Raw genomic sequence first — 72,089 nt, forward strand, 5'->3', positions numbered from 1 at the left:
CACAGCTCCTCCTCCCAATGTCCCTCCATCCAGAGTCAGAGAATCCTATGACATCACACTGACCACACAGCTCCTCCTCCCAATGTCCCTCCATCTGACATTTTTCTGATGCTCTTAGGATGTGGGGCCCCTTGGTATCCTCACATGTAAAGTGGGACTGTTGGTCCTGCGTTGTATGTAATGACATCAGAATGCTGCAACAAGCCTATACCCTGCGTAGTGTGGGGGTCCTGTGGGGGGGAATTATACCTCAGCCTGAAGTGGGGCTTTAATAAAATGGAGACCTGAATGGAGAGGTGAGGAGGATTCTGGGAATATCATTTGATGTGACTATTTGTGTTCAGATGTAGAGTTTTCCTCCTGTGAAGTCTGGAGATCATATGACATCACATTGCCTCCACCTCCCTCCCTGATAGAAGAGAGAAAGAAGAAGAAGATTCTAGAAGTCACCAGAGAGATCACTGAGCTGCTGACAGGAGAGGTGAGCGGTGCCGGGAATTCTGGGACATTCTCCAGTAACAGACAAGGGATGTGTCTGGATGGTGACTGTATCATTGTGTGTGTCAGGTTCCTATAAGGTGTCAGGGTGTCACTGTCTATTTCTCCATGGAGGAGTGGGAGTATTTAGAAGGACACAAGGATCTCTACAAGGACGTCATGATGGACAATCAGCCGCCCCTCACATCACCGGGTAAGAGGAGACTTTATTGTAAAGGAGAGAGCAGTACGGAGGATCCACCTAGATCCCCCATCATCTGATAAACACATAGAAACAATGGATTCAGTCAGTGTGTGTGTTTCCTACAGATGGATCCAGTCATGGGAACCCACCAGAGAGATGTCCCCGTCCTCTGTATTCCCGGGATTCCACACAGGAAGGTCACACCATCCCTCACCATCATCAGGTAGATGATGACAATTATTGGTAGTTGTGATTTATACACAGCATGTTTGTTACAATGAATGTTTTATTATATCTTTCAGAGTGGAATCCTCGGGGATGAGAATATTGATGTTAAAGAAGAGTATAAAGAGGAGGATGAGGAGTATGGAGTGATGGAGGAGTTTTCAGAAGGACACAAGGATATGATGGAGCCACCTAATACCAGGAACCCACCAGAGAGATGTCCCCGTCCTCTGTATTCCCGGGATTCCACACAGGAAGGTCACACCATCCCTCACTATTACAAGGTTGGTGGGATGGAGCAGCTAGAATATGGACTTGTAAAGGTGATGTGTGGTTTTTGTTTTTTTTTATGTGAGCTTATATTTTACAGATGATATTTTCTCTCATTTCCTTGATTTAGAGTGGAGATCCAATCGATATAGAATTTGAGGTGAAAGCAGAAGAAGAAGAGGCGTATGTGAGGGATGATCAGCAGTCTATGGAGGAGGATGGAATAACGGGGACATTTATAGAGGAGGACACTCCTACAGAGATCAGCACAGGTGGGTCATGAACACTAAATCCATTCCTCCACCCATACTGCTCACTGATTGGTCCAGAGTAGGGCGGGGACTGGGTGATATCAGCCTGTAATCCCCTGGTCACTTTCCTGAGCTGTGTTCCCCGTCCTGTATTCCTGGATTTCTCTCGGATAATCTTCCTTCTCTGTGCTGCAGACACAATTTATGTATCTAGACTGGATTTATGGAGGTTCTGGGGTTCAGCTGGCAGCAAAATGTTGATGTTCACAATAGGTGTTGATTGACCTGGGACATGTGTATTGGGTCTTCTACCCCTTATCCTGGGGCTAACAGGATCTCTGACAGAACAATTCTCCCAGGGTTCCTTGCTCTGTTATCTGCTGGCTGTGCCGGGTGGAGGGATATGTCTGTAGTGTCTCAGACCCAAGTCACTGAGTGCAGTCTCAGGAGATGGGAGGCAGCGGTGTGGGATCTCTGCAACTTGTCTACAGTAAACATTTAAGCTTCCACTGATTACTGAATACTAATATTATGAGTCCTGACCATTACACTGTATATTGTACATTACATACTCCTGACCCCTGCACTATATACTCTGTTGTACATTACATCCTCCTGACCCCTGCACTATATACTCTGCTATACATTACATACTCCTGACCCCTGCACTATATACTCTATGTTGTACATTACACACTCCTGACCCCTGAACTATATATTCTGTTGTACATTACATACTCCTGACTTCTGCTCTCCCCCCCACTGCTATATATACACATAATATGGATTCTCTTTTGTTACACCCATTTCCTCCCAGCTGGACATTTTATATCGGATGATGTGATTGGGAAGATGGCGATGAGTGATAGAGGGGGTGGGGCCCCTCGTCCTATAATCCCCTCATCACTGTCCCTCCTATAAAAGACAGTTCTGGTTGTTTCCTCACTCTCTGACTAAGGTCCATGAATAAAGAAATGACCTGGTAGGAGATCAGAGGAGCCATTTCCTAGTTCCCTTGAGGGTGGAATTGTAAGCCCCTCAGAGACTAAGCTGCCTGATGTGGGTGGAGTCCTGGTTTGGGGGAACCAATCAGCTCCTGTCTAGTAATCCTCTGTGTCTTTGTATTTTAGTCCATGGCCGGGAGATGAGGAAAACCTCCGAGGATTGTCTCACTTTGTCTCCAGACTGGAAAGTAGAAGATGAGGACATCACACAGTATAGTCCAGGAGAAAACCCGGCTCCCTCTATTGTCCATCCGGCACCACCCAGTGTAGATGGACCATCGGATTCCTCGTATCCTGAGGAACCTCAGACTGTGCGGGACCGGGCCGGCCTTCCAACAGGGAAGAGATTCTCCTGTACTGAGTGCAGGAAGGATTTTCCTTCTAAATCCCATCTTAATGTGCATAAAAGATCTCACACGGGGGAGAAGCCGTATTCCTGTCCAGAGTGCGGGAAATGTTTTTCACAGAAGTCCCATCTTTACACACATCAGAGATCTCACACGGGGTATAAGCCGTATTCCTGTCCAGAGTGTGGGAAATGTTTTTCACAGAAGACCAGATTTTACTCACATCAGAGATCTCACACAGGGGAGAAGCCGTATTTCTGTCCTGAGTGTGGAAAATGCTTTTCATGGAAGTCCAGTCTTTCCAAACATCAGAGATGTCACACAGGAGAGAAGCCGTATTCTTGTCCTGTGTGTGGGAAATGTTTTTTAGACAAGTTCAGACTTCACACACATCAGAGATCTCACACAGGGGAGAAGCTGTATTCCTGTCCTGAGTGTGGGAAAAGTTTTTTAGCTAAATCCGGTCTTTACAAACATCAGAGATCTCACACAGGAGAGAAGCCATATTTTTGTTCAGAGTGTGGGAAATGTTTTTCAGACAAGTCCTATCTTTCCACACATCAGAGATCTCACACGGGGGAGAAGCCATATTCCTGTCTTGAGTGCGGGAAATGTTTTTCAGACAAGTCCAGTCTTAACAAACATCAGAGATCTCACACAGGGGAGAAGCCATATTCCTGTCCAGAGTGCGGAAAAAGTTTTTCACAGAATTCCAGTCTTTGCAAACATCGGAGATCTCACACAGGAGCGAAGCCATATTCCTGTCTAGAACATGGGAAATGTTTTTCAGACAAGTCCAGTCTTCACACACATCAGAGATCTCACACAGGGGAGAAGCCATATTTCTCTCTTGCGTGTGGGAAATGTTTTTCATGGAAGTCCACTCTTTCCAAACATCAGAGATGTCACACAGAGGTGAAGCCGTATTCTTGTCCTGAGTGCAGGAAATATTTTTTAAATAAGTCCAGTCTTCACACACATCAGATATCACATACAGGTGAGAAGCCATATTCCTGTCCAGAGTGCGGAAAATGTTTTTTACGGAATTCCACTCTTTCCAAACATCAGAGATCTCACACAGGGGAGAAGCCATATTCCTGTCCTGAGTGCAGGAAATGTTTTTCAGACAAGTCCAGTCTTCACAAACATCAGATATATCACACAGGGGAGAAGCCGTATTCCTGTCCAGAGTGCGGTAAATGTTTTTTCCAGAATTCCAGTCTTTGCAAACATCAGAGATCTCACACAGGAGAGAAGCTGTATTCCTGTCCAGAGTGTGGGAAATGTTTTTCACACAAGTCCAGTCTTCACACACATCAGAGATCTCACACGGGTGAGAAGCCATATTCCTGTCCTGAGTGCGAGAAATGTTTTTCAGACAAGTCCAGTCTTCACAAACATCAGAGATCTCACACAGGGGAGAAGCCGTATTCCTGTCCAGAGTGCGGAAAATGTTTTTCACAGAATTCCAGTCTTTGCAGACATCAGAGATCTCACACAGGAGAGAAACTGTATTCCTGTCCAGAGTGTGGGAAATGTTTTTCAGACAAGTCCAGTCTTCACACACATCAGAGATCTCACACAGGGGAGAAGCCGTATTTCTGTCCTGAGTGCGGGAAATGTTTTTCACAGAAGTCCCATCTTTCCAAACATCAGAGATCTCATTCAGGGGAGAAGCCACTTTCCTGTCCTGAGTGAGGGAAATGTTCCTCACTGAAGTCCTGTCTTCCTGTACATCAGGGGTCCCACACAACCCTGGAGGTGTATTAGTGCCTTGAGTGCGGGAAATGTCTTCTAGATGAATGTTGCTGGACATCCCAGCTCTCATGTGGGGAAGAAGCACACCCTGATATACACCTCAGATATACTCCATGGCTGATCTTCATCATGGAAGAGACAGTTCATAAGGAGATCAGAGGTCCCCAAAGCCATGGATGAAGTGTGGGACTGGGTCAGCCATTGATGGCAGGAGAAGAATAAAAATGGAGTCCTGACCTGGGATTGGCTGAGTACATTTTGTGGTGGGAGATTTCACAAACACTTGGAGGTCTTGTCACACTTACCTCTAACACAGGTGGTCGGCTTGTGAGATTCCATTTGTGATCTTGTAATAAATGTGATATTACGGTAATGCACCCTCTTGTGTGTTGTCTTTGACAGTTCCTAGATTCCCCCATCTGTGGAGGGCTGCACCTCATCAAGTGACAGATAACGTGTGGAATTGTAAAGCACCAAGATTTGAGCGCTGTTGTGTTTGGCAACATTTGATTGACAAGGCAGATTATATTCAGAGTAATCAGGGTCCAATCCCTGGTCAAAAGACAGGCAAAGTTCAGAGAGCAGTTGATATCTGATCCAAGGTCATAAACAGAGGAATCCAAACAGCAGAGCAGGACAGACAGACAGGGAGCTTAAACGTGTATTACACACACTATCACAAACATGAGACTGCAGGTTTGGCTGGCTTAAATCAGATTTATTCTCCACCCAGAGACTTGCTGCATCATAGCTAAAACCAGGATGCTTTAATGAGACCATCAGTTGTGATGGATTGGGGGCACTAGACGTTCCTGACATTAACCTCCATCTGAAAAGGGGCCAATAATCCCTTAAAGGCATGTTGGACATCCAGCATAGGACCATCAGGCTGGGCATTAAACAAAGGACCAGCATGCTGAGCAATGGTCAGGGGCAGGGGTGGACTGACCATTTGGAAACATGGGCACTGCCCGAGGGCCCGGGGTCAGTAGGGGGCCCCATGAGATGCCCGTGGTACCTTTTTCATTGGCTTTTTTGAGTTTGGGCAAGGACACAGGGGCCCCATGATCCCCTATTGTCTGGGGGCCCCATGAGTTGTCAGTCTGCGCCTGGTCAGGGGATCAGCAAAGTCAGGTTGGTTAGCAGGCAGAGAGTTTATGAAGCCAAACTGGACAGCAGAGAACCTGTAACATCAGGTTGGATAGAAGGTGACATGGTACTGAAGTCAAGCTGAATGCAGGCTGGATGCAGTGTGGCCTGAAGAAAAAGTTGTGGGCTCCACATGGCTGAATGAGGCAGTTTACCCAAAGGCTGGACGGAACTTCTTAGACAGGTTTCAGCAGATATAGTTGCAGTAGGGTGAGGCCCGGTTACTGAAAGTCCCAAAAATGCGATGCAGAGGCAGACTGGACCACATCAACAGGTGCAGAGGCAGACTGGACCACATCAACAGGTGTAGAGACATACTAGACCGCATCAGCAGGTGTAGAGACATACTAGACCGCATCAGCAGGTGTAGAGACAGACCAGACCGCATCAGCAGGTATAGAGACAGACTAGACCGCATCAGCAGGTGCAGAGGCAGACTAGACCGCATCAGCAGGTGCAGAGGCAGACTAGACCGCATCAGCAGGTGCAGAGGCAGACTAGACCGCATCAGCAGGTGTAGAGACAGACTAGATCGCATCATCGGGTGTAGAGACAGACTAGACCGCATCAGCAGGTGTAGAGAAAGACTAGACCGCATCAGCAGTTGTAGAGACAGACTAGATGGCATCAGCAGGTGTAGAAACAGACTAGACCGCATCAGCAGGTGTAGAGGCAGACTAGACCGCATCAGCAGGTGTAGAGAAAGACCAGACCGCATCAGCAGGTGCAGAGGCAGACTAGACCGCATCAGCAGGTGTAGAGAAATACCAGACCGCATCAGCAGGTGCAGAGGCAGACTAGACCGCATCAGCAGGTGTAGAGAAAGACCAGACCGCATCAGCAGGTGTAGAGACAGACCAGACCGCATCAGCAGGTGTAGAGACAGACCAGACCGCATCAGCAGGTGTAGAGACAGACCAGGCCGCATCAGCAGGTGTAGAGACAGACTAGACCGCATCAGCAGGTGTAGAGACAGACTAGGCCGCATCAGCAGGTGTAGAGACAGACCAGACCGCATCAGCAGGTGTAGAGACAGACTAGACCGCATCAGCAGGTGTAGAGACAGACTAGACCGCATCAGCAGGTGTAGAGACAGACCAGACCGCATCATCAGGTGTAGAGACAGACTAGACCGCATCAGCAGGTGTAGAGACAGACCAGATCGCATCAGCAGGTGTAGAGACAGACCAGACCGCATCAGCAGGTGTAGAGACAGACCAGACCGCATCAGCAGGTGTAGAGACAGACCAGACCGCATCAGCAGGTGCAGAGACAGACTAGACCGCATCAGCAGGTGTAGAGACAGACTAGACCGCATCAGCAGGTGTAGAGACAGACTAGACCGCATCATCAGGTGTAGAGACAGACTAGACCGCATCAGCAGGTGTAGAGACAGACTAGACCGCATCAGCAGGTGTAGAGACAGACTAGATGACATCAGCAGGTGTAGAGACAGACTAGACCGCATCAGCAGGTGTAGAGACAGACTAGACCGCATCAGCAGGTGTAGAGACAGACTAGACCGCATCAGCAGGTGTAGAGACAGACTAGACCGCATCAGCAGGTGTAGAGACAGACTAGAGGACATCAGCAGGTGTAGAGACAGACTAGACCGCATCAGCAGGTGTAGAGACAGACTAGATGACATCAGCAGGTGTAGAGACAGACTAGACCGCATCATCAGGTGCAGAGACAGACTAGACCACATCAGGTGTAAAGGCAGCAGACCTTGAGGACAAGTCAGCCTGGACATGCATCCAAGGGTGTTTATGGACAGGCAAAGGAAGGGGTAATCCAGAGTGTTGGACTTTTGAGGACTTATAGTGAGCACAGATTCTGCAAGCTCTTACACAGAAACAGGAGTCCTTATGGAGAGAGGCCACTAAAGCCCACGAGAAACCAAAGAAAAGGTTTTATTACTCCCTGGGAGCTCGGCCGTCTTAGCTGGATATGCCTCTGAAAGCACTGTAAGCCTAAGGTGGAGGGGAGCAAACAGCTTTCCAGGGGGTAGAATAAGCAGAGCACTAGACGGGGCCCTAAAAATAGAGTTTAAAGGTTCAGGGGAAGGGCCCTTTTCTTGGCTTATTGGAGCAGCTGGTGACAAAGTGGCCATGGTCCTCACAGTATAAGCAGAGGCCCTGAGATCTTCTAGCCTTTTCCCCAGAGGATAAAGGATAGGCCTAACCTGAACCGGCTTCTTGGATCTGGGGCCTTCCACCCCGAGTCAGGTGACCAGTGGTGGAAATCAGAACAGTATTGTTCAGCGATGTATTTGTCCTGATGGTTAGTTTCTGCTGAGTGGGCACGGTCAGGATTATCATTGATTAAACCCAACTGACCTTCAGGCTGGGTCATCTGTGAGGAGACTAAAAGCCCAAGACTGGGGCCCCTGCAACCATGTAACAACAAGGTTAACCCGTGTCCTTCAGAACCAGAAGAGTGTGGTCTGAGCTTGAAGCATAGTAAACAACTGTTTTTAAAGTTGGAAAACATGTCGGGTCACCAGAAACATGATCAGGCGGGTTAACCCTGGGCTCTGGTTCCTGCATTCCTGCTGGAGGTGCGTTTACATGTACAGACAGTTCCTGGACTTGGAGTGTCAGTTTGCATATATCCTCAGCAAATACATGATCCTGTGTAGAGTCCATCTTCACAGAAACACGTTCTTGTTAAAGACTTGTGATAATGTCACACTTACCCCTAACACAGGTGGTCTCACACTACAGATGGCTTCTGTGTTCTTTACCTAAAGCCGCCCCCTTTCCCATAAGGCAAGCTTAGTTACTCTCAGGACTTATACACAATGCTATAGTGCCTGGCTACCATGCTGGGGCAGGTGTGAACTGAGCACAGAAAAAAGGGACTTGAGGTTGGCAGCCAGGGAGATTGGTTCAATGACAGTCCAGGTACAAGGCAGGCAAGGTTCAGGGTACTCGGGGTCAGATCCATAGTCAAAAGACAGGCAGAGGTCAGAGAGTAGTAGATATCTGATCCGAGGTCGTCAACGAGGGAATCTAAACTGGCAGACAAACAGGGAGATTGGAGCATGTGTTAAAAACACAATATCAAAAGCATGGGACTGCAGGCTTGGCTGGCTTAAATCAAGTTTGGTCTCCACCCAGAAACTGGCAACATCCATCAACTTTCAGCTGGACAGATAGACAGGGAGAATGTATCACATTCAAAACCAGGGTGCTGGAATGAGACCAGCAGCAGTGATGGAGCAGGAGTGCTAAATGCTCCTGACAATTGTCCAAATGTGACCAGTGGCCATATGTAGTCAGTGATGTCACTGCTATCCCCACCCCCTTCCTTACATGGTAGGGATTCCCAATGACATCACTGATTCCTGGGGATTTGGCAGTTACAAGTATCCGTTGCTTCCTTAGGCCCCAGTGCAGGAAGCTGTTATATATAAATGTACATTTGGTTTCAATTTGTTTTTTGTATGAAAATCTCATTTTCAGAGATTGAGATGTACAGCAATATTCTGGAAAAAACACCAACTTTATCAAATCCACCCGAACCAACGAATATACAAAACAAATGCTGGAAATACAAAACAAATCCTGAAGATGAATTGGGCCAACATAACGAAGGGGAGTAAATGAAATTCTTCAATGAACGAATGTATCCAAACTAAATGGAAATCTCCAGTATGGACACGCCTAGTTATATATAGAGGTGGTAGAAATGTCTCTTCTATATGTGATGATCGGCTCCTGCAAAACACGGGACCGGAACAGGCAAAGTTTGGTTTGTACTGTCGTCTCATCCCTACTCTCCGACAACTAAACCCAGAGATCATCCCAAGTGGTCATTGTATTTGTCCCTTACATTGGTGACCAATGGGAGAAGGACCCCCTTATATCAGTGGTCAGTGTAGTGGTCCCTTACATTGGTGACCAATGGGAGAAGGACCCCTTATATCAGTGGTCAGTGTAGTGGTCCCTTACATTGGTGATCAATGGGAGAAGGACCCCTTATATCAGTGGTCAGTGTAGTGGTCCCTTACATTGGTGACCAATGGGAGAAGGACCCCCTTATATCAGTGGTCAGTGAAGCGGTCCCTTACATTGGTGACCAATGGGAGAAGGACCCCCTTGTATCAGTGGTCAGTGAAGCGGTCCCTTACATTGGTGACCAATGGGAGAAGGACCCCCTTATATCAGTGGTCATTGTATTTGTCCTTTACATTGGTGACCAATGGGAGAAGGACCCCCTTATATCAGTGGTCAGTGTAGTGGTCCCTTACATTGGTGACCAATGGGAGAAGGACTCCCTTATATCAGTGGTCCCTTACATTGGTGACCAATGGTAGAAGAACCCCCTTATATCAGTGGTCAGTATAGTGGTCCCTTACATTGGTGACCAATGGGAGAAGGACCCCCTTATATCAGTGGTCAGTGTAGTGGTCCCTTACATTGGTGACCAATGGGAGAAGGACCCCCTTATATCAGTGGTCAGTGTAGTGGTCCCTTACATTGGTGACCAATGGGAAAAGGACCCCCTTATATCAGTGGTCATTGTATTTGTCCCTTACATTGGTGACCAATGGGAGAAGGACCCCCTTATATCAGTGGTCAGTGTAGTGGTCCCTTACATTGAGGACCAATGGGAGAAGGACCCCCTTATATCAGTGGTCAGTGTAGGCCTACCCAAACGAACGCTATCCCCACTCCAGTCGATCCTAAACTCAGCGGCCAGACTCATCCACCTCACCAACCGCTCCACATCTGCCTCCCCCCTCTGCCAATACCTTCACTGGCTCCCGATTGCCCAACGCATCAAATTCAAACTGCTAACTCTGACCTACAAAGCCATTCACAACGCCGCCCCAAACTACATAACTGACCTAATACCCAAATACTACCCTACCCATGCCCTCCACTCCTCACAGGACCTCCTGCTCTCTAGCTCCCTGGTCTCCTCCTCCCACGCCCGATTGCAGGACTTCTCCAGGACTTCCCCCATCCTCTGGAACTCCCTACCCCAATCCATCAGACTGTCGCCTACCCTCCTCACCTTCAGGCGCACCCTGAAAACCCTCCTCTTCAGGGAAGCCTACCCCAACCTCACCTAACACCTGACCTCACCTAACAACTAACCTCCTCCACTCCTCCCACCACTCCATCCCCCACAGCCATCTCCTCCTGTACCACCTTCCCCTCCCTCTTAGACTGTAAGCTGGAAAGAGCAGGGCCCTCGAACCCCTCGTGTATTGTACTGTTACTGTCTTGTCTCATGTTCTGTCCCCCCCGCTACTGTACAGCGCCAAGCATACCCTTTGGTGCTATATAAATACTGTATAATAATAATGATCCTAACAGGAGTTCTGTCATTTTTCAGGATGTCAGTAAAACATGTCCTCCGTCAGTAAATGTTCATGTTGTGTCAGTAATAAAAGTCACGGAGGGTTGGGAACCCTGCAAGGGGGGCAGAGATATGTGACTGCCTAGTCCAGCCTTTCTCAGCCAGGGTTCCTCCAAAGGGTTCTAGGGCTTCCTTGTCACTTCATTGGGCTGTATATGGAAGTGTCACCGACCAGCCGTTTCTGGATACACAGCTTTGTCATCATTGCACACACACAGGATTTTGTTTTTCATTCAATACATTTTTTATTAGAATTTCACTTTTAACAAGATTGGAAACAAAAATTCATGAAACAGTAAAGGCAGAAATCCGATTGGTCAGGGAGATCCCTTGTCTGGAATGTGGGGGCGGAGTCATTATTATTGGTGTACAATACAATACACAACGTGTTCCATTATTATAACAAAGTATTGTAGAAAAGATCCCAACATAGAAAATGGGGGAAAGGAGGAAATAAAGGCGGATATGAAGGGGAATCTGTGTACGGGGAACACCTTAACAATCACCACCATTTTATTCTCCAGGGCCTCTGATGTCACAGAATAGATGTTTGGGGGTTTATCTCATCTTCAGGACCAAAATCTGCATTTTCCCATGTGTGCAAAATCATGCAGAAACAGCTCTGGCAGTGAGAGGGTTAATGTGGGCTAGATGGGATCACTCTGCTGGGGTGACATTAGAGCTCCCCCTAGCTGCAGCCTGGTAATAACATTGCCCTCCATCTATTGCACATAATGGGGGATTTTTCCTGAAATACAGCAATCAATAACAGCAGCACAATACCACATTATGGCCACTAGATGGAGCCAAAAGAATCAGAGTATGAAATAAAGTATGCCCAATATTCGTCATGGCCGGGCAAATGTCACTCACATTCTTCAAACTTTTTTTTTTTTTAACTAAACCTCTAAGTGTTTGTGAAAGCTTCCACCATAAATATACTCAGCCAATGAAAGGTGATGACTCCATATTTATTACAGGTACTTCTATAGCACTGTCCATTTATACATAAATTGTTAATTCCCATCAGTCCCCGCCCCCGAGGAGCGTACAATCTAAGGTCCCTAACTCACATTCATACATACACATACTAGGGGACAATATACCTACCAGCATGTCTTTGGCATGTGGGAAGAAACCAGAGTACCTGGAGGAGACCCCCACAGGCACAGGGAGAACATGCAAACTCCAGGCAGGTGGTGCCATGGTTGGGATTCAAACCAATGACCCGAGTACTGCCAGGCAGAAGGGCTAACCACTGAGCTGCTATCAATAGCCAACCCGGTCCCACACTTCATCCATGTCTTTGGCGGCCTCTAATCTCCTTATGAACTGTTTCTTCCATGATGAAGATCAGCCATGGAGTATATCTGAGGTGTATATCAGGGTGTGCTTCTTCCCCACATGAGAGCTGGGATGTCCAGCAACATTCATCTAGAAGACATTTCCCGCACTCAAGGCACTAATACACCTCCAGGGTTGTGTGGGACCCCTGATGTACAGGAAGACGGGACTTCAGTGAGGAACATTTCCCTCACTCAGGACAGGAAAGTGGCTTCCCTCCTGTGTGACATCTCTTATGTTTGCAAAGATGGGACTTCACTGAAAAACATTTCCCACACTCAGGACAGGCATACGGCTTCTCCCCCGTGTGAGATCTCTGATGTGTGTAAAGATTGGATTTCTGTGAAAAACATTTCCCACACTCAGGACAGGCATATGGCTTCTCCCCCGTGTGAGACCTTTGATGTGCGTGAAGATTAGACTTCTCTGAAAAACATTTCCCACACTCAGGACAGGAATATGGTTTCTCCCCTGTGTGCAATCTCTGATGAATACGAAGACTGGACTTATCAGAAAAACATTTCCCGCACTCAGAACAGGAAAGTGGCTTCTCCCCTGTGTGAGATCTCTGATGACTGTAAACATGGAACCTCATTGAAAAACATTTCCCGCACTCAGGGCAGGCATATGGCTTCTCCCCCGTGTGAAATCTCTGATGTCTGTAAAGACTGGACTTGTCTGAAAAACATTTCCCACACTCTGCACAGGAATATGGCTTTTCCCCTGTGTGAGATCTCTGATGTCTGTTAAGACCAGACTTCTCTGAGAAACATTTTCTACACTGAGGACAGATATAAGGTCTTTTCCCTGTGTGAGATCTTTGATGCTTAACAAGATCTGATTTTGCTACAAAACATTTCCCACAGTCAGGACAAGAAAATAGCTTCTCCCCCTTGTGAGATCTCTGATGTCTGGAAAGATTGTACTTCCGTGAAAAACATTTCCCGCACTCAGGACAGGAATGTGGCTTCTCTCCTGTGTGAGATGTTTTATGCTCATTAAGACGACATTTAAAACGGAAACATTTCCCGCACTGAGGACAGGAATACGGCTTATTTCCCGTGTGAGATCTTTGATGCCTATTAAGATAGGATTTATAATGGAAACCCTTCCCACACTCAGTATAGGAGAACCTCTTCCCTGTTGGAAGGCCGGCCCGGTCCCGCACTGTCTGAGGTTCCTCAGGATACAAGGAATCCGATGGTCCATCTACACTGGGTGGTGCCGGATGGACATTGGAGGGAGCCGGGTTTTTTCTTGGACTATACTGTGTGATGTCCTCATCTTCTACTTTCCAGTCTGGAGACAAAGTGAGACAATCCTCGGAGGTTTTCCTCATCTCCCGGCCATGGACTAAAATACAAAGACAAAGAGGATTACTAGACAGGAGCTGATTGGTTCCCCAAACCAGGACTCCGCCCACATCAGGCAGCTTGGTCTCTGAGGAGCTTACAATTCCACCCTCAAGGGAACTAGGAAATGGCCCCTCTGATCTCCTACCAGGTCATTTCTTTATTCATGGACCTTAGTCAGAGAGTGAGGAAACAACCAGAACTGTCTTTTATAGGAGGGACAGTGATGAGGGGATTATAGGACGAGGGTCCCCACCCCCTCTATCAATCATCGCCATCTTCCCAACACAAGAAGTACTGCACTTCCTTATTTAGTCCATGAATTAGTCATGAAGAACAGCGGGGCTGAGCCCCACCAGAGGTCAGAGAGTGAGGATGGGGGGAGAACAACCAAGATGAAGACTGGACTGATCCTGAAGACCACCATCATTGGGGTATTGACTCCTCCCTCATTATCACTTTCTGTTTAAGGGTCCAAAGTTGGAGGATGTTATCACATTATTATCACCATGTAAAAGTCTGTGCTCCAATCACATCATCCGATATAAAATGTCCAGCTGGGAGGAAATGGGTGGAAAATAATTAAGGCCTAAAGTGAAGGAAATGTGTATTTGCTCCCCTGCTGATTGTGAATGTTCGCCCCTCACACAGAAATGATCGGTCTAACAATGGAATGTTCGCCCCTCACACAGAAATGATCGGTCTAACAATGGAATGTTCGCCCCTCACACAGAAATGATCGGTCTAACAATGGAATGTTCGGTGTAACACTGAGAGACAGAATACAACAACAAATTCAGCAGAAATGCATCTAACAAATGATGACGGATCTGCATGTTCATGAGGGAAAGAAGGATTTGATCCCCTTCACAAAACATGACTTAGTACTTGGTGGCCAATCCCTTGTTGGCAATCACAGAGGTCAGACGTTTCCTGGAGTTGGCCCCCAGGTTTGCACACATCTCAGGAGGGATTTTGGCCCACTCCTCTTGGCAGATCCTCTCCAAGTCATTAAGGTTTGGTGGCTGACATTGGGCAACTCGAACTTTCAGCTCCCTCCACAGATTTTCAATCGGATGAAGGTCTGGAGACTGGCTAGGCCACTCCAGGACCTTAATGTGCTTCTTCTTGAGCCGCTCCTTTGTTGCCTTGGCCGTGTGTTTTGGGTCATTGTCATGCTGGAACACCCATCCACCACCCATTCTCAATGCCCTGGCTGAGGGAAGGAGGTTCTCACCCAAGATTTGATGGTACATTGCCCCGTCCATCGTCCCTTTGATGCGGTGCAGTTGTCCTGTCCCCTTAGCAGAAAAACACCCCCAAAGCAGAATGTTTCCACCACCATGTTTCACAGTTGGGATGGTGTTCTTGGGGTCATAGGCAGCATTCCTCCTCCTCCTCCTCCAAACATGGCGAGTTGAGTTGATGCCAAGGAGCTGGATTTTGGTCTCCTCTGACCACAACACTTCCCACCAGTCCTCCTCTGCATCATTCAGATGTTCAGTGGCAAACTTCAGACGGGCCTGGACATGTGCTTTCTTGAGCAGAGGGACCTTGCGGGCACTGCAGGATTTCAGTCCTTGTCGGCGTAGTGTGTTACCAATTGTTTTCTTGGTGACTGTGGTCCCAGATCATTGACAAGATCCTCACGTGTAGTTCTGGGATGATTCCTCACTGTTCTCATGATCATTGACACTCCACGAGGTGAGATCTTGCATGGTGCACCAGACCTAGGGAGACTGACACTTGTTTTGTGTTTCTTCCATTTGTGAATGATTGCACCAACTGTTGTCACCTTCTCACCAAGCTGCTTGGCCATAGTTTGGTAGCCCAGTCCAGCCTTGTGTAGGTCTACAATCTTGTCCCTGACATCCTTGGACAGCTCTTTGGTCTTTGCCATGGTGGAGAGTTTGGAATCTGATGGTTTGATTGCTCCTGTGGACAGGTGTCTTTTATACAGGTAACACAATGAGATTAGCAGCACTCCCTTTAAGAGACTGCTTCTAATCTCAGCTTGTTACCTGTATGAAAGACACCTGGGAGCCAGAAATCCTGCTGAATGATAGGGGATCAAATCCTTCTTTCCCTCATGAACATGCAGATCCGTCATCATTTGTTAGACGCATTTCTACTGAATTTGTTGTTGTATTCTGTCTCTCAGTGTTACACCGAACATTCCATTGTTAGACCGATCATTTCTGTGTGAGGGGGGAACATTCAGCATCAGGGGGGAGAAAATACACATTCCCTTCACTGTATGTAATGTACAACTTCTCATAAAGGATACAAAAGTTAGGACTGTACAGTATTAGTTTTCTTCTATATTCATCTGGTGATCTAGCCAGTAAATCTGTTTTATAAAACTCTGCAGCAGAATGTATCAGTTCCAGGGATGGGGCAGACCATTTACCACTGACAGGGGGCTTACAATTATCAGCTTTTATTTATTCATGTAAAACTTTTATCCCAAAAGAAAAAAACTGTTTGATGTAACTGATTATGAAGTGTGAGCTGGAGTTTGGCTTCAATTAGTTACGGTTTTTAAATCTGCTAATACATCTAAAACTCCCCTCCCCCCAGACTGACCATGCTGCTGTCTCCACAGCGGGGGCACTCTAATACAGAAGGCATGTTACTGGCCAGATCACCAGGTGAAAACGGAAAAAGCCAAAGAAAAGGAATGCAGCCGCCACCTCATACTATGTGCAGTGATAGCAGTGACATCTACTGGCCACAGTGAGACATCACAAGACAACCTAAACTTAGGGAGAAACCAAGTGAAGAACTATACAATCAGCCTGAGCCAAGTACAGCCCAGCCACAAACTAAACCCACATAGTACCTCTATTCAGGACAAGGGGCCACACTAATAAATAGTGTAAGGATCACAGCAAATTGGTGTTTAGTAATCAGAGATCACTTACAGGGGTTGTAACCCTCAGACATGGAATATGGACAAACATATCCCTCTACAGTGTGTACTTGTCTCACTCCAGAGCAATAAGAGCCATTTCTGTCTGCTGTCTCCTTCCTCTGTGATCAGCATGAATCACTTCTGACAAATCTTCCTGACACCAAGAGAAGAAATGTGAAAGGGGAGAAGCTCCAGCACACAGCCTGTGATTGACAGCCTCAGCTCTGTTCCTGTGTGCTGTGTGAAAGGGGTGTGTACCTTCCCTCCAATCATCTTTCAGAGCTCACTTCACTGAACTCTGCAGAATGTGACTTTAGCTCTCTGTCTCTTTTTTTCTGACTTCTCAGACAAACTGTATACATTCTGGGCTTTGAACAGTTGTAGAGAAGAGATTGCTGCAGATAAAAAGGTGCAACATATGTAGGATTTGTTTTATCTCTGTGTATCACTTGAGGCCAGTCACTTCTCTGGGTATATGGAGGGTTTACAACCACTTTAAATTTCTACTGTAGACAAGTTGCAGAGATCCCACACCGCTGCCTCCCATCTCCTGAGACTGCACTCAGTGACTTGGGTCTGAGACACTACAGACATATCCCTCCACCCGGCACAGCCAGCAGACAACAGAGCAAGGAACCCTGGGAGAAATGTTCTGTCAGAGATCTTACTAGACCCGGGCATGGGGAGGGAGACCCAAATCACATGTCCCAGGAGCCTAGGTCACATGACACTGCCAGCTGAACCCCAGAACCTCCATAAATCCAGTCTAGATACATAAATTGTGTCTTTAGCACAGAGAAGGAAGATTATCCGAGAGAAATCCAGGAATACAGGACGGGGAACACAGCTCAGGAAAGTGACCAGGGGATTACAGGCTGATATCACCCAGTCCCCGCCCTACTCTAGACCAATCAGTGAGCAGTATGGGTGGAGGAATGGATTTAGTGTTCATGACCCACCTGTGCTGATCTCTGTAGGAGTGTCCTCCTCTATAAATGTCCCCGTTATTCCATCCTCCTCCATAGACTGCTGATCATCCCTCACATACGCCTCTTCTTCTTCTGCTTCAACCTCAAATTCTCTCAGGTTTCCACTCTGAATATATAATAAAATTGCCATCAATGGTAACAATGCAGATAATGTACAGATCCTAATGATACTATCAGTGATTGTTCCTCATCTACCTGATGATGGTGAGGGATGGTGTGACCTTCCTGTGTGGAATCCCGGGAATACAGAGGACGGGGACATCTCTCTGGTGGGTTCCCATGACTGGATCCATCTGTAGGAAACACACACACTGACTGAATCCATTGTTTCTATGTGTTTATCAGATGATGGGGGATCTAGGTGGATCCTCCGTACTGCTCTCTCCTTTACAATAAAGTCTCCTCTTACCCGGTGATGTGAGGGGCGGCTGATTGTCCATCATGACGTCCTTGTAGAGATCCTTGTGTCCTTCTAAATACTCCCACTCCTCCATGGAGAAATAGACAGTGACACCCTGACACCTTATAGGAACCTGACACACACAATGATACAGTCACCATCCAGACACATCCCTTGTCTGTTACTGGAGAATGTCCCAGAATTCCCGGCACCGCTCACCTCTCCTGTCAGCAGCTCCATCATTTTCTTGGTGACTTCTAGAATCTTCTGCATGTTGTGTCTCTCAGGGTTTAAGGAGTCACATGGAGGCACTGTGATGGTCATATGATCACCTGACTTCAGAAGAGGAAATCTCTGTATTGAGGAACCAATAAGAATATCATGTTAGAATCCCAGAATCCTCCTCACCTCTCCGGTCAGGTCTGTGTGATGTCATGTGACCTCCCAGAATCCTCCTCACCTCTCCGGTCATGTCTGTGTTTTTTTTAATACAGATCAAAGTGATGTCATGTGACCTCCTAGAATCCTCATCTCTCCGGTCAGGTCTGTGTTTTATTAATAGAGATGAGAGTGATGTCATGTGACCTCCCAGAATCCTCCTCACCTCTCCGGTCAGGTCTGTGTTTTATTAAAAAAGTTGAGTGATGTCATGTGACCTCCCAGAATCCTCCTCACCTCTCCGATTAGGTCTGTGTTTTATTAATAGAGATGAGAATGATGTCATGTGACCTCCCAGAATCCTCCTCACCTCTCCGGTCAGCAGGTAGATGATCTCCAGGGTGAGGTTTAGTATCTTCTCAGTCATGTGACTCCGGTCCTCCTCCATCCTCATTGGTGCCATCATGTGATCTATACAGGTCTCCTTGTAGACGGATAACTTTGGGAAATGAAATAAGAATGATTTGGATGGTATTGGTCACACAATAATAGGATGTGGATGTGAGGGGGGAATAGGAGGGTTGCTGGACATTTAGGAACTACTACAATTATGGGAAGATATTTAGTTGGGACTGTTTAATATTTCTTACATTTAGGAGGTCCCGGGACCCTCTTGACCTGCTGGATCAGAAATCCCCTTTTCTCTGTTGGGTTTGTTTGGTCTCTGAACTGGTTTTGATGAGTTTTAGATCTGCAGACAAGGAATGATAAATCTGATCCTTCCTATGACTTGTTTGCTCTGAGGCAGTGCTGTGAGGTCAATGTCGGCTCATCATGAGGTCCAGGAAGGGGAACTTGATGACTTTTGGCCAGAGTTGCTGCCTAATCAGGACAATTGGCAGAACTCCGGCTGCAAGGCTCCAATCTGTGGCAGCCTGCTGACTGACAGGAGTGATGTCACTGTCACTCTCTGCAGTAAGAGAAGGGATTGGATGGGATAGCAGGAGGATGGTGCTGGTTGAGTATAGAGCTGTGAGGAAGGAGCCTATTCTCTTCCCTCCAATGACAGCCCAGTGTGGGTAGAAGGAGGACAGCAGGGGGGAGCTGTTTGGTTCCCAAGTATACTGTGATATCCAGGACATTGTACAGAGTGGTGGTGGGTTCCTGGGGCTCCGAATTCCAGCACCGGGCACTGCCAGAGCCTGTGTCATGGGAAGGTATTGGAGTGTCTCCTGAAGATGTTCAGCACTGACCCCTGACTACCTTTTAGTAAAAAAATGCACCAACAGACCTCCTAAAAGAACAAGTGTCCACCAAGGGGTGAAGGATTGTCCTTCTGCATTCCATTTGGTATCTTGGAATATATTATTTGACCAGTGAGATGGTAAGAAGGTGAAGGTTGTCTTCCTTTCCTGGTAGGAGTTCTGTAAGGAGGTCTGGAAAGTAAGTGCAGGTAAGAGGACAACCAGAGACCAAGATCCCCCCTCCCTGCCTCAGAGTCCCCCTGAGCCTGACAAACTTCTCTTTCCTCAGAGCTCTGCTCCCTGCCAACCCTATCAAAGACCCAGATTCCTTCAGCTACTCTACCCCCTCAAAACCCTTGAACTCCACTGCCCCCTAAGGGGTCCCAAAGTCTCTCATCCTCAGTAATCCCTGAGAGACCCCTCAGCTCCTCTACTTCCCTCAGACCCCTCAGTATTTCCCTCCCTCTGACACCAATGATGGAACATATTCTTCATGGCCGGCTGGGGAATGTTTCCTTCCTCCTGAGCAGCAATGTAAGGGGCTCTATGCTCCATACTCCTGACCCCGGCACTCCATCATTGTGTTGGCTGCATAGTGTAATGATTGCCCATTGGCTGCCTGTGTAGTGTCATCATTGCCCTTTGTAGGCCATGTATGGTCAGGATGGTCCTTGTCTTGTCTATTTATTGTCAGTGCTGTTTGTTTAGAGGACCATATTACTAGAATTTATCTCCACAATGAGGAGAATGTTCCGGCCCCGGAAGTGGGGGAATGTTCTGCCCCTGAAGGGGTTCATCTGGGTTCCCACACTATATATGTGTGTATCATCATCTGCTGGAGATAAAAGACGTCACAGTGACTATGGAGGAAGAGGACGGACGTGACTATGGAGGAAGAGGACGGACGTGAATATGGAGGAAGAGGACGGACGTGACTATGGAGGAAGAGGACGGACTTGACTATGGAGGAAGAGGACGGACGTGACTATGGAGGAAGAGGACGGACGTGACTATGGAGGAAGAGGACGGACGTGACTATGGAGGAAGAGGACGGACGTGACTATGGAGGAAGAGGACGGACGTGACTATGGAGGAAGAGGACGGACGTGACTTTGGGGGAAGAGGACGGACGTGACTATAGAGGAAGAGGACGGACGTGACTATGGAGGATGAGGGTGGACGTGACTTTGGGGGAAGAGGACGGACGTGACTATGGAGGAAGAGGACGGACGTGACTTTGGGGGAAGAGGACGGACGTGACTATAGAGGAAGAGGACGGATGTGACTATGGAGGAAGAGGACGGACGTGACTATGGAGGAAGAGGACGGACGTGACTATGGAGGAAGAGGACGGACGTGACTATGGAGGAAGAGCACGGACGTGACTATGGAGGAAGAGAACGGACGTGACTATGGAGGAAGAGGACGGACGTGACTATGGAGGAAGAGGACAGACGTGACTATGGAGGAAGAGGACGGACGTGACTATGGAGGAAGAGGACGGACGTGACTATGGAGGAAGAGAACGGACATGACTATGGAGGAAGAGGACAGACATGATGGGGAGTTACTGGGTGTAAATATAAAATAACATCTTATTACCTCCTCTGCTGCTACTTTGACCACTGTCTCCTCGCTGCTTCTTATGGTATGGAACTTCTTGTCTTTATTGCAGATGACTTCCTGTCTTTACCTGACATCACTTCCTGTCTCTGCCTGACATCACTTCCTGTCTGTGTTCTACAATAACTTCCTTTCTGGATAGAAGTGAGATCACCACCTTGTGGCGTTCAGAGGAACTGCAGCCCCAAGAAACATTAAAATAACCGTTCCTGTGGTTTCCATGAAAGATCAAAAATAACTAAAAAATAACTGAGAAAAAATAAATCTCTCTCTTATGCAACCAACTATTTATTTTCCAATATTTTTATTGAAATGTTTCAAGTTACAGAAAATGTAATAGACAAGTGTCATGTTATAAGGTATGAAATATGCCCAACAAACAGGCGGATGAATAAACAACAGACATCCCGCAGGGAAGCAGGAAATGTGTGCAATAATGACTGGAGACGTCACATAGAACATTCCCAGCATTAAGTCCACCTTGTACAGGGGAAGCAATAATAGGAGACATATGGATCACACAGAGCATTCATCATACACACCACACATAGTGCACAACACATACAACATGGAACTACACTAGCACCAGAACATGGGAAAATAAAAGAGACAGCAGAAAGGAAGAAAAGAGGGTAACAGTAATGAGAGGAGAGGAAGAGGAGAGGGGAGGGGAGAGGAGGATAGAAGAGGAGGAGAGGAGAGGAGGAGGAGAGGGGAGGAGAAGGGACAGGGGAGGGGAGAGGAGAGGGGAGGGCAGGGGAGAGGAGAGGGAGAGGGGAGGAGGAGAGGAGAGAAGAGGGGAGGAGGAGAGGAGAAGAGAGGAGGGGGAGGAGGAGGAGAGGGAAGGGGAGAGGAGAGGGAAGAGGAGAGGGAAGAGGAGAGGGAAAGGGAGAGGAGAAGGGAGAGGGAAGGGGAGAGGAGAAGGGAGAGGGAAGGTTAGAGGAGATGGGAGAGGGGAGGGGAAAGGAGGGGAGCGCAGGGGAGAGGGTAGAGAAGAGGGGAGGGGAGGGAAGGGAAGGAGAGGGGAGGGTACAATTGCTAGTTATCAGCAGTACTTTCCTCATGCTGTGACGGTGTGAGGAAAGTGCAGCCGATAACTGGCAACTGCATTTCCTGGTGATCTGCTGTGTCATTGGACACAGCTGATCATGTGGTAAAAGGTTGCTGTGATTGGCCTTTTATCACATCACATGATCAGCGGTGTCCATAGGACACAGCGATCATGGAGATCACAGAGTGCGTGCCTCTGGGGGTACACGGGAGGGCGTGTTCTGAGAGGACGTCATATGACACTCCCAGAACTAGCCGGCCACAATGAAGCCATCATTTGCCTATATACAGTTGGCAAGTGGTTAAGGGTCTTCTTTTGGTACTATAAGTGGAAATTTATGGAAGAGGGCCGTTTCCGGGGCCCTACCAACATTAACCCCCATCACCCTGTAGATAAGGTTAAACATGTGGATCCAAAATCTAGTAACTATCAAACATTATAGAAAAATCTTATTTGTGCCAGTCAATGTTTAAAATCCAAAATTATAGTCCAAATAAATTAAAGTCCAAATAAATGAATCCTCCGTGTCCAACTTCAACCTCCCCATAAATCCAGATAAGATGTGTACCTAAAAAAAAACGGAAAAACTAAAAATAGTGTATTACCTTCAATATCATCTGGTATAACTTTACCAACAATAATATATACTTAACAAAATATGCGCAAAATAAAAACAAGATTCAAATCGTGAGTAACACATGAATCGTGAAATCACTCCGTGTACACTATAAATATATATAAATGTGAACAATCAGTGTACACTCATAAAACAAAACATGAAATAAATACAATTAAAACAAATAAAATAAAGGAAATAAATAAAATTATATAAATTGTGAACACTTCTAAATAGCTGAAATGCATACAATTACCCTCATTAGAGTAATAGCGAGCCTTTAAAGAGTACACCCTGAACTGTCACTCCAGTGTTGTAGTCGCTCCCCGGACTCTCACTCCAGTGTTGTAGTCGCTCCCTGGACTGTCACTCCAGTGTTGTAGTCGCTCCCTGGACTGTCACTCCAGTGTTGTAGTCGCTCCCCGGACTCTCACTCCAGTGTTGTAGTCGCTCCCCGGACTGTCACTCCAGTGTTGTAGTCGCTCCCCGGACTCTCACTCCAGTGTTGTAGTCGCTCCCTGGACTGTCACTCCAGTGTTGTAGTCGCTCCCCGGACTCTCACTCCAGTGTTGTAGTCGCTCCCCGGACTCTCACTCCAGTGTTGTAGTCGCTCCCTGGACTCTCACTCCAGTGTTGTAGTCGCTCCCTGGACTGTCACTCCAGTGTTGTAGTCGCTCCCCGGACTCTCACTCCAGTGTTGTAGTCGCTCCCCGGACTCTCACTCCAGTGTTGTAGTCGCTCCCCGGACTCTCACTCCAGTGTTGTAGTCGCTTCCTGGACTGTCACTCCAGTGTTGTAGTCGCTTCCTGGACTGTCACTCCAGTGTTGTAGTCACTTCCTGGACTGTCACTCCAGTGTTGTAGTCGCTCCCTGAACTGTCACTCTAGTGTTGTAGTTGCTCCCTGGACTGTCACTCCAGTGTTGTAGTCGCTCCCCGGACTCTCACTCCAGTGTTGTAGTCGCTCCCTGGACTGTCACTCCAGTGTTGTAGTCGCTCCCCGGACTCTCACTCCAGTGTTGTAGTCGCTCCCCGGACTGTCACTCCAGTGTTGTAGTCGCTCCCCGGACTCTCACTCCAGTGTTGTAGTCGCTCCCTTGACTGTCACTCCAGTGTTGTAGTCACTCCCCGGACTCTCACTCCAGTGTTGTAGTCACTCCCTGGAATCTCACTCCAGTGTTGTAGTCACTCCCTGGACTGTCACTCCAGTGTTGTAGTCACTCCCTGGACTCTCACTCCAGTTTGTTACAGACGGGGTTCCAATCCTTAGGCAAACATCTCATGACTCCATCATCCCCAAGTTTAGCCCAGTTCATCTCTGGCTACTTGGCAGCTCTCAGCACATGGGCAGAACCAGGGGTGGACTGACAACTCATGGGGCCCCCCGGGCAATAGGGGATCATGGGGCCTCTGTGTCCTTGCCCAAACTCAAAAAAGCCTATGAAAAAGGTACCAGGGGCATCTCATGGGGCCCCCTACTGACCCTGGGCCCTTGGGAAGTGCCCACATTTCCAAATGGTCAGTCCGCCCCTGGGCAGCACTCCAAGTCTCTCTCAACACTCCTGTTTGTCTCGCCATGTGAAGAATTTATGATTCCTCCATCGTAGCTGTTTTTCTGTTTTTGTGGGAAGACAAAGATTAAGCTCCAAACGAGCCTGTTGTATCTTAAGTAACAAGTCCGGGGTTGGAGTCATTTTACGTTGGGCCAGTAAAGCCTCGTATTCCTTAGTTTGGCAGAGATCAACTCTTCACAAGATTGCTTTAGTCTATAGGCTCGTTGGATACAAAAACCTCTGATAGAAGCTTTATGGTTGTGAGCTCTAGAGAAATGAGAGTAGTCTCTAGAGGTAGGATTGGCCTCTCTCCATGCATCCACCAAATTATAGCGATATAAAGGTTGAGAAAATTTGCGACTTTGTTTCGGGGGGACACAAGTTTGGTTGCACGTGATTTATCAAGCGTTTGATATAAAGCCAAATTCGAATCCCCCACTAAAATGACATCACCTTCCAGTTCCGGAGCTAAAGATTTAAACAGGGATAGAAAAAAGGCTAATTGATTCACATTAGGGGCGTAGTAAATCAGGAAAGTCACTAAGGTTCCCCCCAAGTGGCCTTTAACCAATAGATATCGCCCTTCCTTGTCTCGTATCACTTTAGATTCAGTAAAGGATAACCGCCGGGCCAAACAGAGCGCTACCCCTCATTCTTTCTCAGATGCATTAGCAAAAAGCACACAGGGAAATCTCTATGAATATAACGTGGTGTGAAAGAGGAGACAAAATGGGTTTCCTGCAGAGCAACTATATCAGCTCCCAGGGACTTATAACGAGAAAAAACCTTGAGAAGCTTAGAGGGGGATCCCGAACCTGCACATTATGGGAGAGTAAGGGAACAACGACACTATTAGGTCTTAAGGTGGACATAGAAAAATAAAGACAGAGATGGGGAGAACCACACATCCCTTGTAGGGGAGATCGAGAATCCATAACCAAATAAAAATTCCCGAGATGACCCTCAAAGAAAAACAATTTAAAAAAGTGAGGGAAATAAGGAAGAAATAGGGGAGAGACAAGAGACACCGAGCCCAGAAAATGGCTATCGTCAGTTCAAGCGGTAAAACAACGATATGCAGCATAAAACAGTAAAACACCAGATAACCCAGACACAAGGTCAAGGAATGGAAGAGTCTCCACCAAAGCATAGCAGTGGGGAGAGTCTTCCAATTAGGAGGAGCACATAGACGCTTCCCAGCACCATGGGGTCTGTAACAGACATGTATAAGAAAGGTTCCTAACCCCAGAGAAATAGAATACCTGACATATATCCAATCTAGCCAGTAAACAGGTAAAAAGCAATACAATTAAAAACATAATATTTGGAATAACAATTCAAAGAAGAACAAGGGCGGAGGCCAATGTCCCATAAGAAGACCATGTAGAGGTCCCCGCCCAATAGAAATCAGCTAGTAGCCAGCAGGGTCCTCAAGGGACCTAACATGGAGTAACAGGTTTCTTCTTCCTTGAAGAGGGGGACCACAGAGGTGAAAGCGGGGGAGGAGGGCCATCAACCCTGGGCTGGTTCTGTGGGGAGGGGCTAAGGTAAATAAAGCCCAGATTCAACAAGTTTCTCTCCTTCAGAAAATGTAGAAAAGGCGTAGGATTTGCCATTGTAAGTAAATTGTAAGCAAAATGGATATTTCCATTGATAACTAGAGATGAGCGAATCGAACTTGGCGAAGTGGAATTCGTTTCGAATATTAGGAATTACGAAATTTTTCCTAAAATGGCGGCGACATGTGTGGCGACGGAGCGGGGATCTCTGGGAAGGCGTGCAGACAAGGCGCGCTGACCCATAATGCATTCATTCATGACATGTGATTGCATTAGCCAATCAGCAGCCAGCCAGCCAGCACTGTGTAATGGTGGAGCTATAAATTGCAGCCATCTTACAATTCTTCATTTGCCTCCGGTCATTCAAGAGAGACAGACCTCTCTGTATTAGGGACAGAGTTAGGGCCACAGATACTTTAGGGACACAGAATCGTTACTCAGGGACACAGAACTGTTACTCAGGGACACAGAACTGTTACTCAGGGACACAGAATTGTTACTCAGGGACACAGAACTGTTACTCAGGGACACAGAACTGTTACTCAGGGACAGACACAGAATTGTTACTGAGGGACACAGAATTGTTACTGAGGGACACAGAATTGTTACTCAGGGACAGACACAGAATTGTTACTGAGGGACACAGAATTGTTACTCAGGGACAGACACAGAATTGTTACTGAGGGACACAGAACTGTTACTCAGGGACACAGAACTGTTACTCAGGGACACAGAACTGTTACTCAGGGACACAGAATTGTTACTCAGGGACAGACACAGAATTGTTACTCAGGGACACAGAATTGTTACTGAGGGACACAGAATTGTTACTCAGGGACAGACACAGAATTGTTACTGAGGGACACAGAACTGTTACTCAGGGACACAGAACTGTTACTCAGGGACACAGAACTGTTACTCAGGGACACAGAACTGTTAGTCAGGGACAGACACAGAATTGTTACTGAGGGACACAGAATTGTTACTGAGGGACACAGAATTGTTACTGAGGGACACAGAATTGTTACTGAGGGACACAGAACTGTTACTCAGGGACACAGAACTGTCACTCAGGAACAGACACAGAATTGTTACTCAGGGACAGACACAGAATTGTTACTGAGGGACACAGAACTGTTACTCAGGGACACAGAACTGTTATTCAGGGACACAGAACTGTTACTCAGGGACACAGAACTGTTACTCAGGGACAGACACAGAATTGTTACTGAGGGACACAGAATTGTTACTGAGGGACACAGAATTGTTACTGAGGGACACAGAAATGTTACTGAGGGACAGACAAAGAATTGTTACTGAGGGACACAGAACTGTTACTCAGGGACACAGAACTGTTACTCAGGGACAGACACAGAATTGTTACTCAGGGACAGACACAGAATTGTTACTGAGGGACACAGAATTGTTACTGAGGGACACAGAATTGTTACTGAGGGACACAGAACTGTTACTCAGGGACACAGAACTGTTACTCAGGGACACAGAACTGTTACTCAGGGACAGACACAGAATTGTTACTGAGGGACACAGAATTGTTACTGAGGGACACAGAATTGTTACTGAGGGACACAGAATTGTTACTCAGGGACAGACACAGAATTGTTACTGAGGGACACAGAACTGTTACTCAGGGACAAAGAACTGTTACTCAGGGACACAGAACTGTTACTCAGGGACACAGAACTGTTACTCAGGGACAGACACAGAATTGTTACTGAGGGACACAGAATTGTTACTGAGGGACACAGAATTGTTACTGAGGGACACAGAATTGTTACTCAGGGACAGACACAGAATTGTTACTGAGGGACACAGAACTGTTACTCAGGGACACAGAACTGTTACTCAGGGACACAGAATTGTTACACAGGGACAGACACAGAATTGTTACTGAGGGACACAGAATTGTTACTGAGGGACACAGAACTGTTACTGAGGGACACAGAACTGTTACTCAGGGACACAGAACTGTTACTCAGGGACAGACACAGAATTGTTACTCAGGGACACAGAATTGTTACTCATGGACACAGAATTGTTACTGAGGGACACAGAATTGTTACTCAGGGACAGACACAGAATTGTTACTCAGGGACACAGAACCGTTACACAGGGACACAGAACTGTTACTCAGGGACACAGAATCGTTACTCAGGGACACAGAATTGTTACTCAGGGACAGACACAGAATTGTTACTCAGGGACACAGAATTGTTACTCAAGGACACAGAATTGTTACTCAGGGACACAGAATTGTTACTCAGGGACACAGAATCGTTACTCAGGGACACAGAATCGTTGAATTAAAGAGTATGTCAGACAACACGCAGAGGAGAGGCAGAGGAGGCAATGTTTTAGGAGCGAGCAGACGTGGCAGCAGAGGAAGGGGTCGAGGCAGCACTAGTCGCAGCCAGAGGCCAGTGCTCCCGGTGTCATCCAGCGGTCGTGTCTCCACCGACAACCCTGCCGTCATCGATTGGTTGGCTCGGTCGTCTTCCTCTTCCCAGGTCACCTCTGACACCTACAGCCAACGGTCGGTGTGTACGTCAGACACAACCGTTAGTTGGCATGGCCCGGGAGCAAGCCCACTGAAATCACGTGTCCTCTACCTGCCCCTGTCCTTTGCTGTTCCCTCACCAAGCGAAGTATCGCATGCTGTGGGCTCAGCCCCACTGTACAGTGAGGAAGAGCTAACAGAGGGCGGTCAGGAACAAGGGGAAACATCCGCCTCTTCAGCAGCCAGGCGAAGAAGTACTGGCGAGGAGAGTGGGTCGGTAGCCAGTCTAGAGACAGGTCTGTCTCCTGACCCACACGCAGCCGAGGGGGCTAGTAGTGAGGCGGAGACCCTAATTGTTGATGATGAGGCTGATCGCACTTGGCAACCTCGTCGTCATCAGGCTATTGCTTCCGCATCATCAGGAGAAGAGGGTGCCAGCTTGGCAGCGAGCAAAACAGTCGGTGGGTTGCCCAGGAGGCAGCAGGGTCGCAGCAGTGTCAGTGGAGTCAAACGGCCACGGAGTAGAGCACCAGCTCCACTGCAGCCTACCACCACGGCCAGTAGTGGTGCCGGTGTGCATGGAGGAAGTAGCAGTCAGCCAGTGAGGAGTAGCGGGGGCAAAGTTTCCTACTCGGTGGTGTGGTAATTTTTCGTCAAGCCGCCCGAGGAAGTAAACGTAGCCGTATGTCGACTATGTGGCCAGAAAGTCAAGCGTGGCCAGGGGGCCCATGTTGGGACTACAGCGTTGCGTCAGCATATGCAGCGTCGCCATTTGGTGGCCTGGGAAAACCGTGATAAAGATACGGTGGTTCTGCCTGCCCCAGCCCCCGCTCCATCACCCGCTCCGTTACTTGCTCCGTCACCCGACGTCAATCGCCCTCTATCAGCCAGTCAAGGCTCCAACACCTCTGCTGAGGGGAGTTGTCGCTCGTTGGCATCTTCCGCTCGTTCAGATGCTCCTTCTCCTGCTACTCCTCTTCTCGGATTCCGTCAGCAGTCTTTCTTGGAATCCGTTTCCAAGAGACAACAGTTTGCGAGCACGCACCCGACGGTGCAGAAGCTGAACGTCCTCCTGTCCAAGTTGCTGGTGCTGCAGTCCCTCCCTTTCCAAGTGGTGGACTCAGCACCTTTCCGAGAAATGATGGCTTGTGCCGCGCCGCGGTGGAGAGTGCCAAGCCGGCATTTCTTCGCCAAAAAGGCAGTGCCAGCCCTGCATTCACATGTAGAAGAGATGGTGGGCCAGTCTTTGAGCATGTCGGTCTCTGCCAAAGTGCACGGCAGCTCCGACGTGTGGAGCTGTAACTACGGTCAGGGACAGTACATGTCATTTACGGCCCACTGGGTGAACGTGGTGCCGGCACAGCCGCACCAGCAACTTGGACAGGTCACGCCGCTTTTGCCTCCACGTTTGCACGTCCTTGGTCCAGCAAAGATGTCCGCCTCTACCACCTCTTCTTCCGCCGTGTCCTCAGCCGCCACCCCCGTGCCAAGTCCCATTACCCGACCGGCATATCACATGTGCAGGGCGCAACGGTGTCACGCTGTGCTGCACCTGGTATGCCTTGGCGAACGTAGTCACACAGGGGAGGAACTTCTGAGTGTAATGAACAGAGAAATCGACAGATGGCTGTCTCCGCGCAAACTGAAAATCGGAACCATGTTGACCGACAACGGAAAGAACATGGTGTCTGCTCTGCGTCAAGGAAGGTTGTGCCATGCGCCATGCATGGCTCACGTGTTCAATCTGGTTGTCAAGCGGTTCCTAAAATCCACCATCCCACTGCAAGACATCCTTAAAATGTCACGTAAACTTTGCATGCATTTCAGCCATTCCTACACCGCAAAGCACACCCTCGAGCTGCAGCGGCAGAACGGAATTCCACAGCATCGCCTGATCTGCGACGTTGCAACAAGGTGGAATTCAACCCTACACATGTTAGACCGCCTTTACGAACAGCGAAAGGCCATCACCGATTTCCTGATGTTACAAGCGGATAAAGGTACTCCCCTGTGTAACTTCGATGTCAGCCATTGGCAGCTCATGCGTGACACCTGCCGCTTGCTCAGGCCCTTTGAGGAGGCCACGCTATTCGTGAGTCGGCAGGACTATGGGATGAACGACGTCATTCCTCTGTTGCACGTCCTGGAACAAATGCTGTTAACAATGGCTGGTCAGGGTGCGGTAGACGTGGCGCACAGATCTCAATGCCACATGACCCCTGTGGGGGCAGGACAGGAAGAAGAGGAGGAGGTAGAGGAGGACATTGGTGCTCAGGAATTATTGAGTGAAATGGGTGGTTTTTCCACTCAGCGGACAGGAGTGGAGGAGCAGGAGCATCTGGTAGAGGAGGAGGAGGAGACAGAGGACCCAGACGCACCGTGGCAGTATGCTGTGGAGATGGAGGCAGGGAGTCCCTCGCATTCCTTGGCACAAATGGCCCATAGCATGCTCGGTTGCTTGTGTAGCGACAGCCGAATAATAACCATCAGACAGAGGGATGACTTTTGGCTGTCCACCTTGTTGGACCCTCGCTACCGTTCCAAAATGGTGGCCTTTTTCACACCTGCTGAGAGGGAGGCCAAAATAACGTACTATAAAAACCACCTATGTAGTCAGTTGGTCTCTGCCTTTCTGCACCAACGTCCATCCTCAGACACTGTGGGCCCTGTGCGCTCGCGTTCCGCTGCCATGGCAGCAGGGGAGGGGTGGGGTGGTAGGAGCAGTGGCAGCTCCACCAGCAGCGGCTGCCTCAGTCTGCAGTCGATGATGAGTAGCTTTCTTCACCAGCGCAGTGAGGAAACTACTAACCAGCCGCAGCAGCAGCAGCATCAGGTGGACCTGGAGCAGGACCTCAAACAACAGGCTTGGGCCTACTTGGACAGCACCCTGCCAACCGAGGTAGACAATCCCCTTGACTACTGGGCAACGAAACTTGACCTTTGGCCCCAACTAGCTGAATTTGCCCTTGAAAGGCTGTCATGCCCGGCGAGTAGCGTGGCATCGGAGCGCGTGTTTAGTGCGGCAGGAGGTATTGTAACTCCGCGGAGGACACGACTGTCCACCCAAAGTGTGGAGAGACTCACGTTTGTGAAAATGAATCAGGCGTGGATTAGTCTGGATTTCAAACCAGCAGTTCCTGACACAACTGACTAAATCCGCCATGAATCATGCCCCAAACATGTGCCACTTTCAGGTCTCCTCACACTGCTGGTGGGTTCCATTTTGTCATAGGGTGCTGGCAGATTACGGGCCTCCCATTGCTGCTGCCAGGCCCGTAATCTGCCATGGGCCCCTGTACCGCCTCCTCATGCTGCTGCCAGGTCCACAGTGTGTCATGGGTCCCTGTACGGCCTCCCATTGCTGCTGTCTCCATCGCCACACTCTGCCATGTGCCACTTTCAGGTCTCCTCACACTGCTGCTGGGTTCCATTTTGTCATAGGGTGCTGGCAGATTACGGGCCTCCCATTGCTGCTGCCAGGCCCCTAATCTGCCATGGGCCCCTGTACCGCCTCCTCATGCTGCTGCCAGGTCCACAGTGTGTCATGGGTCCCTGTACGGCCTCCCATTGCTGCTGTCTCCATCGCCACACTCTGCCATGTGCCACTTTCAGGTCTCCTCACACTGCTGCTGGGTTCCATTTTGTCATAGGGTGCTGGCAGATTACGGGCCTCCCATTGCTGCTGCCAGGCCCCTAATCTGCCATGGGCCCCCCTACCGCCTCCTCATGCTGCTGCCAGGTCCACAGTGTGTCATGGGTCCCTGTACGGCCTCCCATTGCTGCTGTCTCCATCGCCACACTCTGCCATGTGCCACTTTCAGGTCTCCTCACACTGCTGGTGGGTTCCATTTTGTCATTGGGTGCTGGCAGATTACGGGCCTCCCATTGCTGCTGCCAGGCCCCTAATCTGCCATGGGCCCCTGTACCGCCTCCTCATGCTGCTGCCAGGTCCACAGTGTGTCATGGGTCCCTGTACGGCCTCCCATTGCTGCTGTCTCCATCGCCACACTCTGCCATGTGCCACTTTCAGGTCTCCTCACACTGCTGCTGGGTTCCATTTTGTCATAGGGTGCTGGCAGATTACGGGCCTCCCATTGCTGCTGCCAGGCCCCTAATCTGCCATGGGCCCCTGTACCGCCTCCTCATGCTGCTGCCAGGTCCACAGTGTGTCATGGGTCCCTGTACGGCCTCCCATTGCTGCTGTCTCCATCGCCACACTCTGCCATGTGCCACTTTCAGGTCTCCTCACACTGCTGCTGGGTTCCATTTTGTCATAGGGTGCTGGCAGATTACGGGCCTCCCATTGCTGCTGCCAGGCCCCTAATCTGCCATGGGCCCCTGTACCGCCTCCTCATGCTGCTGCCAGGTCCACAGTGTGTCATGGGTCCCTGTACGGCCTCCCATTGCTGCTGTCTCCATCGCCACACTCTGCCATGTGCCACTTTCAGGTCTCCTCACACTGCTGCTGGGTTCCATTTTGTCATAGGGTGCTGGCAGATTACGGGCCTCCCATTGCTGCTGCCAGGCCCCTAATCTGCCATGGGCCCCTGTACCGCCTCCTCATGCTGCTGCCAGGTCCACAGTGTGTCATGGGTCCCTGTACGGCCTCCCATTGCTGCTGTCTCCATCGCCACACTCTGCCATGTGCCACTTTCAGGTCTCCTCACACTGCTGCTGGGTTCCATTTTGTCATAGGGTGCTGGCAGATTACGGGCCTCCCATTGCTGCTGCCAGGCCCCTAATCTGCCATGGGCCCCTGTACCGCCTCCTCATGCTGCTGCCAGGTCCAGAGTGTGTCATGGGTCCCTGTACGGCCTCCCATTGCTGCTGTCTCCATCGCCACACTCTGCCATGTGCCACTTTCAGGTCTCCTCACACTGCTGCTGGGTTCCATTTTGTCATAGGGTGCTGGCAGATTACGGGCCTCCCATTGCTGCTGCCAGGCCCCTAATCTGCCATGGGCCCCTGTACCGCCTCCTCATGCTGCTGCCAGGTCCACAGTGTGTCATGGGTCCCTGTACGGCCTCCCATTGCTGCTGTCTCCATCGCCACACTCTGCCATGTGCCACTTTCAGGTCTCCTCACACTGCTGCTGGGTTCCATTTTGTCATAGGGTGCTGGCAGATTACGGGCCTCCCATTGCTGCTGCCAGGCCCCTAATCTGCCATGGGCCCCTGTACCGCCTCCTCATGCTGCTGCCAGGTCCACAGTGTGTCATGGGTCCCTGTACGGCCTCCCATTGCTGCTGTCTCCATCGCCACACTCTGCCATGTGCCACTTTCAGGTCTCCTCACACTGCTGCTTGGGTTCCATTTTGTCATAGGGTGCTGGCAGATTACGGGCCTCCCATTGCTGCTGCCAGGCCCCTAATCTGCCATGGGCCCCCCTACCGCCTCCTCATGCTGCTGCCAGGCCCGTAATCTGTCATGGGCCCCTGTACCGCCTCCTCATGCTGCTGCCAGGTCCAGAGTGTGTCATGGGTCCCTGTACGGCCTCCCATTGCTGCTGTCTCCATCGCCACACTCTGCCATGTGCCACTTTCAGGTCTCCTCACACTGCTGCTGGGTTCCATTTTGTCATAGGGTGCTGGCAGATTACGGGCCTCCCATTGCTGCTGCCAGGCCCCTAATCTGCCATGGGCCCCTGTACCGCCTCCTCATGCTGCTGCCAGGTCCACAGTGTGTCATGGGTCCCTGTACGGCCTCCCATTGCTGCTGTCTCCATCGCCACACTCTGCCATGTGCCACTTTCAGGTCTCCTCACACTGCTGCTGGGTTCCATTTTGTCATAGGGTGCTGTATGGCCTCCCATTGCTGCTGCCTGCACCGCCACACTGTGGCTCCACACTCTGGTTTTGGCCCCGTGACTGTCCAAATGAGTGAAGTGTGCGGTGATTCTAAGATCGACGGCACTCATCTGCATGTCATACTGACTGACAGTATTATTTCTCTTCCACAGCAGACTCCAAGGGCATTTAAATTAAAGGTACAGTGTTCTGCACTAATATAAAGGCTCTCTGAAGCCTAGAAACACCCTTTTATAAGTTAAATTCGCAGCGAATATATTCGACTCAAATCGAATTTTTTCCACGAATTCGCCGAATCAGTCGAATCGAATTTTTGAATAATTCGCTCATCTCTATTGATAACGAATGTCCCTTTGAATTAAAGATGAAAGCAACGGCTTGAACTTCCTCCGTTTCAGGATAGTAGCTTGAGAAATATCTGAGAAGACTTGAATCTTGTGCCCATGGATTTCCAAATCTGGATGTTCCCTGGCGTATCGCATCACCGCCTCCTTAATTTAAAAAAAATGGGGTTTAATGATTATGTCTTGAGAAGGCCCATCCAGTTTTACAGGGACCAGAGCTCTATGGATACGAATCGATCTATGTCCGTTGTCACGGTCAGGGGTCAGGATCAAAGACCAGCTGCTATAGCAGTGCAAGGCTTACCTGAAACCAGCAGGATAGGTACACAGGCAGGTCCCCCTGGGAATGACGCAGGCTCACCTGAGGTGTGGGGTCTAAGTACTAACTGGTATCACCAGAGTTCCTAATGGTGGAGATGGATTTTGCTGGTGTTAGTACCAGGTCGCAGTTCTCAGGATCATCTCACCAGGAAGTGAGCAAGCCAGGAACCAGTAGCAGATATGGCAGGTAGGGATCTACCAGAAGCATGTGATCTGGGACTTCAGCATAGTAAAACTTGAGGTCAACATCAAGAAATGTAGCTACTCACCCAATTGTCAAGTTCCAAGTGACGGCAACCATTTTCCCATTGCTCCAAATGTAGAGGCCAAATCAAATACATACCAAGACTGAGTATTCTTGGGGCCATTTTCCCGGAGTCCAAAAACCCAGCCAGATCCCAAATAAAATCACACAAAAATGTCAATTTTCTAATTCTTGAAAAAGGAATCCCCAGGGGCAAATCATTTTAAAGTGCTCCTCCCCCCCAAAAAAATGGAATCTAACTAATGCTTTGGGCCTCTCATGTAAACTTGGGGCCAATAATTAGACTGCTTCATTTTGGCACATCACATGACTAGCAGGAAGATCTATTCCTTTGCCAGACCTATCCACCGGGAATCTTGGAATTTAAGTTGTCTAAAGCCCAAAAAGCTAAATAAAGACTAATCTATAGTTCATTGACAAATACACTATATTGCCAACACTGCTGGGATGACTTCCTTTCCGCACACATGAACTTCAATGACATCCCAGTCTTAGTCCGTAGGGTTCAATATTGAGTAGTCCCGCCCTTTGTAGCTCAAACAGCTTCTAATCATCTGGAAAGGCTGTTTAATGTTTTTGGATATTCTGAGACTGCCACAAGAATTACTTATTTTCTTTTCACATTGAGTTTGCAGGAGACCTGCGGTTTAAAAGTGATTAAAGGAGTTTTGGATGCATTGCTCTTGGTCTCTTCAGATCAACAGTTATATCAACAATTCTTTTGGGTGCATTTACATGCATTTGTCTGGTTTTGGAAATATTTTGGGGAATGTTTATATTTGATTTGACCCAATTTTCCCTCTGGGTGACCCTTCTGTAACCTATTGAATCCTTTTTCGGAATGTTGCCTTGACAACAAATGTTATATCTTTTGCTTTAATGTTTGAAGCCCATGGTCAAAATGGCTGCAGTAACTTATGGGCATAATGGAGCCATCCTAACACATCTGCCTCCTTGTTTGGCAGGAAAGGTGGCCCCTCATTCTTGTGGCCCCTGCTCCTGAGCCTTACCATGGCTCTCTCTACTCCCTACCAGTCTCCTGGGCTGTGGCTGCCAGTGTCCTATTTGTCTGGATAAACTTGGGTGAAGAACATACCAATGAGCAATCCCTCAAACCTTGGTCACAAATGTCACATCATACATACAGCCTAACTAGTGTCTGTTACTAATCAGCATCTTGAACTATATTTGCAGATCATCTTTTGCCCCTGGAGGCCCCAGCTGTTGGAGTGGGAGAAGAATCTGCATCTGATGTTGGGGTACGGGAACTGCTGTAATGGGGTGGGGGAGGTACAAACGCATGTTGCATGTGTATTTGGGAAATGTCATGCATTGTTTTTTTTGTTTTGTGGTGCAGGGAAGTTCAGGCACTCCAAACTTGTGTGAAATGCCGTCACCTCCACCTGAGTTGCCTGAACATCCGGTAAGAGATGGTAAAGATGTTCTCCCTAATGAGTCACCCATTTAGAGGATAACTCCGTTCCTGGCTGGGCAGGACTTGGCAACGTGATGTGTAACTTACTTTTTTTGGATCATTGCTTAGTCAGGAGCTGGAGGGAGTGATGTGCATGTGAGAAATCAGGAAGGTATCAGTCTGGGGAAAGATGCCAAACCATTCATTTCAGTCAAATGCTGATCCAGTGTAATGTGTCAGGGAAAGGCATTCACCAATACCTGGTCCTAGGGGTGGGACAAGAACATGATCTAGTGTTTGGTGTCAGACGAGCCCCCTGTTCTACTGTACCCTTGTGCTGTGTGTTACACGCTTTCATTTTTTGTTTGTTTCTCCTTGCAGCCAACATTGGAGGCAGCTGGATCAGCATCCCGTCCACCTGGACCCAGCCCCCTTCTCAAGATTGGGGAAAGGCTGTTGTTCAACATGGAGAGATTATGGGAGCAAAGGAGGCTTTCTAATGCATCCAGTAATATAGAAAGGTTACTGGAGCTCCAACATGAAGCCCTGCTTGAAGTTCTCACCTCGGTCAGGGATCAGACTACAGCATTGCAGGACCTTAGTCATGATATCCGGGCCTTATGTCAAGCAGGTCCTGAACAAAATGCACCTTCGGCCAGAGGCTCCCAACCCCCGTGCAGTAGTAGTTTGGGGCCAATGCCAAGGTTTCCACAGAGTTCCCCTGTAGAAAGTGCCGGGGAATCAGCAGGGGAACAAGCCTTGGAGGTGCCGATTCTGGAACTACCCACTCTGGAGCAGCCCCCTCAAGAAACCCCACTGGAAGACCAGTATGCCTCCTTCCCCATGGATCCCTCTTCTGCACCTTCCTCACACTCCAATTTGCCCCTTGACCACACCCCCACTCCACACCCCCACTTTAACACCCTCTCCCCTTATTTCTACACACCCCTCCTCTCAATCCCATTTCCACCCTTACCTTCCACGTCCTGCCCACTCTCCTCAGCCCTCAAATGCCCCTCCCCACATTCTCCCTGTCTTCCATTCCCCCCATTCAACCTCTCCCCCAGCACTCCCTCCCCACCACTCTTTCCCAGCCCCCCCACACACTGTACCCCCCCAACCCTCACACCCACCCCCTCTGCAGCAACAGCCTCCTCCTCCCCATTCATTTTGTATGTATTTTTTGTAATAAACATATGGAAAGTAGCAGAACGTGTCTTTCAAATTGTCAAATGCATTTGGGGTAATAATGGTGGCTTGGTCATGTCGGGAATCCAACACAGGGGCTTTTCTGAGTATGGCTACCAATAATTCCAAATAGCGAACACTAAAAAAGCAGCACTTCAGAAAGAAAACTAAAAGGTGGCCCTTCCAGAGGCATTGGTGGTTAGACTCTTTGGCCTTTCTGCTGCTTTCACCTGGTGGTCTGTCCTGCAAATAGTTTTAGCTGTTCCCCATCACACAAGTTCTCTGGCACATGTAGCGGTTGGCCATTATCTGCTAACCATTTGGCTGCCCCAAGGGAGCTTAGAATTATCAGTGGACTCTGTGGGCAAGGCTAACGTTCCCCAATATGGGAACACACAATATTGCAGCTTGTTTTCTAAGTGTCGGCTAGCTTTTGTCTTTTTGGGGTGCTGATTTTGGCCAAGACTCCTGCATGGAACACTCATCTCCCCAGAGACTGACACTGCTGTCCAAATATGTTCCCTGTGTGTTAAATCTAAATTATGATTCGGCACTTATATTGATGGAAAGCTTGCAAAATATTTGGTTTTTATGATTAGTCATAATTAATATTAATATGTGTAAGTGGTCTTTGACAAATGGTAGTATTTACTATTCTTCAATTATAGCTGAGACCAAAAGATATACAAGTTAAGCTGAAATAGGATATACCAGTTGAAGGTTGAGTATATTATATTTAGGCATAGAAGTATTTGGTAGTTATGTCAAGGTTATTAGAAGTGACTTACTATTACATTACGTATTTTCTGTGTATTTAGTATACGTTTCTAACATTGATACATATATACATTGATATGTTCTTAAGCTATAATATTCTTTATATATAGCTGAGGGTTACATCATTGGTATATCAGCATACATATGTTCCTGTCCATCAAACATCATATGTATAGCATCTTTTCCTTTTATGAAATGGCTTTTCTAAGCAGTAATACTTTCCATAGAAGGTATTAAGATCACTAACTATGACGTACATTTGCCTCTTAAAAGTGCATGAGACACAGAGACTCACACACACACTCTCTCTCATACACACAAGCTACATGACTCTTGCATACACACGTCTGAGAAGCTGCAACAGGTGCATACTGAGATCACTTCCAGCTACAATTTAGTCACATCCGGCTTCTCCTCCTTCACAAAGTCATTGAGAAGGACAGCATGGAGTATCGCACATGGCAAAGACAGAACAGCCATGACAGATAATGGTGACTTTGTTTTGAACTTTTGCTTGTCATTTTTCAAGTAGTTTTATCTCCATGGAACTGTTCATAATACGCTTTACATTGTTATTTGACATCACTGTGTGATAGAATAAAATCACACTTCATTTTTTATTTCAATGGCTCTTTCATTCATAATCGCCTCAAGACACTAGAAGAAGTATTATATGTGTCTAAAAATCCAACACTGTGCTACTTCATTGACACACACTATACAAGAAATGTGTAATATCCAGGACACCAGGCGTGACACCAGGACACAACTTACACACAGTAAGCCTGCCAAGGAATGCTAGAGACACAGAAAAGTTGGGAGAATAAGAAGAAGGCCTTCTGTTGTTTGGACTATCATTATGCTGGACTAACTGGACCCAGACTAAGTTTGCTTTACACCCCGTGTAACATCTTGCCCCGAGATTGGTTGGGGAGCATAGGATCTTTAGCTGCCTGATTCTAGACGTGTGTGCCTATGGAATTTATGTGCCCAGTGGACACTTGTTCCTCACTTCATTCCCTCCCCACCTCTTGTTGCCAAAACACTGACATGTGAATGAGCAACAAGTTGGATCCAAGTGGAATGTGTGGAGCAGATAGACAATTTGCCCATTAGGGCCCCTTCTTTTCTGGGGGACATTGCATGTAACTGGTCTCATCCATAACTGATAGTCCTTCCAAGAGCAGCTTTCAAGTCATGTGACTTCTGTGTAATGCCAATCCCAACTAGAGATGATGTGATGGGAGACATCTTGACAGAGTTGGGCCACAGGATCCCCCCACACATTGTCTACTTGGTTGCACCCCCTTTTGGCAGTCTGCACAACTCCACTCCACCAAGCTATGTAGAAGTCCCTGGATGGAATGAAGAGCTACTCCAAACGTGAACAATGTAACGTGAATGGAGTGTTCTGTGTAAACTGTTGCAGCATTTCACAAGAGGAAGCAAACCAAGATTGGGAGTAGCTGCAGACAGCAAGCAGACAACTTCAATCTTTATGTATCCCAGCTTAGGATTGAAGGAGCTGGTTTACCTCTCGGAAACATGCAATCCTATCTGCTACAGTCCTAAAGCTGGACTTGCCAGAAAACACTTTGTTTGGACATTACCAGAAATTCCAGGTAAGCAAGATTGTCCAGTGCAGCTGGAGCTAGCAGAGTCCTGCAATGCTTTAGGGACATGCAGATCAGCTCCAACTGCAATGAAGAAGATTGCCGACCTGCAAAGGCTGAAGAAGACACAACACAGGGCACTGTCCAAGAGAAATAGAACATTTATTACCAACAATCAATAGAAAACTATAAAACATCATAAAAAATTGTAACTAAACTAAAATTGCTGCCTGAAATAGTCTCCAAGGCTGGGCTGGTCCTCGTCTGGTTCCACCTCCAGGGCTTGCTCCAGGGCCTGGATCCAGCGGCACATCCAGCCCAGGAGGCCACGAATGTCAGGATCGGGGAACAATGTAGAAAAAGCCAAACAAAATGTATTATCTGTAATAAAAAAGGAGACAGACTTGCTTCACACAACAACAGCATGCAATGCTTGTCTACCTTTGTCCATTATCCTGAAAGCACTCTATGCTGTTGTCACCTCATAATTGGAACACAGAACTTACATTTCTTGCCTGGATGATATCATGGCCCAAGGAGTGAGCTTGGAATCCTTAGTCCTAGATTACCCGCTTCCCACCCGCAATGTACTGTGGCCAGGCGGCAGCTACAGGCAAAGCAATGTACTTGTACGTCACTCTGGCTGTACTAACACAGGAGGAACACTGCACACCCGACACGGCACACAGCTCTCCCCTCCCCCGACTGCTGTGTCTGGTGAATACAGCGGAATGAAGATCCCAGTGATTGTGACCCGGTGATCATGTGATCTCTAGGTGATCCAATGTAAGCAGTTATTATGAATCAATCTCATTCATAACAGCTCTGCTTCTCCTCCTAGTGAGCTGTGATTGGCCCACAGCTGTCACATGATACATGGGGCCAATCACAGCATCCTATACCATGTGACCAGCTCCAACCAATCACAGATCATTATCTTGAGCTGTCAAAAAGCTAACTCACTGATGACAGTTGATGAATGAGTTCGGTTCTGACAGCAAGCTTTGCATTGAAGGAGAAATGATCATTATTTCTCCTGCAAAGAAAAGTGTGGAAAAAAATCCCTGATCACCCCTCCCCCCCACAGTAGTACAATGGTTACTATGGTAACATCCTACTATTCTGATAAAAGTATTTTAAAAAAAAAAGTTAAATACCATATTGAGAATTTTGTTTTAAAAATTTGTTAAGGATTTTTTTTTTTAACTGCTTGCCAACCACTTACCCGAATTTTGCGGGCGAGCAGCAGCTCTTGGCAAAGTGGCGTAATCTGCATCACTTCCTGTTTTGGGGTGTCAATGCACCTGCGCCCCCCACTGCCCCCCACTGCCCCCCCGGTCAGTCCAGGGAGAGAAGAGAGAACACGGCACCGAGTAAAAGCACCACTACATTGTACACACACGTTAGATTAGCACATTTAACCCTTTGATGGCCCCGTCACCCAGCCAGTGCCATTAGTACAGTGTCAGTATATAGAATGTTTCACTGATCTCTGTATTCCTGCCACTAGTGACATCACATAGTGTCAGGGTCAGTAAGCCCCTCCCAGCCAGGGTCAGCTGGCGTTAGATTGGCCGCACACTGTCGCACTCACGCTATAGGTCGCTGATCACCGCCATTACTAGTATAGTGTTTGTACGGATCAATATATTGATCATGAACAGAACTATACTAGTGCCGGCTTTGTATAGTGTCCCCAATACTCAGTGTTAGCCGGATCGGCCCGGTCACTGCCAGCACTAGTGTTCAGCCCCTCCACTGTTCTTCACAGAAGATTTGTACCAATTGTGGGCCAAGGCAATTTATACACCACAATACATGGCCGCCCCCCAAATTCAGCTCTTGTCACACAATTCACATGGAACTCTATCACCGTTTATGAATGTAAAACTTATTGGGCCGAACCCCCAACATGGACATTACAGAAAAGAATGAATTGCAGTCATATTGGTCCGCAGACCCGATTCATCGTATGTCCGTGTTCTCTGCTGGTACATATATGTCCAACATGGACCAGCAATGTACTGGAACGTCGCTGGACTTGGAGTGGTTATACCGGGAGGATGCTTGCAGCTACAGGCATCATTCTAGTGCTGGTTTATTAGCTGGTGGGCGGCTTTCATGTAAAAGTAATCCTAGTGGCCAATTAGCTGCAGAATTGTTTTATAAGCAGCGAGATGGGACATCATTATAAATGATTTCCTATAGCAGCAAATCTGATGAGATGAATGAAGTGGGTGTAAAGTGGAAGCAGTGGATGTGCAGGGAGCAGCATCTTGAGCACAAAGCCCTTTATGTTGTGGATGATTTGCACACGGTTCAGTTTCCTTCATTTATTGATAAACCCCATAAGACCAATGAAGTGGGTGTAAAGTGGAAGCAGTGGATGTGCAGAGAATAGGATTTGGAGCCCCGAGCTCTTTATCTCTGAATGTCTCCACATATTTGTAGTGTATTTGTGATGATTTCTGTGCACACACAATAGGACAGCGCTGTGACACATAATGCTCTTCTAGATGACAGGGAATCCTTCCCTTTGTTACAGCAGCAGTCCGCTAGAAGGTTTTTGTAGGTTTGGAGTTGTTACACATAGCGCGGGTTTTATCCATTTATAGTGATGACATCATTGCCCAAATCTGGGGGTCACCAGCCATTTCCACCCTTTACTCCCAGCTGGGGGGCTTTGTATCCATATACCAGATGTTCTACAGGACTAAATCTGCAATCAATGTTACTGCAAAATCAAAGGGGCCAAAACCCCTCCCCCGAGCAGTCATATATTTATGTCCCCCTTGGTGGGAGTGGAGGTGACCCCTCTATAAGGATCTACAGTCCATACACACCCAGCACAAGGCCGGGGTCACACTACCAGACGCTTCTCGGGGCTGCAGTTCTTCTGAGCTCCACAAGGTGGGGATCTCACTTCTACCCAGACAGGAGGTCTCTATGGAAGTCAGGAAGTGATGTCGGGTACAGGCAGGAAGTGATGTCAGGTACAGACAGGAAGTGATGTCAGCTACAGACAGGAAGTGATGTCAGGTACACTCAGGACGGTCTAGGGGAGAGGTGAATCAGGAGGAAGCAGAGAGGAGACATTCCTGGATCTGGCAGCAGAGGAGGTAATACGTAGATGAACCCTTCAGGGGGAGGAGTTGATGATAATATATTTGCCCCCAAAGCTGGCCCACATGGTTCAGTTTTATCGTTCAGCCAGCGGGATGACCATAAAAACTGAAGTGATTCCCCCATCCACACATTGGAGGTGGATGGGAGAATCCTCCCCACTGCACTCTTGTATTCTGACAATGGGGGGACTCCTCCGCTCTCAGAATACACAGATCAGCACTGAAGCTATTGGCTGCAGCCGCTGGGGGAGTGGCTTTTATCCGGCAGTGGCCACACATGGATGGAAATGTGAGCGATCCCTGCTGAACCAGCTGAATTTCCATGGATCTATGGTCACCTTCAGTGACTTCCTCCCCTCCCCCTCATCTTCTTCATGATGGAAGTCATGCTGAGATCATCTCCCATTGGCTGAGCAATATTCTCATTTGTCTCTCAGCTCCTTCTTGCTATTCCTCGTCCTGCCTGTTGTTTCCTTGGATTGATTTTCTGTGTAGTGCCCCCGGCTTGGTCTCTTGGATGCGCTCGTCTGTTGCTTGCCCTGACCTTTCTCCTGATTCCTGGATCTCCTCCTCATCTCTCCTCCATATCCTCTAACACAGCTTTTCTCCACACCTGCAGTGACCCTGGGGGGAGGAAACTTGGCACCAGCACACCGCCAAATCCATCCCCACCATTAGGGGCTCTGGAGACAATTGTCTGCTATTTACACTCCGTTCCTCCGCACGTCACCTGATCACATGACAGCTTACTTCCACAGATTCCGGACAGATTTCTGGATGGTAAAGGTCAAAGGTCACTCTTCAGTTTAGGAGAGGCAGGACGCACATGTTGGTCATGCGTTGTATGTAATGACATCAGAATGCTGCAACAAGCCTATACCCTGCGTAGTGTGGGGGTCCTGTGGGGGGAAATTATACCTCAGCCTGAAGTGGGGCTTTAATAAAATGGAGACCTGAATGGAGAGGTGAGGAGGATTCTGGGAATATCATTTGATGTGACTATTTGTGTTCAGATGTAGAGTTTTCCTCCTGTGAAGTCTGGAGATCATATGACATCACATTGCCTCCGCCTCCCTCCCTGATAGAAGAGAGAAAGAAGAAGAAGATTCTAGAAGTCACCAGAGAGATCACTGAGCTGCTGACAGGAGAGGTGAGCGGTGCCGGGAATTCTGGGACATTCTCCAGTAACAGACAAGGGATGTGTCTGGATGGTGACTGTATCATTGTGTGTGTCAGGTTCCTATAAGGTGTCAGGGTGTCACTGTCTATTTCTCCATGGAGGAGTGGGAGTATTTAGAAGGACACAAGGACCTCTACAAGGACGTCATGATGGACAATCAGCCGCCCCTCACATCACCGGGTAAGAGGAGACTTTATTGTAAAGGAGAGAGCAGTACGGAGGATCCACCTAGATCCCCCATCATCTGATAAACACATAGAAACAATGGATTCAGTCAGTGTGTGTGTTTCCTACAGATGGATCCAGTCATGGGAACCCACCAGAGAGATGTCCCCGTCCTCTGTATTGCCGGGATTCCACACAGGAAGGTCACACCATCCCTCACCATCATCAGGTAGATGAGTGACAATTATTGGTAGTTGTGATTTATACACAGCATGTTTGTTACAATGAATGTTTTATTATATCTTTCAGAGTGGAAACCTCGATGATTATATTATTGTTGTTAAAGAAGAGTATAAAGAGGAGGATGAGGAGTATGGAGTGATGGAGGAGTTTTCAGAAGGACACAAGGATATGATGGAGACACCTATGACCAGGAACCCACCAGAGAGATGTCCCCGTCCTCTGTATTCCCGGGATTCCACACAGGAAGATCACACCATCCCTCACTATTACAAGGTTGGTGGGATGGAGCATCCAGAGCATGGACTTGTGGAGACAATGTGTGGATTTTGTATGTGATTTCACAATAATGAAACTCATATTTTACAGGTGACCTCTTCTGTCATTCTCTTGGTTTAGAGTGAAGATCTGATGTATATAAAAGTTGAGGTGAAAGCAGAAGAAGAAGAGGCGTATGTGAGGGATGATCAGCAGTCTATGGAGGAGGATGGAATAACGGGGACATTTATAGAGGAGGACACTCCTACAGAGATCAGCACAGGTGGGTCATGAACACTAAATCCATTCCTCCACCCATACTGCTCACTGATTGGTCCAGAGTAGGGCGGGGACTGGGTGATATCAGCCTGTAATCCCCTGGTCACTTTCCTGAGCTGTGTTCCCCGTCCTGTATTCCTGGATTTCTCTCGGATAATCTTCCTTCTCTGTGCTGCAGACACAATTTATGTATCTAGACTGGATTTATGGAGGTTCTGGGGTTCAGCTGGCAGCAAAATGTTGATTTTCACCATAGACATTGCAAGGATTCATCCTATGTCTGTAGCCTTTAAATGTCTTCGGTAATTTCTAGCCTCTGAGCTCAGGAGGAATAAAGCTCCGGACACCGAAGTGTGCAAGCTGAATCTCTGAAAGTTTAATACGTGCTATCAGGTTTTACAAATTCAGAATTACGAATGATATATTGTAATGACCAATGATATATTGCACTCTTATCGAGAGAGATAACAACCACAAATGACTGAAGACCACCACATAGGGCAGTTCCATCTACAGAATAGAAACTGAATTCATGAAGCAAAGAGTTGTTACAAGTGACATATAAACACAAAACTAACTTGCTCACACATCTACAATGGAGGCATTAAACACAATGGATGTCAGTTTATAAGACATGTTTCCTTACAGTTCCTCCTTTTGTCACGTAGTAACACATCAAATTTCACAGTTGTTGTTTCTAATATGCATCCTGATTGGCAAAAAAATTTAGCAGCAACATAAAACATAACTATTAGAAAAAACATAATAAAATCAGCATGCCTACTTTCTTAAACCATCCAAAAAAATCTCCAAATCTTCCCAACCCTTTAAAAGGGTTCCAGACATCTTCAGCTATGGATGGAGCTGGGGCTTGTAAAGCATTTACCTGGTCTCTATGACTCTCAATGACTTCATAGTAGTCTGGGATCCCAGCAGACGTGTTATGTATCCATGACACTCATAGTCAGTAGTAGACTCACACAGCCCTGTCATCTTCAGCTATGGATGGAGCTGGAGCTTGTAAAGCATTTACCTGGTCTCTATGATTCTCAATGACTTCATAGTAGTCTGGGATCCCAGCAGACATGTTATGTATCCATGTACAACACTCATAGTCAGTAGTAGACTCACACAGCCCGGCCATCTTCAGCTATGGATGGAGCTGGAGCTTGTAAAGCATTTACCTGGTCTCTATGATTCTCAATGACTTCATAGTAGTCTGGGATCCCAGCAGACGTGTTATGTATCCATGTACAACACTCATAGTCAGTAGTAGACTCACACAGCCCAGTCATCTTCAGCTATGGATGGAGCTGGGGCTTGTAAAGCATTTACCTGGTCTCTATGATTCTCAATGACTTCATAGTAGTCTGGGATCCCAGCAGACATGTTATGTATCCATGTACAACACTCATAGTCAGTAGTAGACTCACACAGCCCAGTCATCTTCAGCTATGGATGGAGCTGGGGCTTGTAAAGCATTTACCTGGTCTCTGTGATTCTCAATGACTTCATAGTAGTCTGGGATCCCAGCAGACGTGTTATGTATCCATGTACAACACTCATAGTCAGTAGTAGACTCACACAGCCCTGTCAATGCTGCTCCCATTTGTTCTATTCCCATTTCATTCATGAGTACCTGTTTTCTTCATGCCTGTAGTTCAACATTCACAAGACTTACTTCTAGTTGTGTTTCATTTATAATCTGATCCATAATGAGTGAATAATTATTTCACCTTCTCCTCAGTTCTATCCCCACCCAGTCCATGCAGGAACCATGGCCAGGCTTGGTCTTCTGTTTTATACAAGTCCCTCTCATGCCTACATTTCATAGGATATCAGGGATGACTACTAGCCAGTAAAGCATCACTGTGTGTCCCTCCCATGACATCCATTACTGGTACCAAGGTGGCTAAGTAACACCATCCTTCCTGTCCTTGGGGGGTCCATGGATAACAATAATAACTGGGATAGCACCTGAGAACGGTGACTTTGTACAAGTAAACACTACTAAGAATGGATGGAAAATACATAGAAAACATTCCTAACAATGCATCCCACAGGAAATACTATGGAGTAGGTCGAGTTTTCATTAACCCAGCTTTAGTTGGTTACCCTAACCCAAATGTAGGTCAAGTATGGAAAGATCAATCAGTAGATTTTACCCACAACATACCTGGACCCCTTCAGTAAAAGCTACTGATTGATCTTTCCATACTTGACTTACATTTGGGTTAGGGTAACCAACTAAAGCTGGGTTAATGAAAACTCTCCCTACTCCATAGTATTTCCTGTGGGATGCATTGTTAGTGATGTTTTCTTTGTATTTTCCATCCATTCTTAGTAGTGTTTACTTGTACAAAGTCCCCGTCCTCAGGTGCTTACCAGTGACATTAAGTTTAGACTGACTACAACATTCTTCTCCTTCATTTGATTTGCTGCCTAAATGAAAACACCATTCAGGTTCCATCATAACTCCCAACACTTCAGATTTCAGCCTTGTAGTAACATTTGTGAGGATAATACTCAGATTACCAATAAACATTGACGTCACATTTTTTGGTGCCGCATACAAAGGAATGTTCATAGTTTCGGGGTGGAGTATACTGCAAACCCAACAACTCTGGAATCCCGAGAGCTTGGCATACCTATACTTACATTTCAACAATGACATATTCTCAGTCAATGATCTTTTCTGCTGCTTTTTTATTAGTCCGCTGTCATTTACGGTCTTATTGTTGTGGCCACAGATTGGTGGCCATTCTTCTGGATGATAATAACAGTGACTAGCCCAGTAAGCCACTGAAACACTTATCACTAAGAGACAACCAAAAGATAGTTCTTCCAGGCTGTCTCTGGATGAAGCAGCATTCTGGAGATTGAAGAACACTGGTAGGTCTGTCTCCTTTACCTGTTCCATCTGTTGCTCCTGGTTCCTTGGAGGTTCCGGGATCCTCTTTACTCTAGAAGCATGTATCCAGACGTTGGAATCAGCAGTCAGAACTGCGGTTCTCCTCACATGGTATGGTAGTTTCTTCGTATGGCGGATCTGTGGTCTTGTGTTTGTGAAGATCCTTAACCAATACCCATCTCCTGGCTTGTACGGGTGGGTTGGATCATCTGTGGGAAGAGGGAATGAGAGAGAGACATCACCATATACATTTGAAACTCTAAAAATTAGAATATTGTGCAAAAGTTCATTTATTTCAGTGCAGCAACTTAAAAGGTGAAACTAATATATGAGATAGACTCATTACATGCAAAGCAAGATAGTCCAAGCCGTGATTTGTCATCATTGTGATGATTATGGCTTACAGCTCATGAAAACCCCAAATCCACAATCTCAGAAAATGAGAATATTGTGAAAAGGTGGAATAATCTCGGCTCAAAGTGTCCCACTCTAATCAGATAATTCAGCCATAACACCTGCAAAGGGTTCCTGAGCCTTTAAATGGTCTCTCAGTCTGGTTTAGTAGGAATCACAATCATGGGAAAGACTACTGACCTGACACCATCACTGACACCCTCCATAAGGAGGGAAAGCCTCAAAAGGTAATTGCAGAAGAAGTTGGATGTTCCCAAAGTGCTGTATCAAAGCACATTAATAGAAAGTTATGTGGAAAGGAAAAGTGTGGAAGAAAAAGGTGCACAAGCAGCAGGGATGACCGCAGCCTGGAGAGGATTGTCAGGAAAAGGCCATTCAAAAGTGTTGGGGACTTTCACAAGGAGTGGACTGAGGCTGGAGTCAGTGCATCAAGAGCCCCCACACACAGACGGATCCTGGACATGGGCTTCAAATGTCATATTCCTCTTGTCAAGCCGCTCCTGAACAACAAACAACGTCAGAAGCGTCTTACCTGGGCTAAAGAAAAACAGACCTGGCTGTTGCTCAGTGGTCCAAAGTCCTCTTTTCTGATGAGAACAACATCTCATTTGGAAACCAAGGACCCCGAGTATGGAGGAAGAATGGAGAGGCCCAAGGACCCCGAGTATGGAGGAAGAATGTAGAGGCCCAAGGACCCCGAGTATGGAGGAAGAATGGAGAGGCCCAAGGACCCCGAGTATGGAGGAAGAATGGAGAGGCCCAAGGACCCCAAGAATGGAGGAAGAATGGAGAGGCACAAGGACCCCGAGTATGGAGGAAGAATGGAGAGGCCCAAGGACCCGGAGTATGGAGGAAGAATGGAGAGGCCCAAGGACCCCGAGTATGGAGGAAGAATGGAGAGGCCCAAGGACCCCGAGTATGGAGGAAGAATGGAGAGGCCCAAGGACCCCGAGTATGGAGGAAGAATGGAGAGGCCCAAGGACCCCGAGTATGGAGGAAGAATGGAGAGGCCCACACTGCAAGATGCTTGAAGTCCAGTGTGAAGTTTCCACAGTCTGTGTTGATTTGGGGAGCCATGTCATCTGCTGGTGTTGGCCCATTGTGCTTCATTAAGTCCAGTTTCACCACAGCCGTCTACCAGGAGATTTTGGAGCACTTCAAGCTTCCTTCCGCAGACGAGCTTTATGGGGAGGCTGACTTCATTTTCCAGCAGAACTTGGCACCGCCCACACTGCCAAAAGCACCAAAACCTGGTTCAATGACCGTGGGATTACTGTGCTTGATTGGCCAGCAAACTCGCCTGACCTGAACCCCATAGAGAATCTATGGGGCATTGCCAAGAGAAAGATGAGAGACATGAGACCGAACAATGCAGAAGAGCTGAAGGCCGCTATTGAAGCATCCTGGTCTTCCATAACACCTCAGCAGTGCCACAGGCTGATAGCTTCCATGCCACGCCACATTGAGGCAGAAATTGCTGCAAAAGGGGCCCAAACCAAGTACTGAGTACATATGCAGCTTCTACTTTTCAGAGGTGCAATATTGTCCTATGTACAATCCGTGTTTTATTGATTGCATGGAATATTCTCATTTTCTGAGATTGTGGATTTGGGGTTTTCATGAGCTGTAAGCCATAATCATCACAATGATGACAAATCACGGCTTGAACTATCTTGCTTTGCATGTAATGAGTCTCATATATTAGTTTCACCTTTTAAGTTGCTGCACTGAAATAAATGAACTTTTGCACCATATTCTCATTTTTCAAGTTTTACCTGTACACCATTCAGCACCCTAATCAATTCCTGGACATATCTTTCCGGGATTAATTCTAAATCACCTGACATAACTACCAAAGGACCTCTTGTCCAGGGGGTGGGGAATGGCCTGCCCATAAGAATTTCAAAGGGGGAAAGCTTGGTGCCTTTATGTGGTGTCATCCTCATCTCAGCCAGAACAGCTGGCAAGAACGCTTCCCATCCCTTCAATGTCCCCCCTGTTGCCTTCCTTAGTTTTTCCTTCAGGGTCCTATTTGCCCGTCCTACCTGACCAGAACTCTGTGTGGTAGAATATGTGGAACTTCCAGTCAATGCTCATCAGTTTGGCTACCTGTTGTGTAACCTTTGATGTAAATGCTGGTCCTTTGTCTGATTCTATACTGACCAGACATCCCCATCGAGGGATGATTTCTTTGCAAAGGATTTTAGCAACGGTCCTTGCATCCTCTTTGTTACAAATGCTTCAGGCCAGCGACTAAAGCGATCCACTATCACCAGCAGAAACTTGCCTCGTCCACTATTAGGCATGTGTGTGAAATCAATTTGAAGTTCCTCAAATAGTCCACTAGGTGGCAAAAGCTGATGATGTCTAACCTGATTGGGGTTTCCACCATTGTTTCTGATGCATGTACCACAACGCCCTATTTGTTCTTGTGTCTGCTTAGTAAGATTTGGAACACAAAATCTTTTCTTTATTTCATCTTTCACTACCTGCCAACCCCGATGTCCTATGCCATGGAACTGCGCCATAATGAGAGGAGCGCTGTGACGTGGGAGTCCTGGTATACCTCCTTTTGACATTAGACAATTACATCTCATGTCAACTCCTTCTGTTGCCAGTATGCTACATCCTCTTCATTTCTGTATATTGCAGCTCCTTGAGAAGAGAATGTTCTGGTAACATAGGTGGATCTAAAATGGCCAATAGACATTTGTGAGTTTACAAGAGGTGTTGCTGTAGGGCGGCATTTTTAGCAGTGCAATCAGCAAATGCCTCGCCTTTGGCTACAAAATCAGAGGAAGATGTGTGTGCCTTACATGTAATTCCTGCAATGGACCTAGGTTTATGAATGGCTTCCAGAAGATTGTTTATTAGGTCCGCATGTGATACTCCTTTTCCATCTGCAGTGGAGAATTCCCTTCTCTGCCATATTTTACCAAAATCATGGACAACTCCAAAAGCATACCTAGAATCTGTGTAAACATTTACATCTTGATTCTCACAAAGTTCACAAGTCCTTGTTAGTGCAATCAATTCTGCAGCTTGGGCTGATTTGTGAGTGAGGGGTAATGCCTCCTGAACAATGTCAGGTAACTGGACCACTGCATACCCTGGTATAAAGGTATCATCAGAAGGTCTGGGACAAGAACCATCTACAAATATGTCCAGAGCTTCCGGAATGGGTGTTGTATGTCTATTCTGGGAGAGGTATCTTCATGTATGACCTGAACACAATCATGTTCCTCGGGTGGGTTGTCAGTTTCACCGTTTATCCATAGCAAACAATTTAGCATAGCTAGAGGACCTGAGTTTGAACTTGCATATTTCACTTCCAAATTTGTAGTTGATGTCAAAATCACTTGATAACCGCTTGCCCTTTGTGCTGTCATGTGCTGCGTAGTGAGGTTCTTAAGGACATGTAGTACATGATGTGTGGTGTATAGGATGGTTTTATGTCCCAGAGTGTAAGGGATTTCCAGCTAAAAGAATTGCGTTTGGGAATGTGCGAAAGAGAAGATTGCCGCAGCACATGAATCTGCGCATGTGCAGGATCCCGACAAGGCATGCAGGCAGGCAGGCACTAGGACCCAGGTGCACCTGTCACCAATGATTGCCATCTGATCTGTCTCTTTCCTCTCTTCCTCGGGACTGCCATCTGATCTGTCTCCTTCCTCGGGACTGCCATCTGATCTGTTTCCTTCCTCTCTTCCTCGGGACTGCCATCTGATCTGTCTCCTTCCTCTCTTCCTCGGGACTGCCATCTGATCTTTCTCCTTCCTCGGGACTGCCTTCTGATCTGTTTCCTTCCTCGGGACTGCCATCTGATCTGTTTCCTTCCTCGGGACTGCCATCTGATCTGTTTCCTTCCTCTCTTCCTCGGGACTGCCATCTGATCTGTCTCCTTCCTCGGGACTGCCATCTGATCTGTTTCCTTCCTCGGGACTGCCATCTGATCTGTCTCCTTCCTCTTCCTCAGGACTGTCATCTGATCTGTCTCCTTCCTCTCTTCCTCAGGACTGCCATCTGATCTGTCTCCTTCCTCTTCCTCGGACTGCCATCTGATCTGTCTCCTTCCTCCCTTCCTCGGGACTGTCATCTGATCTGTCTTCTTCCTCTCTTCCTCGGGACCGCCATCTGATCTGTCTCCTTCCTCTTCCTCGGGACCGCCATCTGATCTGTCTCCTTCCTCTCTTCCTCGGGACTGCCATCTGATCTGTCTCCTTCCTCTCTTCCTCGGGACCGTCATCTGATCTGTCTCCTTCCTCTCTTCCTCGGGACCGCCATCTGATCTGTCTCCTTCCTCTCTTCCTCGGGACCGTCATCTGATCTGTCTCCTTCCTCTCTTCCTCGGGACCGTCATCTGATCTGTCTCCTTCCTCTCTTCCTCGGGACCGTCATCTGATCTGTCTCCTTCCTCTCTTCCTCGGGACCGCCATCTGATCTGTCTCCTTCCTCTCTTCCTCGGGACCGCCATCTGATCTGTCTCCTTCCTCTCTTCCTAGGGACCGCCATCTGATCTGTCTCCTTCCTCTCTTCCTCTGGACCGCCAACTGATCTGTCTCCTTCCTCTCTTCCTCGGGACCGCCATCTGATCTGTCTCCTTCCTCTCTGCCTCGGGACTGCCATCTGATCTGTCTCCTTCCTCTCTTCCTCCTACAGCCCCTCCCTCCTCCTCCCATACTGTACTATCCGGACTCTGTATCTCCACTGCTTGTTCTATGGGAGGCTGTAGTGATCTATCTGTTCTCAAAGATTTGAGGAAATCATCATCCTCTGTCTTTGGTAATGCTGGATATATTTGTGTAGAAGTTGGCGGGGCAGATGCTGGGGGTTAAAGAGTGGAGATTAAAATTCCTGGGCTCCGGAGGGTAACCAGTCATTCTGAGCCAGTGAACACCCGCAGATTTCATGTATTTATAGTCCCAGCTCGGGCAAGTTGAAATCCAAGAAAAAGATGTCTTATCTCCTAAACACAGTCCCCTTATCATGTCCATATGAATCTTATCATTAGACCCATCTCTAGGAAAGGGACCACTGCTTTTCATATCCAGGGACCATTCTGCAATATTGTCTGTGAAAGGAACCACATAGTAATCATCCCATGGTGATACTCTGATCACATATTCTTTACAGTTAGCCCTAGACCATTCCGGATTCTCTTTCTTTTTCTCAGCAATATCACTTAACACTTTATGCGGAAGCCTTGGAATTTTTGGCAGAGATCCCTTACGTTGGATCTTTCCCATAGTGGAAGCAAAACAGCTGTTAGACAAAGCAATAAATGATTACAATATCAGTACTTATTCCCTGAAGCGGAGAGGTTGTCATGTCAGCAAAGCCTTCTCCACAGTTCAGGAGTTTAACCCCTAAAAGTACAAATCCTTGTAATAAACCTGTTCTGAAGAAACACAAATACTACATAGCAGTTCCATAACACACAGCAAATAGGCACTTCTACTTCTAAAATGCAGAAATAACCGAGGACTCCTGTGAATTCACAATACATCTGCCGAGGCAATTTTTCCCCAGAGGCTTCCAAAACCTCTGAATTTCCTTTGAGGACCCACCTCAAGGACTCTCCGTGAGATCCAACAATCTCACATGGAAACTTTGGCTGCTGTCCCGGGGTCTTTAAAGGGGATTTGATCCGGCAAAACTAAGACAAAATAGCTCAGCTTACCTGACCAGCCTCGCCTTTAATCCCGACTTCTGACACCAGATTGCAAGGATTCAACCTATGTCTGTAGCCCTTTAAATGTCTTCGGTAATTTCTGCCCTCTGATCTCAGGAGGAATAAAACTCCGGACACCAAAGTGTGCAAACTAAATCTCTGAACGTTTAATGCGTGCGAGCAGGTTTTACAAATGCAGAATGACCAACGAAATATTGTAATGACCAATAATATATTGTAATGTCCAATGATATATTGTAATGACCAATGATATATTGTAATGACCAACGATATATTGTAATGACCAACGATATATTGTAATGACCAATGAAATATTGTAATGACCGACGATATATTGTAATGACCTACGATGTATTGTAATGACCGACGATATATTGTAATGACCTACGATGTATTGTAACGACCAACGATATATTGTAATGACCAATGAAATATTGTAATGACCAACGAAATATTGTAATGACCTACGATGTATTGTAATGACCGACGATGTATTGTAATGACCTACGATGTATTGTAATGACCGACGATGTATTGTAATGACCAACGAAATATTGTAATGACCAACGATACATTATAATGACCAACGATATATTGTAATGACCAATAAAATATTTTAATGACCAACGATACATTGTAATGACCAACGAAATATTGTAATGACCAACGAAATATTGTAATGACCAACGAAATATTGCAATCTTATCAAGAAATATAACGACCACAAATGACTGAAGACCACCATATAAGGCAGTTCCATCTACAGAATGGGAACTGAATTCATGAAACAAAAAGTTGTTACAAGTGACATATAAACACCAAACTAACTTGTTCCCACATCTACAATGGAGGCATTAAACACAATGGATGCCAGTTAATAAGACATTTTTCCTTACAGGGGGAATTGTACCGTCCTGACATTTGGGGGTATTTGTACCATCCTGACATTTGGAGGGATCTGTCCTGTTCTGACATTTGGGGGATATCTGTACTGTCCTGACATTTGGGGGTATTTGTACCGTCCTGACATTTGGAGGGATCTGTCCTGACATTTGGGGGTATTTGTACCATCCTGACATTTGGGGGGATTTGAACCAATCAGCTCCTGTCTAGTAATCCTCTTTGTCTTTGTATTTTAGTCCATGGCCGGGAGATGAGGAAAACCTCCGAGGATTGTCTCACTTTGTCTCCAGACTGGAAAGTAGAAGATGAGGACATCACACAGTATAGTCCAGGAGAAAACCCGACTCCCTCCAATGTCCATCCGGTACCACCCAGTGTAGATGGACCATCGGATTCCTCGTATCCTGAGGAACCTCAGACTGCGCGGGTCCAGGTCAGCGTTACAACAGGGAAAAAGTTCTCCTGTCTGGAGTGCGGGAAATGTTTCCATCATGAATACCGTCTTAATATGCATATAAGATCTCACACAGGAGAGAAGCCATATTCCTGTCCTGAGTGTGGGAAATGTTTTTCAGTGAAGTCCAGTCTTTACAGACATCAGAGATCTCACACAGGGGAGAAGCCATATTCCTATCCTGAGTGCGGAAAATGTTTTCCAGAGAAGTCCAGTCTGCACAAACATCAGAAATCTCTCAAGGGGGAGAAGCCATTTTCCTGTCCTGAGTGCGGGAAATGTTTTTCAGTGAAGTCTCATCTTTCCAGGCATCAGACATGTCACACAGGGGAGAAGCCGTATTCTTGTCCTGAGTGTGGGAAATGTTTTTCACAAAAGTCCAGTCTGCACAAACATCAGAGATCTCACACAGGGGAGAAGCCGTATTCTTGTCCTGAGTGTGGGAAATGTTTTTCACAGAAGTCCAGTCTGCACAAACATCAGATGTCTCACACGGGGGAGAAGCCATTTTCCTGTCCTGAGTGCGGGAAATGTTTTTCACTGAAGTCCCATCTTTCGAGGCATCAAACATCTCACATGGGGGAGAAGCTGTATTCTTGTTCTGAGTGCGGGAAATGTTTTTCATTGAAGTCCTATCTTTACAGACACCAGAAATTTCACACAGGAGAGAAGCCGTATTCCTGTTCTGAGTGCGGGAAATGTTTTTCAGAGAAGTCCAGTCTGCACAAGCATCAGAGATCTCACACGGGGGAAAAACCATATTCTTGTCCTGATTGCGGGAAATGTTTTTCACAGAAGTCCAGTGTGCACAAACATCAGAGATCTCATACGGGGGAGAAGCCGTATTCTTGTCCTGAGTGTGGGAAATGTTTTTCACAGATGTCTCATCTTCACAAACATCAGAGATCTCACACAGGGGAGAAGCCGTATTCTTGTCCTGAGTGCAGGAAATTTTTTTCAGAGAAGTCAAGTCTTTACAGCCATCAGAGATCTCACACAGGGGAGAAGCCGTATTCCTGTCTTGAGTGCGGGAATTGTTTTTCACAAAAGTCCAGTCTTCACACACATCAGAGACTGCACACGGGGGAGAAGCCGTATTCCTGTCCTGAGTGCGGGAAATGTTTTTCACAGAAGTCCTATCTTTACACACATCAGAGATTGCACACAGGGAAAACGTCACTTTTCTGTTCTGAGTGCTGGAAATGTTTTGTAAATCAGGCAGATCTTGTCAAGCATCAAAGATCTCACAAAAGGGAAAAGCTGTATTCCCGTCCAGAGTGTGGGAAAAGTTTTTCAGAAAAGTCCAATCTTTACAAACATCAGAGATCTCACATGGGGGAGAAGCCACTTTCCTGTCCTGAGTGAGGGAAATGTTCCTCACTGAAGTCCTGTCTTCCTGTACATCAGGGGTCCCACACAACCATGGAGGTGTATTAGTGCCTTGAGTGCGGGAAATGTCTTCTAGATGAATGTTGCTGGACATCCCAGCTCTCATGTGGGGAAGAAGCACACCCTGATATACACCTCAGATATACTCCATGGCTGATCTTCATCATGGAAGAAACAGTTCATAAGGAGATCAGAGGTCCCCAAAGACATGGATGAAGTGTGGGACCGGGTTGGCTATTGATATCAGCAGAAGAATAAAAATGGAGTCCTGCCCTGTGATTGGCTGAGTACATTTTGTGGTGGGAGATTTCACAAACACTTGGAGGTCTATGGAGAACAATGTTGGATGGATGTGACCGGCATTCTCCAGCAGGGAGGAGTTTTGGGTGTATTTTATTTCTTATGATCATTGGCTCCATCTAGTGGCCATAACATCATATTGGGCTAATTTTACTGATGGAGATATTTCAGAAAAATCACCTCATTGTGGCCACTAGATGGAGCTGGAGATCATAGGAAATCACTGTGTTACTTAACATACAGCAGGATGTTGTCACAGCTGGAGGAATGATTGTCTCATTGGTCCAATGAATGTTCTATAAATACAGCCCTTGGTTTCCTTCATCAGACACGCCCCCATACTAATCGCTGAGGTCACACTCCCGCACTCTGAGGTCACGCTCCCGCACCCTGAGGTCACGCTCCCGCACCCTGAGGTCACACTCCCGCACTCTGAGGTCACACTCCCGCACCCTGAGGTCACACTCCCGCACCCTGAGGTCACACTCCCGCACTCTGAGGTCACACTCCCGCACTCTGATGTCATACTCCCACACCCTGAGGTCACACCCTGAGGTCACACTCCCGCACCCTGAGGTCACACTCCCGCACTCTGAGGTCACACTCCCGCACTCTGATGTCATACTCCCACACCCTGAGGTCACACTCTGAGGTCATACTCCCACACCCTGAGGTCACACTCTGAGGTCATACTCCCGCACCCTGAGGTCACACTCCCACACTCTGAGGTCATACTCCCGCACCCTGAGGTCATACTCCCGCACTCTGAGGTCATACTCCTGCACCCTGAGGTCACACTCTGAGGTCATACTCCTGCACCCTGAGGTCACACTCTGAGGTCACACTCCCGTACCCTGAGGTCACACTCCCGCACTCTGAGACAGATAAAACTTTATTTTGGTGGTATTTATTCAACGCTGGAATTTTTATTTTTTGCTATATAAATTAAAATGTCCAAAAATTTGGAAAATAAAATGTTTTTCTTATAAAATTTTGCAAATAAATAATCTTTCTTCATAAATCGGCCAAAATGTATTCAGATATCTTTTTAGTAAAAAAAAAACAAATTAGTTTATAACCAAAAATTATAATTTTTCAAAAAAAATTTTTACATTTTTATTTTTTTTTTATATTATTATTTATGGGTTTTTTTACACCCATAAAGGCTGTAACAGCAATAATTTCACCTTCTCTCTGGCTGCATTGTTGCAGCCATTGAGAAATACTATGAGAGCTGTGATTGGTCACAGCTTGTCACATGGTACAAGTCTGTTGGGAATAGCCCTGTACCATGTGACCTCGGTGATCATTCACAGATTTCACTAGTTGTAAACAATGATATCAGGAAGTGACATCTTGCTTACTATTGTTCATGTGATCACTTGTCTTCAGTTCACTGATCTTCCTAGTGAATGGCTGTGCAGGGAGGGGGATGTCAGGACAAGTCTGATGATTGGAGGAGAGCAGACTGAGCTCCCAGCAGTTAGAGAACTGACCACGCTGAGCTCTCATGCCTAGTGTGGTCAGTTTTAATAGGAAATCAGAGGGACTGTCAGGATCACCGGGGATCAAATATAAATAGGAGCTAATAGACGTCCCTGACTGTAAGCCCAGCACCCTATGATGATGTGCATTACACGAAACGTGTCAGAGGGGATATAGTTTCTGGACGTCTGACCACCAAGGGCTCTATTTATAGAACGTCTGACCATCACTCAGCTGGTCCAGTCTGGGGACAGATCACGCAGGCACAGGGAGAACATGCAAACTTCAGGCAGGTATGGCAGTGGTTGGGATTCAAACCAACAACCCCAGTTCTGCTAGGAGGAAGTGCTAACAATTTATATGTTTCTATAAAGGTGGGAAGTATGTAGCAGTGAATAGACCTCCCAGCAATGTTATTACCAGGCTGCAGCTAGGGGGCGCTCTAATGTGTACAGTGTGACCCCAGCAGAGTGATCCCATCTAGCCCACATTAACCCTCTCACTGCCAGAGCTGTTTCTGCATGATTTTGCACACATGGGAAATGCAGATTTTAGGCCTGAAGATGAGATAAACCCCCAAACATCTATTAGCAGAGGCCCTGGAGAATAAAGTTTTGGTAATTTTTGGGGAATTCCGGATCATCATATACTAAGCAGGATTTGGATCCCGGTGGAGAACTTTCACCCCAAGAAAAAATTAGGGTGAGGTCAGCAGAGGAGCCCATAGTAAAGGAGGAAACTGTGAAATGTTTTCTTCAGAAGGTCGGAGTTTACTGGACAAGTGAATGTAAAATACACCATCAACGCGTTTCATGGCTTCAAAGTGTCACTTCATCAGGACAGGTGTAAGAAGACGATATAAAAATAGGGAATGAAGTAACAGTCCAGTATATGGTATTATAAAGACCCGAGTAACATACAATTCATGGACAGGACTGAGATTTATAGCATTCAGGATTTGTATGATGTTACACAAGGTGAAGAGATATATGGAGAGGATGATCAATACATGGAGAAATCAATCTATTCTATCATAGAAGGGAATCAATAGATCAATAAATGACATCAACCAATTAATAAGATCCATTTCATGGGATAGATTTATCATTCTGTGCACTGGTTATGTTGGAGGATCAAACCGTGATCACTGGATATTGGAAACATTCCTATTGATCTGATGATTGCTGGCATGGATTCCTGATTGATTATTGCTGGGAATAAAGTCCAATAAACACGCAGATTTGATGGGATTATTGATAGAAAAATCTCTTCATATTCCATGGAATAAATATGTGTAGAATAGTTTGGATTTGATGGAATAAATCTCTATAAAAAGACTTTGTGGGGTTTGTTGGTTCTTTTCTATTCCTCTCTAGGTCTGGATTTCAGGAAGAAGAAACAATTCCTCCAATTTCTAGTGGATGGTGAGGAGGGGAGAGATTTGGGGGAGTTTTGTACATACAGGAGGTAATAGAGAGAATCCGGCTAGTAATTGATGAGAGGAGATTTCACTGGAGAGTTCCATTGGAGAGAATTCAGAGCTGGGGGCACTGCTGGGGCCTGGAGGGTTCTGATTGGACCACCAGTACATGTGTCGTATTAATTGGGGGGTGTGCACTGCTGGGACCTGGAGGGTTCTGATTGGACCACCAGTACATGTGTCATATTAATCGAGGGGGTGTTTGTTTATCATTGGAATGATTCTGGAAAGATGACCTCCAGATGTACACATGGGGGGTGTCCCGGGGGGGTTACAATGTAGAGGGCGGAGAGAGAATACTGTACAGTGTGTAATAATATATTTGGGAAGCTGCCCCTATATACGATGGTGTAAAATCTAGTTGCAGAGCCTCCTACATACAATGGTGTCATAGGGAGTCCTCTTCCTGGTCCTGTTCTGGTGACACCCCAAATCTCAGGATTTTATATCACTTTCGGTAATAATTGTAAACAGGACAAATATAGAGGCTGAATCTCCCTAAAGGAGGCCGAGGCAGCAATAGAAACCAACAGGAGGTCTCATCCCTCTCCACTCTCCAGAAAATCAATGCCTTTAGTTCTTCTGTAAAACAACCCAGTGAAGGGATGGGGGGGGATATGTTTGTCTTTTCCAGAAGGTTGGATGCAGAATACTTTCATGTCCAGCATTCTAAATGGGTCCAATACTGGGATCATCTGAGAAAATGTGTTCTGTATTCCTGGGAGGGAGGCACCTATGGGTTGGTGTTTGTAGAAAATGAACACTGAGGACAATGGCAAGTGCTGAATGGCAGAGATGACTGCATGGAGTCTGTAGTGCCAGAAACCTACGCAAATGTATTCCCCTCCCATCCTCTCCATGGTCCTTCCCCACCCCATCCTTTCTAGGCTCCTTACCCCCCCAAACTCTCTAAGCTCAATTGCCTACAATTTCTATAAGTTCCCTTCACTCCCCATCCTCTCTAGGCTCCTTCCCATCCTCTCTAGGCTTCTTCCCTTCTCATCCTCTCTGGGCTCCTTCCACTCATTGTCCTCTCTGGGCTCCTGCCACTCATTGTCCTCTCTGGGCTCCTCCCACTCATTGTCCTCTCTGGGCTCCTTCCACTCACTGTCCTCTCTGGGCTCCTTCCCTTCCACATCCTTTCTATGCTCCTTTCCCATTCTCTATACTTTTTTTCCCTTCCCTATCCACCCTAGTCTCCTTCTCTCCCATTCTCCTTAGGTTTCTGCCCCTCACCCATCCTCTCTAGGCTCCATCCCCTCCCCATCCTCTCTAGGCTCCATCCCCTCCCCCTCCTCTCTAGGCTCTGTTCCCTCTCTAGGCTCCATCCCCTCCTCATCATCTCTAGGCTCCTTTTCATCCTTTCTAGGCTTCTTCACCTCCCCATCCTCTCTAGGCTTCTTCACCTTCCCATTTTTTCCAGGTTCCTTCTGCTCCCCATCTTCTCTTGGCTCCTTCTCCTTCCCATCCAAGTGCTGTTTGCTAATACATTGTCTTCCCGCTGCATAGTGGAAGTGTAGAGTTATGCCGTGAAGTCATCCGTGGATAATTAGGTCTGCAAAGAGGTCTAGTGTGTCCGGTGCGGTGTGGGCTGAAGAAGCTCACGTGACTCAGTGGATGAAACATGTTGACATCACAGCATCATGATGCCCACCTCTCTGGCATGCAGGCCTCTCCACGCAGCCTTACCACCTGGACACACTAGACCTCTTTGCAGACCTCCTCATCCACAGATGATTACACGGCGTGCCTCTACACTTCCACTATGCAGCGGGAGGACAATGCATTAGCAAACGGCACTTGGATGGGTGAGCGGACTCTGTTTTTTGGACTAAGGCACTAATACACTGCGGGAGTCCCCATTCATGGAAATTGCTGGGCTGAGCTCCACCTGTCTGATGTCCTTGTTCCTATCGCTGGCACACAGGGCTCTATCAGTCTCATATTTCTGCTCACCCACTGCCTACTGCACTATCTATCCTGTCATTATAACCCGCCATCCATATACTGGCAACACTGCTATTACCACAATTATCCGTGGATGACTACGTGGATTACCCCCTATGGGATCTATATGGGTCTGCCATGTATGTATATGACCTCACTGAGGATTGAGGGACTCTCCTGTGCTGAAAGTGAATGGTGACCGCTGCCTCCTTTGACTCTACAAGTGCCCCGTTCCGTCATCTCTTTACATCCATCTACTGGCTGTCTTTGTGCCAAGTGTGAGATAGCAGCGTGTGGCTTTATCTGATATCTCAGTGACTATCATCTACATATGAGGATACCTGAGGATTGTCCTCCATGACACCACAATGGTCTATTATACATGTATGTGACCCCCATGAGGACTGATCGGGTCTGCCTCTACTATCAAGGAGCTTGATTCTGCCCGTCCCTTCATCACCTTCCATTGACTACAATGTCCACATTATCTATCCATTCTATTCTATTTCATGTTGTGTCAGTAATAAAAGTCACGGAGGGTTGGGAACCCTGCAAGGGGGGCAGAGATATGTGACTGCTTAGTCCAGCCTTTCTCAGCCAGGGTTCCTCCAAAGGGTTCTAGGGCTTCCTTGTCACTTCATTGGGCTGTATATGGAAGTGTCACCGACCAGCCGTTTCTGGATACACAGCTTTGTCATCATTGCACACACACAGGATTTTGTTTTTCATTCAATACATTTTTATTATAATTTCACTTTCAACAAGATTACAAAAATAATCAGGAAATAGTAAAGGCAGAAATCGGATTGGACAGGAAGATCTCTTGTCTGGAATGTGGGGGCGGAGTCATTATTATTGGTGTACATTACAATACACAACATGTTCCATTATTATAACAAAGTATTGTAGAAAAGATCAAACATAGAAAATGGGGGAAAGGAGGAAATAAAGGCGGATATGAAGGGGAATCTGTGTACGGGGAACACCTTAACAATCACGTTAGAAAATATATTTTTTGGGGAGGGGTTTAGCTAACCTTCAGGCCCCAGATCTGCATTTTCCCATTTGTGCAAAAATGGCCCTGGCAGTGAAAGGGTTAATGGGAGCCAGTATGAGTATCTGTGGACATGGAGTGAATTGCGGGGTCCCCTTTGTGAGAATAGCTACCACATGTGTGGGACTGTGTTTGTAGGAGCGTGGTGCAGGTTTCTGATGTGTGGGTTTTTGTGGTGTGGTGCGGGTCTCTGTGGTGTAGTGCGGGTCTCTGTGGTGTGGTGTGGGTCTCGGTGGTGTGGTGTAGTGCAGGTTTCTGTGGTGTGGTGCAGGTTTCTGTGGTGTGGGTCTTTGTGGTGCGGTGTGGGTCTCTGTGGTGAGGTGCGGGTTTCTGTGGTGCGGGTCTCTGTGGTGCGGTGTGGGTCTCTGTGGTGTGGTGCGGGTCTCTGTGATGTAGTATGGGTTTTTGTGGTGTGGTGCGAGTCTCTATTGTGTGGTGTGGGTTTCTGTGGTGTGGTGCAGGTCTCTGTGGTGTGGTGCGGGTTTCTGTGGTGTAGTGCGGGTTCCTGTGGTGTGGTGTGGGTTTCTGTGGTGTAGTGCAGGTCTCTGTGGTGTAGTGTGGGTTTCTGTGGTGTAGTGCGGGTTCCTGTGGTGTGGTGCGGGTTTCTGTGGTGTGGTGCGGGTTTCTGTGGTGTAGTGCGAGTTCCTGTGGTGTGGTGCGGGTTCCTGTGGTGTGGTGCGGGTTTCTGTGGTGTGGTGCGGGTTTCTGTGGTGTAGTGCGAGTTCCTGTGGTGTGGTGCGGGTTCCTGTGGTGTGGTGCGGGTTTCTGTGGTGTGGGTTTCTGTGGTGTAATGTGGGTTTCTATGGTGCGGTGCAGATTTCTGTGGTGTAGTTTGGGGCTCTGTGGTGTAGTGCGGGTTTCTGTGGTGTGGTGCTGGTCTCTGTGGTGTGGTGTGGGTCTCTGTGGTGTAGTGCGGGTTTCTGTGGTGTGGTGCGGGTCTCTGTGGTGTGGTGTGGGTCTCGGTGGTGTGGGGTAGTGCAGGTTTCTGTGGTGTGGTGCGGGTCTCTGTGGTGTGGTGTGGGTCTCGGTGGTGTGGGGTAGTGCAGGTTTCTGTGGTGTGGTGCGGGTCTCTGTGGTGTGATGTGGGTTTCTGTGGTGTGGTGCGGGTCTTTGTGGTGCGGTGCGGGTCTCTGTGGTGCGGTTCGGGTTTCTGTGGTGCGGGTCTCTGTGGTGCGGTGCGGGTTTCTGTGGTGTGGTGCGGGTCTCTGTGGTGTAGTATGGGTTTTTGTGGTGTGGTGCGAGTCTCTATTGTGTGGTGTGGGTTTCTGTGGTGTGGTGCAGGTCTCTGTGGTGTAGTGTGGGTTTCTGTGGTGTAGTGCGGGTTTCTGTGGTGTGGGTTTCTGTGGTGTAGTTTGGGTCTCTGTGGTGTGGTGCAGTGGGCTCCAACCTTTCCTCCTTTCCAACTCTATGCTTGCAGGCAAGCCCCATCCCACTAGGCCTCCTTCCTCCAGCCTCACGTCTTCCACCTGACTGCTCACACTCCACTCCCCACTCCTACTACTCAGCAGGATCTTACACTATTGAGGGAGTCCCAGCCCCTTGTCAAGCCTTCTGTTGGGGATTGGCTGAAATGCCTGAAGAGTGCAGCCTGGCTGGCTCCTCAGATCCACCCACTTCCTCCAAGGCCCTCTTCTAAAAGGTTCAAAACAGGGATATTCCAGAGGGACTGCCTGCAGAGTCTCTCAGCCCTGACCACAATCTGACCCCTCTGGCTATCACACCATTAGGGTGTAGCTCCCCCTGGCTGAACTAGGAGGGCGCTACAATGTATAATGTTGTGTCTCAAAAGTCTCACTTCACTATAATTGTTGTATGTCTATATGAGCTAGAAGGAATCACTCTCCTGTGGTCAACTCTAAACATTAGAGCTCCCCCTAGCTGCAGCCTGGTAATGACATTGCTGGGAGGTCTGTTCAGTTACCTGCTCCATACTTCCCGTCTTTATAATATAATACAATACAATACAATATGATACAATATAATACAATACAATACGATACAATACAATATATCTGCTGACATTTAGGGGTCTATTGATAAAACATTTGTCTAGCAGAGCGCTCAGTGACAAAGCATGTACATTCCTTCTGTGTGAATGGGGAACAATTTAAAATGATTTTTGACCTAAAATGGAAAATGTTGCCTTTTGTTAGAATTTCTATGAGGAAGATCATATTTTCATCGTTTCCCCGGGTTGAACCATGGGAGTTATTATACCAAATAATAGACAAGGGTCATTTTCAGGTCTCAAGTCCCGCAAGGGACAAACTTCTCCCCAACTGAAGTATTTAGTTCTGTGTATAGAGAAGGAATGGAAGCCGGGACCCCTCAGTGCAGGAACAAGGGGGAGGTGATTACAAACACCAAATAATCCCGTGGTGGTCCCCACATCCCCTAGTCTAGCTGAGATGTCATTGTTCTGCCAACGAGAAGGATGAACAAGATGAAGAGACGCGGTATATGGAAGTATTCTCTACGTTTCTGCAGACACAGGGGCCATTATTCCAAGCTGAGGGATTCTGGGAGAGCTCGGGAATAAATGTCACAATGGAAGAGTTTCTGTCCTCCAATGTAATGAGGACAAGAGAAGTCCCACATCATGGACTATAGTAGGAATGACAACTCTACAAAGCTGCACACCCTCCTCCATGTCTATGGATCCATCTAGGGATCTTCTCATGATTCTCATATCTATAGATGACTGGCTGACATGGCTGAATGATTGCTGGTCATATTACTTCATCTATTCTCTAAGTGGGGCGGTATCTATTGGGCCAATCCCTTTTACAAACCACACATAATATTGCCCTTCAAAGTGAAAACAGAAACGATTTGCACAAAATCAAAGAGTAGAAATATTTTCCGGTGGATCCCCTCTACCCAGACCCCATATGTAGACATAGAACAACAAGCTGTGTTCCCTCTCGTGCCGCACTCCTCCAACCACCCAAACCCACACAGAAGCCAAGGGAAATAATGAGAGGAAAGTTCCCCCCTAGTTTGGGGCGGAGTTCTCCTTCCGTCCTGTTGGGGGATGGGAGAAGGATGGACTGAAGACAGAGAGATGCTTCGGGGTCACCACTGTTCTGTAGAGCCTTGAAATGAAGGACATCAACTTCAGAAGTTCTTGTTGTCTGTGTAAAGTTCCCCGATAACGAGATCTGGGCTCTCCCGGCTTCTAGCTCTGTAACCCGCTATATCATTATCAGGAAATGCAACTCCGACACCCAAGAAGGGCTGAAGTTGTGTCCTTCATTTCCAGGATATACTGACCACTCTGCACCCCGACATTTACTGCACTTCATCCATGTCTTTGGGGGCCTCTGGTCTCCTTATGGACTGTTTCTTCCATGATGAAGATCCGCCATGGAGTATATCTGAGGTGTATATCAGGGGGTGCTTCTTCCCCACATGAGAGCTGGCATGTCCAGCAACATTCATCTAGAAGACATTTCCTGCACTCAAGGCACTAATACACCTCCAGGGTTTTGTGGGACCCCCTGATGTACAGGAAGACAGGACTTCAGTGAGGAACATTTCCCTCACTCAGGACAGGAAAGTGGTTGCTTCCCCGTGTGAGATCTCTGATGTTTGGAAAGATGCGACTTCCATGAAAAACATTTCCCGCACTTAGGACATGAATACAGCTTCTCCCCCGTGTGAGATCTCTAATGCCTATAAAGGTGGGAATTCTGTGAAAAACATTTCCTGCACTCCAGACAGAAATATCGCTTTTCCCCTGTGTGAGATCTCTGTGTGTGAAGATGTGACTTCCATGAAAAACATTTTCCGCACTTAGGACAGGAATACAGCTTCTCCCCTGTGTGAGATCTCTGATGTGTGTGAAGGCTAGACTTCACTGAAAAACATTTTCCGCACTCAGAACAGGAATTTCTGTGTGAGATCTCTGAGTGTGTGACATTTCTGATGTGTGTAAAGATTGAACTTCCATGAAAAACATTTCCCAAACTGAGGACAAGAATACATCATCTACCCTGTGTGAGACTTCTTCCCCGTGTGAGATCTCTGATGGTTGGAAAGACTGGACTTCAGTGAAAAACATTTCCCACAGTCAGGACAGGAAAGTGGCTTCTCCTCCGTGTGAGATCTCTGATGAATGGAAAGACTGGTCTTAGCTAAAAAACATTTCCCACACTCAGGGCAGGAATATGGCTTCTCCCCCATGTGAGATCTTTGATGTCTGGAAAAATTGTACTTCTGTGAAAAACATTTCCCGCACTCAGAACAGGAATACGGCTTCTCCCCTGTGTGAGATCTCTGATGTTTGGAAAAATTGGATTTTGTTAAAAAACATTTCCCGCACTCAGGACAGGAATATGGCTTCTCCCCTGTATGAGATCTCTGATGTGTGTGAAGACTGACCTTGTCTGAAAAACATTTCCCACAATCTAGACAGGAATAAGGCTTCTCCCCTGTGAGATCTCTGATGTGTGTGAAGATGGGACTTGACTGAAAAACATTTCCCACACTCTAGACAGGAATAAGGCTTCTCCCCTGTGTGAGATCTCTGATGTGTGTGAAGACTGGACTTGTCTGAAAAACATTTCCCACACTCAGGACAGGAATATGGCTTTTTCCCTGTGTGAGATCTCTGATGTGTGTGAAGATGGGACTTGCCTGAAAAACATTTCCCACACTCTAGACAGGAATATGGCTTCTCCCCTGTGTGAGATCTCTGATGTGTGTGAAGATGGGACTTGCCTGAAAAACATTTCCCACAGTCTAGACAGGAATACGGCTTCTCCCCTGTGTGAGATCTCTGATGTGTGTGAAGACTGGACTTGACTGAAAAACATTTCCCACACTCTAGACAGGAATACGGCTTCTCCCCTGTGTGAGATCTCTGATGTATGTAAAGATGTGACTTCTGTGTAAAACATTTCCCGCACTCAGGACAGGAATACGGCTTCTCCCCCGTGTGAGATCTCTGATGTATGTAAAGATGTGACTTCCGTGTAAAACATTTCCCGCACTCAGGACAGGGATATGGAATCTCCCCTGTGTGAGATCTCTGATGTCTGGAAAGATGATACTTATCTGAAAAACATTTCCCACACTCAAAACAGGAATACAGCTTCTCCCCCGTGTGAGATCTTTGATGTCTGGAAAGATAATACTTATCTGAAAAACATTTCCCACACTCAAAACAGGAATACGGCTTCTCCCCCGTGTGAGATCTTTGATGTTTGAAAAGACTGGACTTCACTGAAAAACATTTCCCACACTTAGTACAGGAATACGGCTTCTCCCCCGTGTGAGATGTCTGATGTGTGTGAAGACAATACTTGTCTGAAAAACATTTCCCACACTCAGGACAGGAATACAGCTTCTCCCCTGTGTGAGATCTCTGATGTGTGTAAAGATGGGACGTCTGGGAAAAACATTTCCCGCACTCAGGACAGGAATACGGCTTCTCCCCCGTGTGAGATCTCTGATGTGTGGAAAGATTGGACTTCTGTGAAAAACATTTCCCGCACTCAGGACAGGAATACGGCTTCTCCCCTGTGTGATATCTTTTATGCACATTAAGATGGTATGTAGAACTTAACCTCTTCCCGCACTCAGTACAGGAATATGACTTCTCCCCTGTGTGAGATCTTTTATGCCTATCAAGATTGGATTTATAACGAAAACCCTTCCCACACTCAGTACAGGAATATGACTTCTCCCCAGTGTGAAATCTCTGATGTGTGTGAAGATAGGACAGTCGTGAAAAACATTTCCCGCACTCAGGACAGGAATACGGCTTCTCCCCTGTGTGACATCTTTTATGCACATTAAGTCTGGATTGATAACAAAAACCCTTCCCGCACTCAGTACAGGAGAAGCTCTTCCCTGTTGGAAGGCCGGCCCGGTCCCGCACAGTCTGAGGTTCCTCAGGATACGAGGAATCCGATGGTCCATCTACACTGGGTGGTGCCGGATGGACATTGGAGGGAGCCGGGTTTTCTCCTGGACTATACTGTGTGATGTCCTCATCTTCTACTTTCCAGTCTGGAGACAAAGTGAGACAATCCTCGGAGGTTTTCCTCATCTCCCGGCCATGGACTAAAATACAAAGACAAAGAGGATTACTAGACAGGAGCTGATTGGTTCCCCCAAACCAGGACTCCGCCCACATCAGGCAGCTTGGTCTCTGAGGAGCTTACAATTCCACCCTCAAGGGAACTAGGAAATGGCTCCTCTGATCTCCTACCAGGTCATTTCTTTATTCATGGACCTTAGTCAGAGAGTGAGGAAACAACCAGAACTGTCTTTTATAGGAGGGACAGTGATGAGGGGATTATAGGACGAGGGTCCCCACCCCCTCTATCACTCATCGCCATCTTCCCAACACAAGAAGTACTGCACTTCCTTATTTAGTCCATGATTTAGTCATGAAGAACATGTATAATACATAAGGGGGGATATGATCTCCATGTATAATACATAAGGGGGGATGTGATCTCCATGTATAATACATAAGGGGGGATATGATCTCCATGTATAATACATAAGGGGGATATGATCTCCATGTATAATACATAAGGGGGGATATGATCTCCATGTATAATACATAAGGGGGGATATGATCTCCATGTATAATAAATAAGGGGGGATATGATCTCCATGTACAATACATAAGGGGGATATGATCTCCATGTATAATACATAAGGGGGGATATGATCTCCATGTATAATACATAAGGGGGGATATGATCTCCATGTATAATACATAAGAGGGATATGATCTCCATGTATAATACATAAGGGGGATATGATCTCCATGTATAATACATAAGGGGGATATGATCTCCATGTATAATACATAAGGGGGGATATGATCTCCATGTATAATACATAAGGGGGGATATGATCTCCATGTATAATAAATAAGGGGGGATATGATCTCCATGTACAATACATAAGGGGGATATGATCTCCATGTATAATACATAAGGGGGGATATGATCTCCATGTATAATACATAAGGGGGGATATGATCTCCATGTATAATACATAAGAGGGATATGATCTCCATGTATAATACATAAGAGGGATATGATCTCCATGTATAATACATAAGGGGGATATGATCTCCATGTATAATACATAAGGGGGGATATGATCTCCATGTATAATACATAAGAGGGATATGATCTCCATGTATAATACATAAGGGGGATATGATCTCCATGTATAATACATAAGGGGGGATATGATCTCCAGGCATAATACATAAGGGGGGATATGATCTCCATGTATAATACATAAGGGGGATATGATCTCCATGTATAATACATAAGGGGGATATGATCTCCCTGTATAATACATAAGGGGGATATGATCTCCATGTATAATACATAAGGGGGGATATGATCTCCATGTATAATACATAAGGGGGGATATGATCTCCATGTATAATACATAAGGGGGGATGTGATCTCCATGTATAATACATAAGGGGGGATATGATCTCCATGTATAATACATAAGGGGGGGATATGATCTCCATGTATAATACATAAGGGGGGATATGATCTCCATGTATAATACATAAGGGGGATATGATCTCCATGTATAATACATAAGGGGGGATATGATCTCCATGTATAATACATAAGGGGGGATATGATCTCCATGTATAATACATAAGGGGGGATATGATCTCCATGTATAATAAATAAGGGGGGATATGATCTCCATGTACAATACATAAGGGGGATATGATCTCCATGTATAATACATAAGGGGGGATATGATCTCCATGTATAATACATAAGGGGGGATATGATCTCCATGTATAATACATAAGAGGGATATGATCTCCATGTATAATACATAAGGGGGATATGATCTCCATGTATAATACATAAGGGGGGATATGATCTCCATGTATAATACATAAGGGGGGATATGATCTCCATGTATAATACATAAGGGGGGATATGATCTCCATGTATAATACATAAGGGGGGATGTGATCTCCATGTATAATACATAAGGGGGGATATGATCTCCATGTATAATACATAAGGGGGGATATGATCTCCATGTATAATACATAAGGGGGGATATGATCTCCATGTATAATACATAAGGGGGGATATGATCTCCATGTATAATACATAAGGGGGGATATGATCTCCATGTATAATACATAAGGGGGGATATGATCTCCATGTATAATAAATAAGGGGGGATATGATCTCCATGTACAATACATAAGGGGGATATGATCTCCATGTATAATACATAAGGGGGGATATGATCTCCATGTATAATACATAAGGGGGGATATGATCTCCATGTATAATACATAAGAGGGATATGATCTCCATGTATAATACATAAGGGGGATATGATCTCCATGTATAATACATAAGGGGGATATGATCTCCATGTATAATACATAAGGGGGGATATGATCTCCATGTATAATACATAAGGGGGGATATGATCTCCATGTATAATACATAAGGGGGG

The 72,089-nt window shown here is 47.0% G+C and overlaps 1 protein-coding gene across 1 annotated transcript; it reads right to left on the reverse strand.

Annotated features, from left to right (window-relative positions):
* Positions 1–11,279: 11,279 nt before the first annotated feature.
* Positions 11,280–18,589, reverse strand: LOC149435020 (uncharacterized). The gene is made up of 4 exons (XM_089663095.1): positions 18,574–18,589; positions 17,854–17,951; positions 17,629–17,764; positions 11,280–13,756 (listed from the first exon to the last, which is right to left on the reverse strand). The coding sequence occupies exons 1-4, from the start codon at positions 18,587–18,589 to the stop codon at positions 12,594–12,596; spliced, it is 1,413 nt and encodes a 470-aa protein (XP_089519221.1). The 3' UTR covers positions 11,280–12,593.
* Positions 18,590–72,089: the final 53,500 nt, after the last annotated feature.

This window comes from Staurois parvus, unplaced genomic scaffold (assembly GCF_062004578.1).
Source record: "Staurois parvus isolate SC_StPar_1 unplaced genomic scaffold, SC_StPar_1.0 ptg001623l, whole genome shotgun sequence".
In the NCBI taxonomy this organism is placed as follows: Eukaryota; Metazoa; Chordata; class Amphibia; order Anura; family Ranidae; genus Staurois; species Staurois parvus.

Excerpts from the sequence above, each read along its gene's own strand:
- LOC149435020 (XM_089663095.1), bottom strand. Across the intron at positions 17,765-17,853 it reads CCATCCCTCACCATCATCAG|AGTGGAAACCTGAGAGAATT; the intron begins GTAGATGAGGAA and ends TTATATATTCAG. Across the intron at positions 13,757-17,628 it reads TCCTACAGAGATCAGCACAG|TCCATGGCCGGGAGATGAGG; the intron begins GTGGGTCATGAA and ends TTTGTATTTTAG.